This window comes from Ranitomeya variabilis, chromosome 1 (assembly GCF_051348905.1).
Source record: "Ranitomeya variabilis isolate aRanVar5 chromosome 1, aRanVar5.hap1, whole genome shotgun sequence".
NCBI classification, from domain to species: domain Eukaryota; kingdom Metazoa; phylum Chordata; class Amphibia; order Anura; family Dendrobatidae; genus Ranitomeya; species Ranitomeya variabilis.
Window position 1 is genome coordinate 207,029,351 of NC_135232.1, and position 72,089 is coordinate 207,101,439.

The following is a 72,089-nucleotide window of genomic DNA, read 5'->3' on the forward strand; positions in this document are numbered from 1 at the left end:
GTTGTTCACCTAAATCAAAGGTGGGATAAAGTTGTACACGTAAACCCCGTGGAATTATTCTCTGACCCACATAGTTCTCTAATGTGGTTTTGGTCCACCATATCTTAGTTTTTTTGTGAATACAATTTTTATATTGTTTTATTAAATCCTTTTCCACCATAGAAGCATTAGTTGTCGGTTCAGAGACATTGGAACAAAAAATACTTGAAGCTTTCTTTCGCCAGCTAGATTCTCTGGCCGAGAAATCCATTGTAAAGGACTGGGTATACTGCCTATAGACAGAAATGCAATATGTCAACATATAACCCACACCCATTACCACCTACTAGGGATGGGTAACACTTTGAACAACTATTTAAACATACTAATCCGCTCCACAATTATTAAATTGTCCACAGAAAAAAGTGTTTTTATATTTTTTTGATAAAAACAGTTATAACTTTATTTAAAGACCAACAATACATACATATAAAACAATGCCTCGAACCATATAGTTATAAATAGCAGATAGGCGTAGAAATAATTCTTGGGATAATGGAAAGCACAAGGTAATACAAATATTTGTTTGTGTACTGAATCAACCAGTAGTGCATGCTGGGATAAAATCTTAAATATTTAAAGTCATGATAATAAATGCTGCATTCAGCTAATAAACTCCGTATGGTACAGCTTGCCTACTGAGTGGAGACAGTGCACAAAACCATCATAATAGATACTGCTAATCAAGACTGAACATATAACTGCGTTCAGCTGTATACCATAATATGGCTCAGCTTACCTACTAGGGAGAAATAATGCAAGAAACATTACTGCAAATAATGCTAGTCAGGACTGAAAATATCACCATATATAAATAAACCAAATAAATTAGAATAAAAGTTTATGGCGTCCCAACTATATTAGATAAATAGTAACCCCGGACAATTAAGGTAGCTATGACCAGTCTTCACACAGTTTTCTCAACACACTAGTAAAAGAATGTAATACATATGTTGGTTTGATAAGGAGTCACAGCCAAATGCTCCAATCAATGTTCACAATGTGAGACGGCAAATCAGCGCAGTACTCACTGTGTGCCTGTGCAATGCACCTAACTTACAATAAACACACAGACCCCATGATCATGTGCGACCATGCAACAATCTCTCAAATTCAATAACCTCTTGAGACAAAAAAACTGTGATGTACGTATTACCTGACAGAGTGTTGCTCCCTGCTCCCAACCGCACGTGGCACGCCAGACTCCGCAAACCCCGACGCGCGTTTCGCTATGGCTTCTTCCTGGGGGCGTGTCTACAGTGAGGCGGCATAGAGCTTTTAAGCAGCCATCAGCCAATGAAGGAACATGGAGGCGGAATCTCCTCTCGTGCAACCAGGACTATATGCCGAAGCACTTTGTGAAATGCAAGAGCTGATGTCTAATGCGCATTCACAGCAAATATATCCTATAAGCTCATTCGCTAGATTTAAGCATCAATATATCTGAAAAGACTAACCCAAGTAACTTATAACGGTGAACAATAATCATAACCCATAGGGACGCTATAGTAAGAATGTATCTGGGAACTCATGTATAATGCTTAATTACCACTACATGTGAATTTCTTTCTGTTAGCAGCTATCCAGGTATAGTAAATATAATACAAGATATAATAAGAACTAAAAATTCAAACTTCTATAAATAACCTACTGTAATGTAAATAATGGTATTGTTCCTGATGAAACCAAAATATATATAATAAACCACAATTTATGTAGAAAGAGAGAGAAGTGTGCCGAATTAAATTATTGAAAAAAAGTGAGAGTGTGAGGTGAATGGATATAAATTTAAATATGACATGTGCACAAAAGAAAGGGGTTCGTAGGTAAAGGTGAGTAAAAAGTGAACAAGACTGGGGCCTCACCACATGAGGCTATACGCCAAAGCCACAGCCTGTATATGGGTATTGATAAAATATTGAAAGAAAAGTGAGGTGTGAATTTATTTATACCAAAATTCTACTTACTAAGGGGAGCAAATAGTGCAATCATGAATTTATTGCTGTGAGGAGTATCAGAGGACTCCCCTGCAGGATGAGACCATCTGCCAACAACCTCAACAGAAGAATAATCCAATCAAGATCACTAATAAAAGTGCTAAGTTAGAAGAAAAACAAACACCAAAGAAGTGAAGAAACTGTGAATATATTTAATAAAAGGTAAATATTGATAAAATTGGTTTCACCATTGCCATCAATGCCAATATATTAAACAAGTGACCATAAATGCTGCACACATACAAAAAACCACATATGGGATAATCCCAATATATACAATTTATGCAACCATATATGCAGATATAAGATAATTGCCACTAATGAAATCCTAAAATTTAAACCCCATGATAGATCGATTCTCGTAATGCACTGAACAAAAGTGTTGTTGGGGTATCAAATCCAGATCACTGCTTAATTTCAAAAAATACGTTGCAAAATATATCGTCCTTTTAAGTATCGGACATCATCCATCCAGAGTATCCATATTTTTTGTACCCCGCGGGATGATTCACAAAGTCACTCGTAAAAGGCGTCTCAAAATATCGTGCAATGTTGCTGCTCCAATTTAATAACGCGGCATTGTCCACCTATATTTCGTTCCTGGTTGTGAAACAGAAGTGTATAACACCAGACCTTCATTATTGACTTCCATCCAAACACGGATATCTTTACATCTTAAAGACATCCACGGGAATTCCAATTTCTTGCAATTTTTGGATTAACACCCGAGAATCCTCTCACATCAAGACCAAATCGATAAATGGGTGGATAGCCAGATATGCTGCATCAGAATAAGGTTATATGGAACATAAGCTCTATGGAGAAATGAGACTGAGTTAAAAAAGTTAAAAACAAACATATAAAACCTCAAAGACACAAAAAGCTACTTTAAAAGACAACCAAATGCTACAATGTGGAATAGGTGAAGAAATCGTATAAGTCACAAAAATGCCCCAAAACCAAGGGCATTTTTGTCTCAAGAGGTTATTGAATTTGAGAGATTGTTGCATGGTCGCACATGATCATGGGGTCTGTGTGTTTATTGTAAGTTAGGTGCATTGCACAGGCACACAGTGAGTACTGCGCTGATTTGCCGTCTCACATTGTGAACATTGATTGGAGCATTTGGCTGTGACTCCTTATCAAACCAACATATGTATTACATTCTTTTACTAGTGTGTTGAGAAAACTGTGTGAAGACTGGTCATAGCTACCTTAATTGTCCGGGGTTACTATTTATCTAATATAGTTGGGACGCCATAAACTTTTATTCTAATTTATTTGGTTTATTTATATATGGTGATATTTTCAGTCCTGACTAGCATTATTTGCAGTAATGTTTCTTGCATTATTTCTCCCTAGTAGGTAAGCTGAGCCATATTATGGTATACAGCTGAACGCAGTTATATGTTCAGTCTTGATTAGCAGTATCTATTATGATGGTTTTGTGCACTGTCTCCACTCAGTAGGCAAGCTGTACCATACGGAGTTTATTAGCTGAATGCAGCATTTATTATCATGACTTTAAATATTTAAGATTTTATCCCAGCATGCACTACTGGTTGATTCAGTACACAAACAAATATTTGTATTACCTTGTGCTTTCCATTATCCCAAGAATTATTTCTACGCCTATCTGCTATTTATAACTATATGGTTCGAGGCATTGTTTTATATGTATGTATTGTTGGTCTTTAAATAAAGTTATAACTGTTTTTATCAAAAAAATATAAAAACACTTTTTTCTGTGGACAATTTAATAATTGTGGAGCGGATTAGTATGTTTAAATAGTTGTTCAAAGTGTTACCCATCCCTAGTAGGTGGTAATGGGTGTGGGTTATATGTTGACATATTGCATTTCTGTCTATAGGCAGTATACCCAGTCCTTTACAATGGATTTCTCGGCCAGAGAATCTAGCTGGCGAAAGAAAGCTTCAAGTATTTTTTGTTCCAATGTCTCTGAACCGACAACTAATGCTTCTATGGTGGAAAAGGATTTAATAAAACAATATAAAAATTGTATTCACAAAAAAACTAAGATATGGTGGACCAAAACCACATTAGAGAACTATGTGGGTCAGAGAATAATTCCACGGGGTTTACGTGTACAACTTTATCCCACCTTTGATTTAGGTGAACAACAATTAATTGATCGATGGATGACAGCAGCTTCAGTCTGCTCTCTAGAATTTCTTCAAATAATTATAGAAAGTAATGTGTTATCAATCAAGAAAATTGAAGAGGAAATTAATAGATTAGAACTTTCCCTAAAAAAAGAGATAAAAAATGAGCAATTTGATTTATTGTTGAAAGAAATAGAGAATGACCTTGAAAAATGGGAAAAAGAGATTTGCTCCTTAAAAACTAAAAAATATCTGAGGGATGTGAGTGATTATGAGCATAACAAAATTTATAGATGGCAAAATCCAAGATCAAGTAATGAGAGACATAAAAGTAGGTCGGAATCATTTAGTTCATCATCATCAGTTTCGGAAGCAGGAACAGCCAATCAAGGATCTGATGTCACTCCTTGGACCAAACGTACGAGATATGGAGGAAGTTCCAAAACTAATGAGTTTTTCAAGAAAAGGAATTACCAGAGGAATGACAAAATGAAGGTGATTAATTTATCTGATCATGTGTTGTCTGATATACAGACGTCCATTCTTGAGAAGGGTCTCACTTTCTGTCCATCCTATTCTTTAGATGCATTTACATCGGTAAAGGATTTGCATTTATTTTCAAGAAAGTTAATTTTAAAAAAACTACATTTCAAGGGACAAAGTGATGAAAAGTTCGATACCGAGGAGGAGAGGGAGGCCCTTGCCAACTTGGAAGCTTTGGAACGGGAGAGCAATTGTGTGGAGGTGAGTAGTTTCCCTGAACATTTAGTGAACAAATCAAAAAAATTTCCGGCATTGAATTTATGCCCGGCGGTGGAAGTATTCACTAGGCTGGTGACAAAAGAAATAGAAGATTTGTCGGCTAAAGGGTTTGGTTTTTCCAATATTGGACGACAAGAAAAACTAGCTCTAGATGCCTTAAGAGAATGGGATGATGTAGTTTATAAAGCGGCCGACAAAGGAGGCAATTTAGTCATCTGGCCCCGCACACTTTATGAGAAACAGGCCCACAAACTGCTGGATGATAGAGCTTGTTACAAAAAACTTGGTGTGAACCCCATGGATTCATACCAGGATGAATTAACTGAGATCTTGGAAAAAGCGTTTGGTGAAGGCATTATTCCAAAGAGACTGTTGGATCTTATTAAAAATATGCATCCCAGGATGCCTACCTTATATCTTATTCCCAAGATACATAAGAACTCTAGGGACCCTCCGGGTAGGCCAATCGTGTCTGGCAACGGCGGACTATGCGAAATAATCACTCAGGTTCTTGATCATTATCTTAAACCTTTAGTTAGCCAATTACCATCGTTTATCAAGGACACTACAGCAGCGCTGCAGAGATTGGACAATCTTCATGTAGGCCCAAATAGTGTAATGGTAACTGCCGATGTGGAGGCACTTTACACTTCAATCAGACATGCGGATGGGATGGCAGCGGTGGCATTGTTTTTAAGTTCCAGTAATTTGGATGGCAACTTGGTTCTATTGTTGCTCGAACTGTTAGAGTTCGTCTTGTCTCACAATGTTTTTTTGTTCGGGCAGGACACGTATCTGCAGTTACAGGGTACCGCCATGGGGGCTTGCTGTGCCCCTTCCTATGCAAACCTATTTCTGGGGGCATGGGAGAGGGAGATTTTTATGAGTAACCCCATCCCCCAGAATGATCTCATCCAAGGATGGATGAGATATATTGACGACATTTGGTTTGTATGGGAAGGGAGCATTAATGGCTTACACACCCTCATGGCGGCCCTCAATCGTAATGAGCTGAATATCAAGCTTACATTCAAGTATGGTAGAACTGTTGATTTTTTGGATCTGCAGATACGTGCTCTGTCTGAGGGTGACCTTGTCACCAGTATTTTTCGCAAGCCCACTGCCACTAATTCCTTGCTTCATGCAAAATCGGCCCATGTACCGTCTACAATAAAGGGAATACCGGTTGGGCAATTTTTAAGGGTCAGACGAATATGCTCGAATGATGAGGACTTTTACATGCAGGCCAATGACCTTACTGAAAGATTTCTACAAAGAGGATATAGCCACAAGGTAATACAAAAGGGCAGGATAAGGGCAGAAAAAACTCCTAGGAACATCTTACTTTACAAGAATGATATTAAGTCAAATAAAAACAAAGACCAAGTGAGATTGATCACTGGATACCATAATAAATGGTTTCAGTTTAGACAAATAATAGAGAAGCACTGGGGTGTTTTACAAACAGATCCGGTCCTTAAACAGTGCCTACCTTCAAGACCTCTGATAGTGGCAAAAAGATCAAGGAATATTCGAGACGTACTGGTACATAGCCATTTTGAGCCAACAAAGAGAAACAAGGGATCAAAACAAGAGTTAATTGGCTTCTTTCCATGTGGTCGCTGTAAGGCCTGCGCTAATTGTGTCAAAACTAAACGATTCACCAATTTTGATGGATCAAAGAACTATGAGATTAGAAGATTTTTGTCTTGCTCATCAAAAGGAGTGATCTATCATTCAACCTGCCCATGTGGAAAGATCTATATTGGTCTCACTACGAGAGAGCTCAAAATACGAATTCGGGAGCATTTTTTAGATATAGAAAAATCTAAAGTGGTTGAGGATGTTGCGAGTCTCAAAACACTTCCAAGACATTATAGGAAATTTCACAATAGTAATCCGAGATTGATGCAGGTTAAGGCGATTGATCAGGTCAGCATGGGCCCCAGAGGAGGTGATTTAGCCAAAAAATTGGCTCAAGTTGAAAGCCGATGGATATATCGGTTGGGGACTCTGGCCCCCCAGGGTCTTAACGAAACTTTTGGTTTTGGGGCATTTTTGTGACTTATACGATTTCTTCACCTATTCCACATTGTAGCATTTGGTTGTCTTTTAAAGTAGCTTTTTGTGTCTTTGAGGTTTTATATGTTTGTTTTTAACTTTTTTAACTCAGTCTCATTTCTCCATAGAGCTTATGTTCCATATAACCTTATTCTGATGCAGCATATCTGGCTATCCACCCATTTATCGATTTGGTCTTGATGTGAGAGGATTCTCGGGTGTTAATCCAAAAATTGCAAGAAATTGGAATTCCCGTGGATGTCTTTAAGATGTAAAGATATCCGTGTTTGGATGGAAGTCAATAATGAAGGTCTGGTGTTATACACTTCTGTTTCACAACCAGGAACGAAATATAGGTGGACAATGCCGCGTTATTAAATTGGAGCAGCAACATTGCACGATATTTTGAGACGCCTTTTACGAGTGACTTTGTGAATCATCCCGCGGGGTACAAAAAATATGGATACTCTGGATGGATGATGTCCGATACTTAAAAGGACGATATATTTTGCAACGTATTTTTTGAAATTAAGCAGTGATCTGGATTTGATACCCCAACAACACTTTTGTTCAGTGCATTACGAGAATCGATCTATCATGGGGTTTAAATTTTAGGATTTCATTAGTGGCAATTATCTTATATCTGCATATATGGTTGCATAAATTGTATATATTGGGATTATCCCATATGTGGTTTTTTGTATGTGTGCAGCATTTATGGTCACTTGTTTAATATATTGGCATTGATGGCAATGGTGAAACCAATTTTATCAATATTTACCTTTTATTAAATATATTCACAGTTTCTTCACTTCTTTGGTGTTTGTTTTTCTTCTAACTTAGCACTTTTATTAGTGATCTTGATTGGATTATTCTTCTGTTGAGGTTGTTGGCAGATGGTCTCATCCTGCAGGGGAGTCCTCTGATACTCCTCACAGCAATAAATTCATGATTGCACTATTTGCTCCCCTTAGTAAGTAGAATTTTGGTATAAATAAATTCACACCTCACTTTTCTTTCAATATTTTATCAATACCCATATACAGGCTGTGGCTTTGGCGTATAGCCTCATGTGGTGAGGCCCCAGTCTTGTTCACTTTTTACTCACCTTTACCTACGAACCCCTTTCTTTTGTGCACATGTCATATTTAAATTTATATCCATTCACCTCACACTCTCACTTTTTTTCAATAATTTAATTCGGCACACTTCTCTCTCTTTCTACATAAATTGTGGTTTATTATATATATTTTGGTTTCATCAGGAACAATACCATTATTTACATTACAGTAGGTTATTTATAGAAGTTTGAATTTTTAGTTCTTATTATATCTTGTATTATATTTACTATACCTGGATAGCTGCTAACAGAAAGAAATTCACATGTAGTGGTAATTAAGCATTATACATGAGTTCCCAGATACATTCTTACTATAGCGTCCCTATGGGTTATGATTATTGTTCACCGTTATAAGTTACTTGGGTTAGTCTTTTCAGATATATTGATGCTTAAATCTAGCGAATGAGCTTATAGGATATATTTGCTGTGAATGCGCATTAGACATCAGCTCTTGCATTTCACAAAGTGCTTCGGCATATAGTCCTGGTTGCACGAGAGGAGATTCCGCCTCCATGTTCCTTCATTGGCTGATGGCTGCTTAAAAGCTCTATGCCGCCTCACTGTAGACACGCCCCCAGGAAGAAGCCATAGCGAAACGCGCGTCGGGGTTTGCGGAGTCTGGCGTGCCACGTGCGGTTGGGAGCAGGGAGCAACACTCTGTCAGGTAATACGTACATCACAGTTTTTTTGTCTCAAGAGGTTATTGAATTTGAGAGATTGTTGCATGGTCGCACATGATCATGGGGTCTGTGTGTTTATTGTAAGTTAGGTGCATTGCACAGGCACACAGTGAGTACTGCGCTGATTTGCCGTCTCACATTGTGAACATTGATTGGAGCATTTGGCTGTGACTCCTTATCAAACCAACATATGTATTACATTCTTTTACTAGTGTGTTGAGAAAACTGTGTGAAGACTGGTCATAGCTACCTTAATTGTCCGGGGTTACTATTTATCTAATATAGTTGGGACGCCATAAACTTTTATTCTAATTTATTTGGTTTATTTATATATGGTGATATTTTCAGTCCTGACTAGCATTATTTGCAGTAATGTTTCTTGCATTATTTCTCCCTAGTAGGTAAGCTGAGCCATATTATGGTATACAGCTGAACGCAGTTATATGTTCAGTCTTGATTAGCAGTATCTATTATGATGGTTTTGTGCACTGTCTCCACTCAGTAGGCAAGCTGTACCATACGGAGTTTATTAGCTGAATGCAGCATTTATTATCATGACTTTAAATATTTAAGATTTTATCCCAGCATGCACTACTGGTTGATTCAGTACACAAACAAATATTTGTATTACCTTGTGCTTTCCATTATCCCAAGAATTATTTCTACGCCTATCTGCTATTTATAACTATATGGTTCGAGGCATTGTTTTATATGTATGTATTGTTGGTCTTTAAATAAAGTTATAACTGTTTTTATCAAAAAAATATAAAAACACTTTTTTCTGTGGACAATTTAATAATTGTGGAGCGGATTAGTATGCTCAACTAAATAAAGCTGAGCTTCAACCTTCCGGCTCTCATTAAGTGGTTTTAAAAAAAAAATGGTGGTTAGGGCCTACTAACGGCTTCTGCCCCTCCCTGGTGTTGCCCTCAACTAAATAAAGCTGAGCTTCAACCTTCTGCTCCAAATTACCATTTTAAAAAATGCAATAGGCTTTTCCGGCCTACTAAAGGTGTCTGCCACTCCCTGGTGTTGTCCTCAACTGAACAAAGCTGAGCTTCCACATTCTGGCTTTCGCCCTATACTATCAGATATTAAACTGCATTTGGCCTACTAGTGTGGTTAGGCCCTTGAAACAGTGTCTGCTGCTCTTGGGTTTGCTACTCCACTGAACAAAGCAATGCCGCCTGTTTAGTCCTGTTACCAATTTTGAACTGCATGTAGCCTACTTTATTCTTTGGCCCTATATCTGTTTCCTCCTCATCCTGCCCATTGCCCAGCCACTGCTAAATGAGTCTGCTGGTACATTGACCTAGACCACTACATTCCCCTTGTACTCTACACAGCCAGAATCTGTCCCTGCTGAAAGTAAGGTTCCCCTTCCCGCATGTTATACCACCTTACACAGGGACAAAGAGGAAGGTGCAGATGAAAGTGCAGGTTCCTTCATCAGGTGGGGGGGCATACTCGTTGGCGACGTCACTGGCACAGGGCCCCTCAGAGTACGCAAAAGTGTCGCTGCTGGTGGGAGGCGCCCCCGCCATGCAAACACACCGCCGTACTTTGAGGGGCCCTGTGCCAGTGGCAATGCGAACGAGTGGGCCCCCCCCCTGCTTGCTCAGGATCACAGCACTTGCAACTTTTAAATACTTACCTTTCCCTGCAACACCGCCGTGACGTAGTCCGCATTTCCTGGGCCCACGAAAAACTTGAGCCGGCCCTACTCCCCCCACAACTTTTGCCAAATGACCCCCAATTCCCTATGCCCAACTATTATTATAAAGTTAATTAAGATTGACAAGCTTCAGAAACAAGAATGGATGTTTTTGGCATTAAAATGGGCACTGTAGGTGTTTTCCTGGCCTCCACTCACTGCCGACTATGCTTCCCCATTGACTTGCATTGGGTTTCGTGTTTCGGTCGATCCCCGACTTTTAGCGATAATCGGCCGACTGCACTCGACTCGACTCTGGACAAAATCGGGTTTCCCAAAACCCTACTCGATCTTAAAAAAATGAAAGTCGCTCAACCCTACTCTTCAGTGCTGGGTTTTCTCTTTATATTGTGGATGAAGGATTGGCATCCTACCTGTGCACCCTATAGAAACAGTGTGGAGTGCCGTGTTTCACCTCCACCAAATCATATTCTGAAACTTATAACGTTTTCATTGTTTTTGTTTACAGACTTGTATAAGGGCCTGTATTTTGTATAACGAGCTTTACTTTTTATTGGAACCATTTTAGGGTGCATGCAACTTTTTGATATTTTTGCAGATATACATACAAAACAATTTTGACATTGTTTTTAATTTTTTTTCCATTGTTTACTGACCAAGATAAATGATGAAATAATGTGGGTTGTTACTAATGAGGTGACACCAAATATGCATTGCTTTTTGTGTTTTTTTATTATTTACAAATAAAACTTTTTTTATATTTAAAACTGCGATTTTGGATTTGTTTATCATTTATTTTCATGTAAAAATATATATTTTTAAACAATACTATCACGTGGCAGGAATTGAAATGCTGCTGTATATGACAGACACAGAGGCCATTGTTAGGCCTCCAGCTGTCATGGTGATCCATCGGTACTAAGTAATCAAGATGTGGGGGTGTAGATAGGGCAGAGAGAGGGAGCAATCTCTTTTTGGGAAAGTCTTTATTCAGTCTCCAATGACAGCACCACGAGAGAGGGCATCCGCCCTTCAGGGACAGGAAACCTACAGAGATAAAAGGGCAACGCTTCTCTCCCGCATCAGTTGGTTTCCTGTCCCTGACAAAGAACCTCTTCAGAAATACCTTGGAAGAGGGTAGAAGGGTGAAGATGTACCCAGGCTTGGCAGGTCGGCTCAGGCAGCGGGGGTTCCCTGCCTTGGCCTGTCCGGTGTGCTGGAAGCACCACACGACAGGGGAACTGCAGGTATAGGCGTCGGCAGAAGAAGCGGTCTCTGGGAAGGAGTGCAGGCTTGAGGATGCCCTGTCGCTGCAGTTGCAAGGTGAGTATGTGCTGCGGGGAGGGGGGGGTCCATCTCCTCGGGCTCGCGGCGGTGTTTTTTGGTCCCCGGTCTGGTCCGACGGCGGTAGGTGGGATGCAGTATCCTTTGTGGTGTGCTGCGCCCTGCTTGATGCTTTTTTTTTCTCCTGAATTTGCTTTGCTTCAGTCTCTTCAGTGTCCGGGGCGGAGAGGATGCGATATCCAGCGCACTCAGATGACGCGGCTGGGTCACGGTCTAGGTGACATGGCCGGAGCCCAGGTGATGCAACCTTGCCGTGACTCGTTGACGCGGTCATGGGGCATGCGCAGTGGGTGCTGCGGGCTTCGCTTGATGACGCGGCCGGGCGTGCACCTGGGATGTGCCGGGGTCGCCGGGAAAGATGGCGGCCCCCGGCGGGAAGTGGGGTCCGGAGTGGGGGGCAGAGCATGGGACCGGGAGTGGCGGTGAGGCTGTGTGTTATGATCCCAAGTGGCTGAGGATCACAAATAGATCAGCAAGCGATTAAACTAAGGACGAGCTCTAGGGAGATGGTAACTGGACTGATCGCAAATCTGAACCTATCCAAAACAACTAGAGGTAGCCGGTGAACGTGCCTAAAAAATTCCTAGACGTCTCGAGCCAGCCTGAGGAACTAGCTACCCCTAAAGAGAAAGAAAGACCTCGCTTGCCTCCAGAGAAATAATCCCCAAAGATATAGAAGCCCCCAACAAATATTAACGGTGAAGTAAGAAGAAGGCACATACATAGGGATGAAATCAGATTCAGCAAAAGAGGCCCACTAGTACTAGAAAGCAGAAAATAGAGCAGGGGTCTATGCGATCAATAAAAAACCCTTACAAAATATCCATCCTGAGATTTCAAGAACCCACACACCAACTAACGGTGTGTGCGGAGAAACTCAGCCCACTAGAGCAACCAGCAAGCAAGGGAATTACATTTTAGCAAGCTGGAACAGAAAACATGATAAACACTGCTGATCAAAAAATGAGCAAACAAAACTTAGCTTATCCTGGATGGACTGGGAGCAAGGTAGTCAGAAGGAATCTGAGTAGCACTGATTACATCGACAGCCGGCAACAAGTGGAAGTAAAACAGAGCTATATAGGAACCTCCCAGAGGATAACATACCAGCTGATAGCCAGAGACCAGCAGGATAACAGGCAAAGCCACCAGGGGGAGCCCAAAGCAAAAGTCACACCATACCACCAGTGACCACAAGAGGGAGCCTGAACACAGAGTTCACAACAGTACCCCCCCTTGAGGAGGGGTCATCGAACCCTCATGAAAACCACCAGGGCGATCAGGATGAGCCACATGGAAGGCACGAACCAAATCGGCTGCATGAACATCAGAGGCGACAACCCAAGAATTATCCTCCTGACCATAGCCCTTCCATTTAACCAAATACTGGAGCCTCCGTCTAGAAATACGAGAATCCAAGATCTTCTCCACCACGTATTCCAATTCTCCCTCAACCAGCACCGGGGCAGGAGGCTCAACCGGAGGAACCACAGGCACCACATACCTCCGCAACAACGAGCGATGGAACACATTATGAATAGCAAATGATGCTGGGAGGTCCAGACGAAATGACACAGGGCCAAGGACTTCCAGAATCTTATAAGGACCGATAAACCGAGGCTTGAACTTAGGAGAGGAGACCTTCATAGGAACGAAGCGAGAAGACAACCACACCAAGTCCCCAACGCAAAGTCGGGGACCCACACAGCGACGGCGGTTGGCAAAGAGCTGAGCCTTCTCTTGAGACAGCTTCAAATTGTCCACCACATGATTCCAAATCTGATACAACCTATCAACCACAACATCCACTCCAGGACAGTCAGAAGGCTCCACCTGACCCGAGGAAAAACGAGGATGAAACCCCGAATTACAAAAGAAAGGAGAAACCAAAGTAGCAGAACTAGCCCGATTATTAAGGGCAAACTCGGCCAACGGCAAAAAAGTAACCCAGTCGTCCTGATCAGCAGAAACAAAACATCTTAAATAAGTCTCCAAGGTCTGATTAGTTCGCTCGGTTTGGCCATTCGTCTGAGGATGGAAGGCCGACGAAAAAGACAAATCAATGCCCAATTTAGCACAAAAGGTCCGCCAAAATCTAGACACAAACTGGGATCCTCTGTCAGAAACAATGTTCTCAGGAATCCCGTGCAAACGAACCACATTTTGAAAAAACAGTGGAACCAACTCGGAGGAGGAAGGCAACTTAGGCAAAGGCACCAAATGGACCATCTTAGAAAAACGATCACACACCACCCAGATGACAGACATTCTCTGAGAGACAGGGAGATCTGAAATAAAATCCATGGAAATGTGCGTCCAAGGCCTCTTCAGGACAGGCAAAGGTAACAGCAAACCACTGGCTCGAGAACAGCAAGGCTTAGCATGAGCACAAATTCCACAAGACTGCACAAAGGAACGCACATCCCGCGACAAGGAAGGCCACCAAAAAGACCTGGCCACCAAGTCTCTGGTACCAAATATTCCAGGATGGCCCGCCAACACCGAAGAATGAACCTCGGAGATGACTCTGTTGGTCCATCTATCCGGGACAAACAGTCTCTCCGGTGGACAGCGATCAGGTCTATCCGCCTGAAACTCTTGCAGCACACGTCGCAAATCTGGGGAGATGGCAGACAAAATCACCCCTTCTCTAAGAATACCAGCTGGCTCTGAATCTCCAGGAGAGTCAGGCACAAAACTCCTAGAAAGAGCATCAGCCTTCACATTCTTCGAACCAGGCAGGTACGAAACCACGAAATCAAAACGGGAGAAAAACAACGACCAACGAGCCTGTCTGGGATTCAGCCGCTTGGCCGACTCGAGATAAATCAAATTCTTGTGATCAGTCAAGACCACCACACGATGCTTAGCTCCCTCGAGCCAATGTCGCCACTCCTCAAATGCCCACTTCATAGCCAACAACTCCCGATTACCGACATCATAATTCCGCTCGGCAGGCGAAAACTTTCTTGAAAAGAAAGCACATGGCTTCATCACAGAGTCATCGGAGCTTCTCTGCGACAAAACAGCCCCCGCTCCAATCTCGGAAGCATCAACCTCCACCTGGAAGGGAAGTGAGACATCTGGCTGACATAAGACCGGAGCTGAAGAAAACCGGCGCTTCAGCTCCCGAAAGGCCTCCACAGCCGCAGAGGACCAATTAGTCACATCAAAACCTTTCTTGGTCAAATCCGTCAAAGGCTTAACAACACCAGAAAAATTAGCTATGAAGCGACGGTAAAAATTAGCAAAACCCAAGAACTTATGAAGACTCTTAACCGATGTAGGCTGCGTCCAGTCATGAATAGCCTGAACCTTGACTGGGTCCATCTCAATAGTAGAAGGAGAAAAAATGAAACCCAAAAAAGAAATCTTCTGGACTCCAAAAAGACATTTTGAGCCCTTCACAAAAAAAGCATTGTCACGCAGGACCTGAAAGACCATCCTGACCTGCTTAACATGAGACTCCCAATCATCCGAAAAAACCAGAATATCATCCAGATACACAATCATAAACTTATCCAGATATTCACGGAAGATGTCGTGCATAAAGGACTGAAAGACTGAAGGAGCATTAGAAAGTCCAAAAGGCATCACCAGGTACTCAAAATGGCCTTCAGGCGTATTAAATGCAGTTTTCCATTCATCACCCTGTTTTATACGCACAAGGTTATACGCACCACGAAGATCTATCTTGGTGAACCAACTAGACCCCCTAATGCGAGCAAACAAATCAGTTAACAATGGCAAAGGATACTGAAATTTGACCGTGATTTTATTCAAAAGGCGATAATCAATACAAGGTCTCAGGGAACCATCCTTCTTAGCCACAAAAAAGAATCCCGCACCAAGAGGGGAAGAGGACGGGTGAATATGTCCCTTCTCCAAAGACTCCTTTATATAACTCCGCATGGCAGCATGCTCCGGCACAGATAAATTGAAAAGTCGTCCCTTAGGAAACTTACTACCAGGAATCAAATTTATAGCACAATCACAGTCCCTATGAGGAGGTAGATAATTGAGTTTGGGCTCCTCAAATACATCCTGGTAGTCTGACAAAAACGTAGGGACTTCAGAAGGAGTAGACGAAGCAATTGACACCACAGGAGCGTCACCATGAATTCCCTGACAACCCCAACTTGACACAGACATAGCTTTCCAATCCAGGACTGGATTATGAGTCTGCAACCATGGTAGACCCAACACGACAACATCATGCAAATTATGCAATACAAGAAAGCTAATCACCTCCTGATGAACAGGAGTCATGCACATGGTCACTTGTGTCCAGTACTGAGGTCTATTCGTAGCCAATGGCGTAGAGTCAATTCCCCTTAGTGGAATAGGGAATTTTAAAGGCTCCAAATCAAAACCACAGCGCCTGGCAAATGACCAATCCATCAGACTCAGGGCAGCACCTGAATCTACAAAGGCATTAACCGGGTAAGATGACAGGGAACAAATCAGGGTAACAGACAAAATGAACTTAGGCTGTAAAGTACCAATGGTGACAGATTTATCAACCTTTTTTTTGCGCTTAGAGCATGATGAGATAACATGAGCTGAGTCACCACAGTAAAAGCACAACCCATTTTGCCGTCTATAATTTTGCCGTTCATTTCTGGTCAGAATTCTGTCACATTGCATAGATTCAGGTGTCTGTTCAGAAGACACCGCCAAATGGTGCACAGGTTTGCGCTCCCGCAACCGCCGATCAATCTGAATGGCCAGAGTCATTGACTCATTCAGACCTGCAGGCGTAGGGAACCCCACCATGACATTCTTAATGGCTTCAGAAAGACCTTCTCTGAAATTTGCAGCCAGGGCACACTCATTCCACTGAGTAAGCACCGACCATTTCCGAAATTTCTGGCAGTACACCTCTGCTTCATCTTGCCCCTGCGAGAGGGCCAATAACGCTTTTTCAGCCTGGTTCTCAAGATTAGGTTCCTCATAGAGCAATCCAAGGGCCAGAAAAAACGCATTCACACTGAGCAATGCAGGATCCCCTGGCGCCAATGCGAAGGCCCAATCTTGAGGGTCACCACGCAAAAAGGAAATAATAATCCTAACTTGCTGAACGGCATCACCAGAGGAACGAGGTTTCAAAGAAAGAATCAACTTACAATTGTTCTTAAAATTTAGGAACCTAGATCTATCTCCAGAAAACAACTCCGGAATAGGTATCCTAGGCTCAGACATAGGACTGTGAACAACAAAATCCTGAATACTCTAAACTCTAGCAGCAAGATGATCCAGACTGGAAGCCAAGCTCTGGACATCCATGTCAGCAGCTGAACTCAGAGCCACACCAAGATTAAGAGGAGGAGAGAAGCTAGCACAGCAGCTAGACATACGGCAACAACAAGAAAAAAAAAAAAAAAAAAAAAAAAAATTCTCAAGGCTTCTTTTCTCCTGCTTCTGCCATGCAATGAACACTTTGCGGGCCGGCTGTACTGTTATGATCCCAAGTGGCTGAGGATCACAAATAGATCAGCAAGTGATTAAACTAAGGACGAGCTCTAGGGAGATGGTAACTGGACTGATCGCAAATCTGAACCTATCCAAAACAACTAGAGGTAGCCGGTGAACGTGCCTAAAAAATTCCTAGACGTCTCGAGCCAGCCTGAGGAACTAGCTACCCCTAAAGAGAAAGAAAGACCTCGCTTGCCTCCAGAGAAATAATCCCCAAAGATATAGAAGCCCCCAACAAATATTAACGGTGAAGTAAGAAGAAGGCACATACATAGGGATGAAATCAGATTCAGCAAAAGAGGCCCACTAGTACTAGAAAGCAGAAAATAGAGCAGGGGTCTATGCGATCAATAAAAAACCCTTACAAAATATCCATCCTGAGATTTCAAGAACCCACACACCAACTAACGGTGTGTGGGGAGAAACTCAGCCCACTAGAGCAACCAGCAAGCGAGGGAATTACATTTTAGCAAGCTGGAACAGAAAACATGATAAACACTGCTGATCAAAAAATGAGCAAACAAAACTTAGCTTATCCTGGATGGACTGGGAGCAAGGTAGTCAGAAGGAATCTGAGTAGCACTGATTACATCGACAGCCGGCAACAAGTGGAAGTAAAACAGAGCTATATAGGAACCTCCCAGAGGATAACGAACCAGCTGATAGCCAGAGACCAGCAGGATAACAGGCAAAGCCACCAGGGGGAGCCCAAAGCAAAAGTCACACCATACCACCAGTGACCACAAGAGGGAGCCTGAACACAGAGTTCACAACAGCTGTGGTCACGATTGGGTGGGTGGCAATCACCGCTCGTGGGCCTGGGGACGCGGTCACGGGGATGGGATAGGATGGCACCGGGCAGACCATCTGGAAATCTTGCTGGCCCCAGTCAGGGGTGGTAGCAGAAAAAAGAGAGTGGCCAGGGCTACTTAAGGAGGCTAGGACAAAGGCTGGGTGCTTTTAAGCCCATATTCCAAGTATGGAGTCACCTGAGCAGCAGATGTGGCAGCAGTCACCAGACCAGCAACATCAGCAGCACCAGATGGACAAGCCCCAAATAAAAGTCAGCCGGTATCGATCACAAAGTGTAACAGCTCATGGTTGTAGCGGTGGCGCGAAAGCCAGTCAGAAAAGAGGACTGGACGAGTCTCCAGCCCATAAGGACGATGCTTTGGCTGAGAGAGGCCCCCCGAGGATTACGGTACCATTCAGTTACACGTTGCTGATAAGTGATGTAGCTCTTCCCCTTGTCTCTCCATATTTTATTAGGGAAAGAAGTGTACCAAAGGCCAAACATGAAGTGTGCGGATTGCGGTGTTCCGCTACCTGACCACTATGTGAAGAAATTATGCCAGCCTTGCATCCAGCAGATGGTGGCAGAGGAGACTCCGAGCTTTACCTCCATTTTGAGGGAACTGGCTAGAGCAGAGTTCAGGGGTTCAGTAAGATCCCTTTCCTAGGAGACACCCCTTAAAGAAAGAAGACCTAGCTCTCCGGGGTCAAGATCTGAGAGTGAGTCTGGGGAGATAATTTCCGATTCATCCACGCCATGCCTGCCTTCTGCTTGAGCAGGTGGACTGGCTGGTGAAAGCGTTTAATAGCACAATGGGTATCGTAGAGCCCCGGCTGGAAAAATCCATGCAGGACGCAATGTTCAGGGGTCTGGATAGGAAGGTTCGTAGGTCCTTCCCACTTAATGATAAAATCCATGCCCTGATTGCCCATGAGTGGAAGTAGCCTGAAAGGAAGGAGTCTCTGTCTCCGGCTTTTAAGAGGAGGTATCCATTTGAGGAATCAGCCTCGTCCTCATGGGATAAGGCCCCGAAACTGGACACAGCAATTGCTAAGGCCTCCAGGAAGGCTTCACTACAGTTTGGGGACATGGGTAGTTTAAAGGACCCATTGGACAGAAAGGCAGAGGTTTTTCTTAAAAACGCCTGGGAAACATCGGCAAGGTACTTTAGACCAACAGTTGCGGCTACTTGCACTGCTAGGTCTTTAATGGTCTGGGTAGACCGGTTAAAGGAGCAGCTAAAAGAGAAAGCTTCAAGAGACAGTATCCTGTCTTCCCTTCCCATGATTCAGGGAGCGGCAGCCTTTCTATCGGATGCTTCAGTGGACTCGGTTAGGCTAGTGGGGGAACAGGAAAGTGCAGCGGTTTTGTTCCTTAAACCCCAGGGAAGATCCATATGCTGTGGATGCCCTCCTAATCCCATGGGACTTCAGGCTGGCATATGCCTTGCCCCCCGATAGCCCTGATTTTGTTAGTTCTAAGGAAGATACAGGAAGACAGGGGATCTATAATTCTGATAGCTCCATTCTGGCCCAGAAGGCCATGGTTTCCCTGGCTAAGAAAGATGTCTGTCACCGACCCATGGGTTCTCCTTGAGCTCCCAGATCTCCAGACGCAGGGTCCAATCTTCCATCCACGAGTGTCCAACCTACATCTGACGACGTGGAGTTTGAGAGGGCACTGCTAAGGGAGAAAGGGTTTTCTTGGAGCTTAGTAGATACTTTGCTAAAAGTAGGAAAGCATCCACGACTAGGATTTACGCCAGAATGTGGAGGAAGTTCCTGTCAGTCTCAGGGCCGGAGATTGGGGGAAAAGTCAAAATAAGCCAGGTGTGGGAGTTCCTACAGAGGGGCTTGGAAATTAATCTGGCCACGAACACTCTTAGAGTCCAAGTGTCGGCGTTAGCAGCCCTGTATAATTTGGATCTAGCAAGCAATTACTGGGTATCCAGATTTATTAGAGCAACGGCTAGATCTAGACCCATCCTTAAGCAGTTTGGTACCTTGGGACTTGAACTTAGTGCTAACGGCTTTGACAGAGGCCCCGTTTGAACCTATTGGGTAGCACCGATAAAGGTTTTATCGATAAAAGACAGCCCTTTTTGTTGTGGTAACGACGGCTCAGAGAGTTAGCGATATGCAGGGCCTCTCTAGGCAACCTCCATATACCCAGTTTAGGGATGATAGGGTTGTCTTAAGCCCAGATCCCCTGTATCTGCCGAAAGTCGCTTCCAGATTCCACAGGCTGCAGGAGATAGTCCTGCCTTCCTTTTGTGCTAATCCTACCAATCAGAAAGAAAAGAGGCTCCACTCTTTAGATGTTAGGTGTTTTCTTATATCTCAGCAACCGACCCGTGGAAGAAGGAAAACTCCATATTTGTGTCCTTTCAGGGCATTAGGAAAGGGCATAGAATCTCTAAAAGTACCTTAGCTTGGTGTATTAGGGAGGCAATTTCCTTGGCATACACAGCAAGTGGCACTACTGTTCCGAAGGGATTACAGGCACACTCCACCTGAGCCGTGGCAACATCCTGGGCGGAGAGATTGGAAGTGTCGATTGAGGACATATGTAAGGTGGCTACGTGATCCTCTCCATCTACGTACTTCAAACAATATAGACTGGATTTGGGTGGCTCTTCTGATCTCACATTTGGGAGAAGGGTGCTTGGAGCAGTAAACCCTTTCTAGTTTCTTTACATCTCTGTAATTCTCTCGTGGTGCTGTCATGCGAGACCGAATAAATGCTTCGCTACTTACCGGTAGTGGTGTTTTTCGGATACCACGACAGCACCCTTATATTCCCTCCCTTCACGTGTGGGTGAGCACTTTTCGGGGCTTGAAGTTTCTACACGTGAGAAAGTTGTATTTAATTTAAAGATGTTGTATATATTTTGCTACTAATCTGGGAGGTCTTCTCATGCTCTGTAATCCAACTGATGCGGGAGAGAGGTGCCACCCTTTCATGTCTGTAGGTTTCCTGTCCCTGAAGGGCGGATACCCTCTTTCGTGGTGCTGTCATGGTATCCGAAAAACACCGCTACCGGTAAGTAGCTAAGCATTTCCGTGCACGATCAATGGGAATGCAGCATTTGAAGAGTTAAACATTCAGGATCATGCATAGTTGATCTCAATCCTTGCTGTTTCACTGGAATTCCACTTCCGCTGAGGAAGATACAGGCACAGTCCTGTGTCTGATCCATTAACAGTCCGTACGTGTATGCATGGTGCAGTAATTAACATTAGTGGATCGCAGCACCAATGGGCAATTAAAAGTGCTTTTGCAGAGCCAACTCCTGTCCGATCTGACATTAAGTTCAGAAAAATACTGTTATACTCTTGACAAAATAATTCCAGTCTAAAACGTTTGGACACACCTGTTCATCCAGTGGTGTTTGTTATTATTGGAATGTAGTCATTATAGATTCAAAATGAAGGCAGAAAAAAAATATAGAAAAAGAGTAAAGAAACACATGTAAAACAAACCAGAATATGTGTCACAGGAAAGATATATATCTTGGCACCGTGTTAGCCAGTGGATAGAAAAATATTTAGAATTGAGAGTCCTCAGTAGTTGATACCTTTTAATGGCTAACTGAAAAGATGGTAACAAATTGCAAGCTTTCAAGACTACTTAGGTCTCTTCATCAGGCATAGACTAAAAGAAATTCTGGAGAATCACATATTTATGCACAACACATCACAGAAAAAAAACCCCAGAAAAAAACATGGATAAGACAGGTGACATGAAGCAGAATTACCATGAGTGATAAACAGTTATGTCCATAAATATTGGACCAGTTCTTAGATAAGGATTGTTTTATTGTCCTCTGATTGGGGTCTGGTTCTGTTGTGATGACCCCACAAGGTCTGAGGGGCAAATTCCGTAGTTCCTTAGCTGATGTAAAAAGACATAAATCCATGCGACACATTCATTCCTGCACTAAGAGTATCAAAGGTCATCATCAGTTTATATTCCCATATTCTTTTGTAACTTAGGAATTTGCCTCTCAGACCATGTGGGGTCATCACAACAGAACCAGACCCCAGAGGACAATAAAACACTCCTTATCTAAGAACTGGTCCAATATTTTTGGACATAACTGTTTATCACTCAAGGTAATTCTGCTTCATATCACCTGTCTTATCCATGTTTTTTTCTGTTTCTTTTTCCTTTTCTGTGCTGTGTTGTGCATAAATATGTGATTCTCCAGAATTTCTTTTAGTCTCTGCCTGATGAAGAGACCTGTGTAGTCTCGAAAGCTTGCAAATTGTTACCATCTTCTTAGTTAGCCATTAAAAGGTATCAACTACTGAGGACTCTCAATTCTAAATATTTTTCAGAATATGTGTTAAACCAATGTTTCCCAAACTGCAGCCCTCACGGCCCCAACAGATCAGGTTTTCAACATTTCCTTAGTATTGCTCAGGTGAGAGAACCTGTGGCAATTTCTGATGCCTTAATAATTCCAGCACCTGTGCAATACTATGGAAATTCCGAAAACATGATCTGTTGGGGGTCATGAGGACTGGAGTTTGGGAAACACTTTTACGCCTTAGATTCCTTACAGTGTGCCCCTGTTACTCTGATGACAGATTTATACCCCCTTGGCATTTTATCAAGTAGCTCCATCCAGTCGTCAATTGGAATAGCTTTCAACAGTCTTGAGTAGGGATGTAGGGATGAGCAGACCCGTGAATGTTCAGGTTCGGCCAAACTGTAGCCCAAAGTAACTGCCCACTGGGTAGATGTAGTGGTGGATGGCCGAGGCAGAAAGAATTTTAGCGCATGTCCTACCACAACTGAGGATTGCTAAATGTTTCTTTGTCCATGTTGCCTCCTCCTCCTACTCCGCTTCCCTTACCGCCTCCTCATCCGGTCAGCGTAACACCTGCCCCCCAAAGTCAGCACAGCCAGGGGGGAAATAACAGCAGGTTGTTCTGAAACTCATCGATTTGGGGGAGAAATCCCACACCACACAGGAGCTGTAGACAGGGATCAAACAGCAGACAGATGAGTGGTTGGTAACTGTGAACCTCAAGCCCGGCCTGGTAGTGTGTGATAACGGGCAAAATCTCGTAGCAGCTCTCGGACTAACTGGTTTGACGCACATCCCTTGCCCTTCACGTGCTGAATGTGGTGGAGCAAAGCTTCCTGAAAAATTACGCCGAACAGCTACAGAAAGTGCGTGCCATCAGCGTTCTCACTGTGCTGCTGCTGCATCACTTCTGCCTTTCCTTTCGCCACCTCATATACGACGTACCAACAAGGTGGAGTTCCTTGCATATGCTGGAGACACTGTGCGTTACTATCCCACTTCTATGCTACCTTGAAAAAACGCTTCAGGCGATGATGGATGAGGTGGTGGCACAGAAGTAAGACGAGAAGGAACAGTTTACAATCACACCATAATCAGGCTAGTCATCCACACATGGCTTGGAGGGTGGGTTCCTATACCAACAGCAGCCAAGTACATAACTGTCCAGCCAGGGGACAGTTTTAGAGGATGAGGAGAAGGAGATGGAGAAATGATGTTCACAGCAGGGTGGCACTCAAAGCAGCTGACGGGCATCAGTAGAGCATGAATGGGGGGATACAGCTGATACAACGGACACAAACGATACACCTCTCATAGAGGACAGCTTGTTGTTGCCTCTGGACAGCCTCACACAGGAGCCAATACATGCTGCTGTGCCTGCGTAACGACTGCGGAGTTGCCCGCATTGTTACCAGTGCTTATTACTGGATGGCCTCCTTGTTGTATACCCGCTACAAGGACAACATACCATCCTTACTCCATCACTGAATCAGGATAAGAAAATATGTGACCACAAGCTTACATTGGTAGTTGCACTAGTGACGGCGTTCCCACCTGACAGCGAGGATCTGTGGAAGAACAAAGCAGAGGAGGAAGTTGCCAAAGCAGCTGGGAAACTAACAGCACCTCGGAATGGAGGGTTAGCCTGGGCAAAATGTGGAAAACCTACCTCAGCACACCACAACATCCAGCACCACCATCTGACACTGTCTGTATTAGCAGGAGGAAGCTTTTCAATGATATGGTGGAAGAGTATGTGTCCACATGTCACCATGTCTTGAATGATGTGTCTGCCTCATTTAACATTAGGGTCTCCAAATTGGACATGTGGCCTGAGCTTGGCTTTTACACCTTGGAGGTGATCTTCCCTGCGTCAAGTGTAATGTCGGGACATGGGTTTAACAAGGTAGGGGGAGTAATCACAGACAGGCACATCCACCTGTCCACAGCCAATGAGGGGAAGCTCATGTTTAAAATTAACCAGGTGTGGATCGCAGAGGACTAGGCAGTACCTTTGGCTGAGAAGTATAACAGCAGCACCCACCCATTGTTATACTCCACCGCACTTTATTCATTCTACAGGGTGGGCCATCTATATGGATACACCTGGGAGGGCCAGTTATAAAGTTGGATCCAAAATGGCCGTCTTCAAAATGGCCACCATGGTCACCATCCATATGGGAGATTTCCCCCTCCCATATACTAATGTGCCACAAACAAGAAGTTGATATCACCAACCAATCACATTTTATTTAGGTGTATCCATATACATGGCCCACTCAGGTGTATCCATATAAATGGCCCACCTTGTATTTGCCATTCCCAATGTTTTGCGACCTCCCCAAATTGAAATAAAAAAAGAGGCTGTTTGGATGAGTACACTCACATAGGCATTTTATCAGAGTACACACACACTTTTTGGCAGAGTACCCACACAGAACACAACACTGACCCTCACTAGAGCTGCGTCTTGTCCCTATGTTAATTAGAGTAGAATGGCGATGCAGGTCGGGTCACATGGTACGCTGGACAATCGCAGCCATGCCAATACTTGGTTATGATGGCTCTGGAAGTGCACATAGCCTAAAAGCTTGTTGATTGGCTACACTCGGGAACCGAATAACAACAAAAAACCCTTTAAAAAATAACTTTTAATCGATACTTTTAAAAGTCAAATACCCCAATTAATCCTTAAAAATTGAGTTGGTACAGGGTCTTATATAGTCCATATAATTAATCAATCAAGATAGACAATTATATGATAAAAATATCCAATAGGTAAATCAAGATACCGGAAGAGTCTAGGGAAGATCGGTTGTGCATTACCCTATATAGATCCTTCCTAGCAGCGGAGGTTGGCACCCTGGGTAGCGAATTGGCGCCCCCGCTCCACGTCGACTGACCCTCCCTGGCCCTGACCAGGACTCCCTAACAAAAAGCCACCATTGGTGCAGATTAGAAACATTTGTTTTTACGCACACTACTCCAACAGACACGGGTACTGTTCTTCACTCCAGCTGCGTCCTGTCTCTGCAGAATGGCGACCACACCTGTGAGCTGGCATTTATACAGGCCGGGCCACGTGGTGCGCTGGCCACTCATTGACATGCCAATACTTGACATGGCTGTGATGGCTCCGGAAGTGCCCACAGCCTAAAAGCTTGTTGATTGGCTGCAGCCATTCACCAAACTTTATTCGGCTTACGAATATGAACAGTAAACCAGTCTTCCGGTAAAAAGTCTGTGTCTGGGGTTCGTATTTGCTCATCACTATTGTGTCGTTCCCTGGGGTGCAGAGCACTTGGTGACTGATTCACCTTCATTCTACATCTCCACCAATCTCCATTGGGTTGAGGTCAGTGGAGTGTGAGGGCCATGTCATCTGACGCAGCACTCCTTCCTCTCCTTTCGGGGTCATTGTGCTGTATGAACATAAACGACGGTCGCAGTAAGAGCACTCCATATAGGATGAGCAGTCGCTGCAGCGTGGCAGCCCTGCCGGGGACCGTGCCTGGAATTCAGAATAGGTCCCCGCCAATGCCACCAGCAGAGCGCCATCACACCTCCCCTCCAGGCTGCTCCGTGCCGTGGGGGGGTTCTTAGCTAAACAAACCCAACTTTCCCAAGCTCTCACACAGGAGAGGCCTTCCACCTCTGTAATGGCCTCAGTGACCTAACTGAGCCTGTAGTGACTCTGACCCCCAATAGCCTGGTAGTCTGCGCATTAGTGATGGGGGTCTCTGGGGTGCTACTGTCAGGTCATAGCGCTGGTCATTCACTTATCACCTCCCATGTACAGGGAGCACAGTATACCGCTGTGTATATGGGACGTACCCCTGTAACCTGCACCCAGCCCGTGCCCAGGACGCTAGTCTATTTCTCTGCCAATAAGTTATGTTAGTCGTCCCTACAGAGGTTCTACACCCGCAGACAGGTAATGCAGCCCCAGCATGGCCGCTGCTCCCGGTGCTGGACGCACACAGGGCAGAATACGGCCTCTCCATCACGTCAGATACCCTGCTCAGTCGGCTGGTCGCCGCGTTGCTAGGTGACCGATGACTATCTCGGGCCGCCGGCAGGTGGCGGTGTCCGTGCAGTACGTTCTCTATGGTAATGTCTGATCACATGACCGGAAGTGTTTGGGATCAGCCCTCTGTGTGGGGCCGCTGCTGGGTCCTGGATCTACCCATGAAGCTCACAGTCCTGAGCTGATCCCGGCTGCTGCTCCTCCGTCACCCCGAGACCCCTGCGCCCTCCTCCTCCTCCCTGCACTATGAGTCACCTGACCGCCCCCGGCTACGTGTTGTAATGCCCCGTCCTGCCTGTCCACCACGGAGAAGGCCCCCCATGTACAGTAACCTGCTGCCTGTGCTCCTGAGCGGCCCTCCAGGTAAGCGGCTGTCACACAGGGCACCGCAGCTCTGCATGTGCCCAACTCACCCTGGTGTATTTCTCCACAGATGGACATGAGTACACTGGTGCTGTCAGAGGTGAAGGAAGGTGAGTGTGGTCCTTCCCTGCCACGCCGTGCATTGGGGTCCTGTCCTGCCACGCCGAGCGTTGTGACCCTGCCACGCCATGCATTGCGGTCCTGCCCTGCCACGCTGTGCGTTGTGGTCCTGCCCTGCCGCGCTGTGCTTTGCGGTCCTGCCGTGCATTGCGGTCCTGCCCTGCCACGCCGTGCGTTGTGGTCCTGCCCTGCCACGCCGTGCATTGCGGTCCTGCCCTGCCACGCCGTGCATTGCGGTCCTGCCCTGCCACGCCGTGCGTTGTGGTCCTGCCCTGCCACGCCGTGCATTGCGGTCCTGCCCTGCCACGCCGTGCTTTGCGGTCCTGCCCTGCCACGCCGTGCTTTGCGGTCCTGCCCTGCCACGCCGTGCATTGCGGTCCTGTCCTGCCACGCCGTGCGTTGCGATCCTACCCTGTGTTGCGGTCCTGCCCTGCCGTGCATTGCGGCCCTCCTGCGCCGTGCGTTGTGGTGCGGCCCTCCTGCGCCGTGCGTTGCGGTTGCGGCCCTGCTGCGCCGTGCGTTGCGGTCCTGCCCTGCTGCGCCGTGCGTTGCGGTCCTGCCCTGCTGCGCCGTGCGTTGTGGTCCTGCCCTGCTGCGCTGTGCGTTGCGGTCCTGCCCTGCTGCGCTGTGCGTTGCGGTCCTGCCCTGCTGCGCTGTGCGTTGCGGTCCTGCCCTGCTGCGCTGTGCGTTGCGGTCCTGCCCTGCTGCGCCGTGCGTTGCGGTCCTGCCCTGCTGCGCCGTGCGTTGCGGTCCTGCCCTGCTGCGCCGTGCGTTGCGGTCCTGCCCTGCTGCGCCGTGCGTTGCGGTCCTGCCCTGCCGCGCCGTGCGTTGCGGCCCTGCCGCGCTGTGCGTTGCTGCGCTGTGCGTTGCGGCCCTGTCCAGACTAATGTAGGTTAACTAGTTCATATTGATGGGATGATGATTGTCTGGTAGTGGCTCTCTCATGGAGACGAGCTCTTGGTGTGTGGGAGAGTTGGGTGACACAGCTTCTGGACGAAAAGTGTATGGGAATTTAAGTAAATCACTTGTTTGGGTGAAATCTATACTTTGTTCAGATGGCTGTATTTTCAGACTTTGTGTTGTCTGTGTGCAACAGACAATACACTGACCCTGTAATGTTGTTTTGTCAAGTATAACAAATTAAATATTACTACATCTACATTAATACAGGATCAGAACCACCATCAGTACATGTATACATCACTAGAACCACCATCAGTACATGAATACGCCATCAGAATAATCATCAGTCCATGCATAAATCAGGGATACACCACTAGAGCAATCATCAATACAGCATACATCACCAGAAACACCATCTGACATGAATACATCACCAGTACCACCAGCGTCTGTCCACGAAGGCAGCACCACCAGCGTCTGTCCACGAAGGCAGCGCCACCAGCGTCTGTCCACGAAGGCAGCGCCACCAGCATCTGTCCACGAAGGCAGCGCCACCACCAGCGTCTGTCCACGAAGGCAGCGCCACCACCAGCGTCTGTCCACGAAGGCAGCGCCACCACCAGCGTCTGTCCACGAAGGCAGCGCCACCACCAGCGTCTGTCCACGAAGGCAGCGCCACCACCAGCGTCTGTCCACGAAGGCAGCGCCACCACCAGCGTCTGTCCACGAAGGCAGCGCCACCACCAGCGTCTGTCCACGAAGGCAGCGCCACCACCAGCGTCTGTCCACGAAGGCAGCGCCACCACCAGCGTCTGTCCACGAAGGCAGCGCCACCACCAGCGCCTGTCCACGAAGGCAGCGCCACCACCAGCGCCTGTCCACGAAGGCAGCGCCACCACCAGCGCCTGTCCACGAAGGCAGCGCCACCACCAGCGCCTGTCCACGAAGGCAGCGCCACCACCAGCGCCTGTCCACGAAGGCAGCGCCACCACCAGCGCCTGTCCACGAAGGCAGCGCCACCGCCAGCGCCTGTCCACGAAGGCAGCGCCACCGCCAGCGCCTGTCCACGAAGGCAGCGCCACCACCAGCGCCTGTCCACGAAGGCAGCGCCACCACCAGCGCCTGTCCACGAAGGCAGCGCCACCACCAGCGCCTGTCCACGAAGGCAGCGCCACCACCAGCGTCTGTCCACGAAGGCAGCGCCACCACCAGCGTCTGTCCACGAAGGCAGCGCCACCACCAGCGTCTGTCCACGAAGGCAGCGCCACCATCATGATACGGATACAGCATGACCAGCATTACATGATTATAGCACCACCATCAGTACATGAATAAAGCCTTAGCGCACCACAAGCATCAGTTCATGAATACAGCATGACCAGCATCAGTACATTAGTACAACACGAAGCTTGGTACAGCAATTAATTGGGTGCTTTTACTATTAGGAATGGTGTCAAAGAAAGGTGCAGAACCTCCTTCATTATAGTGCAGAGCTCATATCAGAAAACAGCAGAGTGTGGATGTGTTGGTAGGTAAGAAGAGCGAGGATCTGCTGGATGGGTCTGTATAAAGGAGGTTGAGATGTTGCAGAATGGGGCTGTATATCAAGGGTACAAAAAGGAAATATATACTTCAGAATGAAGTGTGAGTGTACAGAAGACAGAAATAAGAGATATACTACAGGATGGGCCTCTGTGTACAGAGGCAGAGATTAGTTGGGTTGTGTGTTTTGTCTAGTGCTGAGAGCCCAGTAATGTAAAACTGAAAATGCTTCTCTATTCATGCATGTGACAGAGGATTATCTTCTGCTATATGCATCAGTTGAACTGCATTTCAGGTTTTACGTCACTGGTCTCTTAGTAGCAGGCAACATACATTACTCCACGCTGTGATTGTGGAGGAGTTCAGGAGAATTGTGCTCTGCTTACAGCCAGCTAATAACGTAAAACTATATTGCAGTTATTATGATGTAGGTGGCAGAAGATAAAACTGATCAAGCAGAGTACTGTATGGAGCGGAGAGTGCACAAAATCATAAAGGCAGTTCTGTACTTAGATTAGCTTAATGATAACTGAGTGGTGGAGCTACTCGTGAGCACACAGGCTGTACTAAAGAGAAGCAAATGCTGCTGGGAAATGTAGTTATAGCAGATAAGACTAGGACCAGCCATTCCGCTATGTGAGCTGGATGTACAGAGGGTCAGATACAGTACAAGAAAGAAGCGTTATCTGTATATTAGTGAGTCGCTAGTGATATATCTTATTAGAGAAATGTGCTTCTTTCCCCGTCAGGACTGCTCATTCATTCTCAGTTCACAAGTTACATCTGTATTCAGTGAAGACAGATTTACATTACTGAGACAGGAGGTGGCGGGTGGGTTTTATAAGATTTTATGTAGGTTTGCGGGGTGAGGAGGCAGGAGCTCTGCCTTCAGCTCCTCCTCTCCTTGCTTTCCTCTTAATAGAATCTTATCAGTATCATCTGTCGTCTCCTATCTCAACACTGTAACAATCTGTCTACACTGAATACAGACTTCACCTGGGAACTGAGAATTTTCAAAATGAATTCTCAGTGGTGGAGAAAGAAGCCGATTTCTCTGACAAGTTTTATTCCAAAGTTTCATATTTTCATGTGCACTATGTTTATAAAATAAAAAATAAAATGATAGTTACACTTTTACAATAAGTAAAATTACAATTACTATACTTTGTAAAAAAATATTTAGATTTTTGGAATATCCGTTTAAGGCTCCTGGAATGAGCAAAACCCAGAATATACACTGTTGATAAAACTGATGATAGAGCACTGTTGCTCCTAATGGTGCGCATGTCTGTAGTGGGCGGCCCAGCTGGGCAATCACTGGCACCAAAAGGCTTTTTTTTTTTTGTACAAGACTTTTTTTTCAGGGGAATTTTGACGTTGTATTGAAACCCCTTACGGCGGTGACATTCCGAGAAGCCACCATCTTTTGCCAAATTCCTTCTAAAGACCTCGAGAATATTTCTTATATTTTCCTGGAGTGATGGTGTGCAAGTCCGATATAAAGTATGGAGAGTTTGGTTGGCGTGACCTTATAGGAGGTGAAGTCTGCAGGATCTCTCTGGATATCTAGCAAGCTGTTTGTTGGCTTTCTCCTGGATTCCTGATTCATGGAGTTGGCAGTAGATCAGTCCTTTAGTTCTCCTATGAGTGGGTGGAATGTAATGGGGCTGTAGGTGTGTAAATAGCTCTGGAATGATTTTATGGCTGTAAGACTTCTTGTCTGGAATTTGCTTACTCACCCCGACTGTAAATCTTCCTCATTCTCTAACCTCAAAGAACTGTCAGGTTTGGCTCATACTTAGGGTCACCTGTCTTTTGTCTTGGTCACTATTAGTGTATTACTACTTTACTTTTCATTGTATGCAAGAAAGTTCATTACTGAAGTATGGATGCCACTACAGATCCCAATATAAGACAACGGGAGTTCATCGGTCATCAATATCCATTGTGCAACAGCTTTAGCCTAATGGGCTATCCAGAAAAAAACACTGATGCCTGACTATTTCTGAAAACTGTTGTCTATCTTGGAGACCATTTTAATTTTTTGAAATGAATGTATGTGGGACTAAAAAATATTTTCTTGCAATTGGGTTTCATTAAATATTTTGCACGGTTGTCCTTTAACAGCCTTTTTGTCTTCTTGCACATTTAACTTTGATGTGGTCTATTGTCATTAATCAGCTGAGAGGAGCTCAGAAAGAGACATAAAATTCACAAACTCCATTGTCAGTCCATAAGAACAAGCTTACTGGTAGATTCTCAGCTCATTCTTAATCGCATCAATAAACTGAGTGGAAGGAGACATATACAAACGTGTCCTATAAAATGGAATTCAGAATGCCATTGTGAGGGGAGCCATAGAGCAACTAAAGGCAGGTAAAATATCATTAATGATTATAGTATGAAAGAAAACTTCCAGAACATAGATTAGTGGAAAACGAGGAAGCGTTAGAGCCAAAAATACTGATTCTATATGTAGCTTTTGTCTGACAGGCTTAAGAAAGAAACTGTAATAATAATAAAAAAAAAAGATATATACACATGCAATTGAAACCAGAAGTTTACATGCATTTTAAAGAATATATACAGTGTATATATATATATATACACACACGTAGTTGAAACCAGAAGTTTACATACACTATATAAAAAGACACAAATGCATGTTTTTCTCAATGTCTGACATGAAATCAGAATAAACTTTTCCCATTTTAGGTCAGTCAGGATTACCATAATTATTAATATTTGCCAAATGCCAGAATAATAAGAGAGAGAGAATGTTGTAAGGCATTTTTATTACTTACTGCAAAGTCAAAAGTTTACATACATTTCATTAGTATTTGGTACCATTGCCCTTAAACTGAATAACTTGGGTCAAACGTTCGGGATATCCTGCCACATGCTTCTCACAATAGTTGGTCGGAATTTGGGTCCATTCCTCCTGACAAAACTGGTGTCACTGATCCAGGTTTGTATGTCGCCTTACTCGCACCTGCCTTTTCAGCTTTGCCCATAAATTTTCAATAGGATTGAGATCAGGACTTTGTGATGGCCACTCCAAAATGTTGACTTTATCCTTAAGCCACTTTGTTACCATTTTGGCAGTATCCTTTGGGGCATTGTCCTTTTGGAAGACCCATTTCCACCCAAGGTTTAACTTCTTGGCTGATGTCTTGAGATGTTGCTTCAGTGTTGCCGCATAATCTTCTTCTTTCATGATGCCATCTATTTTGTGAATTGCACCAGTCCCTCCTGCAGCAAAACAACCCCACAACATGATGCTGTCACCCCTGTGTTTCACAGTTAGGATGGTGTTCTTAGGCTTCCAAGCTTCTCCCTTTTTCCTCCAAATGTAACGATGGTCATTATGCTTGTCAGCTTCAAGCGGTGGACACCGCGTCGCTGGACTCATGCCGTCTTATCTTACAGCACAGGCCACTGCTGACAGACCTGATAGCATAACTGGATCCCATAAGCCTGTTTCCACGGACTTTCTTTACTATAGCAGCAGCATATTACACCGCTCTAACACTTTCCTGCTCCTCTTTGGCAGCACGTTTACTGAAGAAGGCCAACAAAGGCCGAAACGTTTATTTCCTCTTTTGCTGTAAATAAACACAAAGGAGAATCACATTAAGTTGAGCGCCAGGTTCTTTTTCTTATGTCTTTTGGAGTAATGGCTTCTTCCTGGCAGAGTGGCCTTTCAGCCCATGTTGATACAGTACTCGTTCCTCTGTGGATGTTGGCACAATCTTACCAATTTCTGCCTTCATCTTCACAAGGTCTTTTGCTTTTGTTCTTCGGTTGATATGCACATGTCGGATCAAAGCATGTTCATCTCTGGGACACAGAACCCGTTTCCTTCCTGAGTGGTATGATGGCTGGACATTTCCATCTTGTTTGGACTTGCATATAATTGTACAGATGAACGAGGCACTGTCAGGTATCTTGAAATTGTACCCAAGGATGAGCCAGACTTGTGCAAGTTCAAAATTCTCTTCCTGATATATTGGCTAATTTCTTTAGACTTTCCCATGATGCTACACAAAGAAGCAGTGTTTCAGGTGTGCGATAAAATTCATCCACAGTTGTCTTTAATTAACTCAGATGTTGCCAAGAAAACAGAAATCAGAAGATTACTAACACATGACCTCATCATATAGGCTGTCCAGAATTGTTTAACCCCTTTCTGTCATTGGACGTACTATTCCGTCCATGTGGGGTGGGCCCTACTTCCCAAGGACGGAATAGTACGTCCAGCACGATCGGCCGCGCTCACGGGGGGAGTGCGGCCGATCGCGGCCGGGTGTCAGCTGCCTATCGCAGCTGACATCCGGCGCTATGTGCCAGGAGCGGTCACGGACCGCCCCCGGCACATTAACCCCCGGCACACCGCGATCAAACATGATCGCGGTGTGCCGGCGGTATAGGGAAGCATCGCGCAGGGAGGGGGCTCCCCGCGGGCTTCCCTGAGACCCCCGCAGCAACGCGATGTGATCGCGTTGCTCCGAGGGTCTCCTACCTCCTTCCTCGCTGCAGGTCCCGGATCCAAGATGGCCGCGGCATCCGGGTCCTGCAGGGAGGGAGGTGGCTCACCGAGTGCCTGCTCAGTGCAGGCGCTGGTAAGCCTGCTTTGGTCTAAGTCAGATCGGTGATCTGACAGAGTGCTATGCAAACTGTCAGATCACCGATCTGTGATGTCCCCCCCCCTGGGACAAAGTAAAAAAGTAAAAAAAAAAATGTCCACATGTGTAAAAAAAATAAAAAAAATCCTAAATAAAAAAAAAAAAAATATATTATTCCCATAAATACATTTCTTTATCTAAATAAAAAAAACAAAAAACAATAAAAGTACACATATTTAGTATTGCCGCGTCCGTAACGACCCAACCTATAAAACTGTCCCACTAGTTAACCCCTTCAGTAAACACCGTAAGAAAAAAAAAAAACGAGGCAAAAAACGCTTTATCATACCGCCGAATAAAAAGTGGAATAAAACGCGATCAAAAAGACAGATATAAATAACCATGGTACCGCTGAAAGCGTCATTTTGTCCCGCAAAAAAAGAGCCGCCATACAGCATCATCAGCAAAAAAATAAAAAAGTTATAGTCCTCAGAATAAAGCGATGCCAAAATAATTATTTTTTCTATAAAATAGTTTTTATCGTATAAAAGCGCCAAAACATAAAAAAATGATATAAATGAGGTATCGCTGTAATCGTACTGACCCGAAGAATAAAACTGCTTTATCAATCTTACCAAATGCGGAACGGTATAAACGCCTCCCCCAAAAGAAATTCATGAATAGCTGGTTTTTGGTCATTCTGCCTCACAAAAATCGGAATAAAAAGCGATCAAAAAATGTCACGTGCCCGAAAATGTTACCAATAAAAACGTAAACTCGTCCCACAAAAAACAAGACCTTACATGACTCTGTGGTCTCAAATATGGAAAAATTATAGCTCTCAAAATGTGGAGACGCAAAAACAATTTTTTGCAATAAAAAGCGTCTTTCAGTGTGTGACGGCTGCCAATCATAAAAATCCGCTAAAAAAACCCGCTATAAAAGTAAATCAAACCCCCCTTCATCACCCCCTTAGTTAGGGAAAAATTAAAAAATTAAAAAAAATGTATTTATTTCCATTTTCCCATTAGGGTTAGGGCTAGGGTTAGGGTTGGGGCTAGGGTTAAGGCTACAGTTAGGGTTGGGGCTAAAGTTAGGGTTGGGGCTAAAGTTAGGGTTAGGGTTTGGATTACATTTACGGTTGGGAATAGGGTTGGGATTAGGGTTAGGGGTGTGTCTGGGTTAGAGGTGTGGTTAGGGTTACCGTTGGGATTAGGGTTAGGGGTGTGTTTGCATTAGGGTTTCCGTTATAATTGGGGGGTTTCCACTGTTTAGGCACATCAGGGGCTCTCCAAACGCAACATGGCGTCCGATCTCAATTCCAGCCAATTCTGCGTTGAAAAAGTAAAACAGTGCTCCTTCCCTTCCGAGCTCTCCCGTGTGCCCACACAGGGGTTTACCCCAACATATGGGGTATCAGCGTACTCAGGACAAATTGGACAACAACTTTTGGGGTCCAAGTTCTCCTGTTACCCTTGGGAAAATACAAAACTGGGGGCTAAAAAATAATTTTTGTGGGAAATTTTTTTTTTTTTATTTTCACGGCTCTGCGTTATAAACTGTAGTGAAACACTTGGGGGTTCAAAGTTCTCACAACACATCTAGATAAGTTCCTTGGGGGGTCTAGTTTCCAATATGGGGTCACTTGTGGGGGGTTTCTACTGTTTAGGTACATTAGGGGCTCTGCAAACGCAATGTGACGCCTGCAGACCAATCCATCTAAGTCTGCATTCCAAATGATGCTCCTTCCCTTCCGAGCTCTGCCATGCGCTCAAACGGTGGTTCCCCCCCACATATCAGGTATCAGCGTACTCAGGACAAATTGGACAACAACTTTGAGGGTCCAATTTCTCCTGTTACCCTCGGAAAAATACAAAACTGGGGGCTAAAAAATAATTTTTGTGGGAAAAAATGTTTGTTTTATTTTTACGGCTCTGCATTATAAACTTCTGTGAAGCCCTTGGTGGGTCAAAGTGCTCACCACACATCTAGATAAGTTTCTTAGGGGGTCTACTTTCAAAATGGTGTCACTTGTGGGGGGTTTCAATGTTTAGGCACATCAGTGGCTCTCCAAACGCAACATGGCGTCCCATCTCAATTCCTGTCAATTTTGCATTGAAAAGTCAAACGGCGCTCCTTCCCTTCCGAGCTCTCCCATGCGCCCAAACAGTAGTTTACCCCCACATTTGGGGTATCAGCGTACTCAGGACAAATTGTACAACAACGTTTGGTGTCCATTTTCTCCTGTTACCCTTGGTAAAATATAACAAATTGGAGCTGAAGTAAATTTTTTGTGAAAAAAAGTTAAATGTTCATTTTTATTTAAACATTCCAAAAATTCCTGTGAAACACCTGAAGGGTTAATAAACTTGAATGTGGTTTTGTGCACCTTGAGGGGTGCAGTTTTTAGAATGGTGTCATACTTGGGTATTTTCTATCATATAGACCAGAGGTCCCCAACCGCCGGTCCGCGGACCAGGACCGGGCCGTTGGGGTTTTTCAGCCGGTCCGCGGCGCCGCTGACAGCTACTTAGGCAGAGGGCACACACCCGCGGGCTGAGGCGGCTGTGGCAGGGGCTGTGTGCCCGGAGCGGCAGCTGCTGCTGAGAGAAGGTGGGCGCCTCAGCCGCGGGCTCCAGAAGGTAAACACCGGCCACGCCCCCCACAGCGCTCTCCCCAGCGTGCAGCATGGGGCCGGCCAGTACATTTCCAGCAGCCCGCTCTCCTCCACCTGGTGCTGCCCAGGGCACTGCCAGCCATGTTACGTGTGCCACACAAGTGCACATGGAGGGCGGGCTGCAGCAGCATGGAGCCAGCCTGTGCCCGGGCGCTGCACCGAGGATGACGGGGCAGGAGGTGCCCAGTGCCGCAGTCATTAATAAGGAGTTTAGCAGTAAACAAGCGTGTGCGGGAACAGCGGGCTGGGCCCCTCTGAATGAAGGTATTACCGGCGACTGTGCAGGGTCCATGTGTGGGGAGCTGGGGTATATGTAGCAGTGCTGAATATTTTTTTGTTGATAGGATTTCATGAAGTGGCCATGAAACTTAATAAATAACAAACTCAGCTCTGCTACATCAGTAAAAAAACAATTGATTAATCATTAATCAATTGGTTTTTTACTGATGTAGCAGAGCTGAGTTTGTTATTTACGGTTTGTTACTCATGTGCTCTCAAAAGAAGTTATCGGTCCACACTGCACTGATAAAAGTACCACAAAGCTTTAGCATGAGGCCAGATGTAGCAGCGAGGAATGTGTCACTTGTAGATTTCATACACAGAGTGATTCATTTGTCGGGTTTATGAAACACTGAACACAGATGTAGCAGAGCTGATGGTGTCACAGCAGAGTACATTCATTAATGATTAATGAATGTACTCTGCTGTGACACCATCAGCTCTGCTACATCTGTGTTCAGTGTTTCATAAACCCGACAAATGAATCACTCTGTGTATGAAATCTACAAGTGACACATTCCTCTCTGCTACATCTGGCCTCATGCTAAAGCTTTGTGGTACTTTTATCAGTGCAGTGTGGACCGATAACTTCTCTTGAGAGCACATGATCAATGACTAACACAGGTCTGCTACATCCGCACCGCCGTGCCGGAGGAAATGTTATGGAATGATCAGGAAACTGTCAAGGAGCGAAAGAAAAAGAACAAATCCAGCCCTGCTACATCTGAGTTACAATATTATTAGTGAACCATCACACAGCAGAGGGTTCGTCATAATGTATCAGTGCAGGATAGTTATAATATAAGCTCCATCCCTCCATAACCCCACCCCCATATGACCAAAGCCCCGCCCCTGCCCCACCCCCACCGGGCCATGGAAAACTGGTCTTGCTTAAAGCCGGTCCCTGGTGCAAAAAAGGTTGGGGACCTCTGATATAGACCCCTCAAAATGACTTCAAATGAGATGTGGTCCCTAAAAAAAAATGGTGTTGTAAAAATGAGAAATTGCTGGTCAACTTTTAACCCTTATAACTCCCTAACAAAAAAAAATTTTGGTTCCAAAATTGTGCTGAAGTAAAGTAGACATGTGGGAAATGTTACTTATTAAGTATTTTGTGTGACATATCTCTGTGATTTAATTGCATAAAAATTCAAAGTTGGAAGATTGCTAAATTTTCAAAATTTTCGCCAAATTTCCGTTTTTTTCACAAATAAACGCAGGTAGTATCAAAGAAATTTTACCACTATCATGAAGTACAATATGTCACGAGAAAACAATGTCAGAATCACTGGTATCCGTTGAAGCGTTCCAGAGTTATAACCACATAAAGGGACATTGGTCAGAATTGAAAAATTAGCCCGGTCCATAACGTGCAAACCACCCTTGGGGGTAAAGGGGTTAAAGGCATAGTAATTAGTGTATGTAAACTTTTGACTTTGCAGTAAGTAATAAAAATGCCTTAAACATTCTCTTTCATTATTCTGGCATCTGGCAAATATTATTTATTATGGTAATCCTACTTGACCTAAAACGGGAAAGTTTTTTTCTGATTTCATGTCAGATATTGAGAAAAACATGCATTTGTATCTCTTTATATAGTGTATGTAAACTTCTAGTTTCAACAGTATATACACCGTGGTGTGAAAGTGTTTGCCCCTTCCTGATTTCCTATTCTTTTGCATGTTTGTCACACGTAAATGTTTCAGATCAACAAGGAATTATAAATATTAGACAAAGATAACACAAACACAAAATGCAGTTGTTATATTCTGTATGTAATATGCAGTGTAGTTACTCTTGCTCTTTTCTTAATTGTGTATCTCAGATACGCCTGTACTGCTGGCAGAACTACGACCGGCCCGGGAACCATTGTATGATTGGAAGTCAAGTTGTGAGACATGGAGTGTTGAATTCTCACCAGATGGCTCCTGGTTTGCCTGGTCTCAAGGACATGGTATCATTAAGCTTATCCCTTGGCCATTGGAAGTGGAAGAACCGTAAGTGATGGGTGGTTCTGGGCTGAGATCGAGATTATCATGAACTGGTCTTAAAACACAAACTTTTCTTTTTTTGGAAGGTCCCCATCACACAGACACAAAAGTCAGCGCTACAAGGGCTCCGAAGTGATAAGGAAAGGAAGCCTGAAAGAAAAAATATTAGATTGTGGTCAAATAGTTTGGAGCCTGACATTTGGTTCTTCATCTGCACCGGCTGGGTGGAAACTATGGCCCCTTTCCAGACAACAAGATATCAAGTCTAGTGAAACTTGGCTTCTTTTGGCAACTGGACTTAGCGATGGACACATCAAAGTGTGGGAAGTACACACAGGTAAAATACTTAATGCTCTGCTTCTAGTAGGAACATTGCAGGGTTCTACATTACTAAACAGGAGTTTTATATATTAAGAATAATTAATTTGGTCCTGAGAAACGCATCTTAAAGAGAATCTGCCAGTAAGATCAACCCTCCATAGCTTTCTATAGAGGTACAGGTCATGGGAAGCTGAATAAAATGACACCTTGATATCTGCGATCTTATTTCAGAGATTTACATGTTTTTCTTATATTTAGGACTATGGGCCGGTCACTGACCTGCTTGAGATTCTGCCTCCAGAGATTATTATAAATAAAAGGAAGTGTTACCCGTGTGATGGCCGCTCTTGATCTCACTGTAGAGCTGTGTGTGGTTGAAACTAACACATCTGCAGGTTCCTCTCAGCTTCCATCTCACAGCCAGTCAGGGTTGCAATACAGCAGAGCTGTGAGAGCTGCAGCAAATGTGTTTGTAAGGAGACAAAGTTAATTTCTCCTGTTTTGTGTTAGATGTCTCACACACGTAACATCCCCTTTTATGTAAAATAAGCTCATAATACAGATTCTCAGGGAGATCCATGTCTGGCCTATAGCCCTGAACAGCTCATTTACTTACATATAAGAAAAACGTGGAGATATATATGGAATAAGACATCGGATCACAGATATCAAAGTATCGTTTTATCTTTCTAATATGCAGGAGGAGGAATGGGAAGATATCCTTGAATCTCCGACTAAAGTATCCCCGTCAGTTAATAACAGGATAACCCAGCTATATATAATACATCAATCATACTTAACTCCGATACGGCTTTTTAAAATGGGTCGGTTTCAAAGATCAGAATGTGTGCGGTGTCACTCGTCAGATGCAGACTTTATCCTTATGATATGGAGATGCCCTATCATTCTTCAGTACTGGAAAGAGGTGACATCACTACTGACATCATTGCTGCTGGTTCCTATTCCCCCTGACCCTCTAGTTTGTATATTTGGAGTATGGGAGGAGGAGACTTGGCATCACTACATTGGTATTTTCTTGCGGGAGGCGCTCTTTATGGCACGTAAGGTATTAGCGTTGAGATGGATGGGGAATTCATGTCCATCTATAAGAACTTGGATTGACCTGGTTAACTCCGTTATTCCGTATGAACGCACGCTATATCAGAATAGGGGCTGTCCGGGAAAATTTGAAAAAATCTGGGGTCGATGGAATACTTCTCATCTTACCCTGTAGACATGTCATGATGGGTTTTCTTGGAGGTGGCTGAGGGCATCACATGGGGGGACAGGCATGAGGCTACGCGGCAAATTAGTTAGTAATTAGAGTAGATACAGTCTTAATTCAAGAGTTTTAGTTTGACAAGTTTTCCCTACCTATATAATACATATGTTACAATTGACCCAACATTCATAACAAATACAAGATACCGCTGGTTGTGGGTAGAAAGTACCTTTTATTACATGCTTAACACCACAATTTATATGTACTATATGCTATGTTTCATAATCTTAAATGTAAATTGTATGTAACGCAACTTATTTTGTTACTAATAAACTAATTAAAAAAAACAACAAAATTTCGTTTTATTCAGCTTCCCATGACCTACATGCTCATATAGATGGCTTTGGGGGCTTGATCTTACTGACAAATTCCTTTTAACAAATAAAAATGTGGAGAGGAAGAAGCAGAGTAAGTAGAGAATCCGTCCGATCATCCGTGTAGCATTGTAAACGACTCTACTGTAGTCAGTAGCAACAGCCATAAGCTTAGGCAGCAGCAATGGAGTCTGTGGGGGTCCAGGTTCTCTTCTGCGCCATAACACACCAGCATTACAACTAGCACACTCTAGGTATGAGCCCCTAGTACAGACTTTTGCATTGCAGCCAAGGTTGTCTGTGATTCACACATTCACTTCTCTCCATCTCCCTCCCCAGAGTGGTCTTAGTTCTGTAGCAGCTTAGACCGTTACAGCTCAAATCCCTACAATAAGCTGAGGCTGTAGGAAGTGACTATTGCATTACTAAATCTACACTATAATTACAGGTCGTCTTCTCTTCAATTTATCTGGGCACCAGGATGTTGTGCGGGATCTGAGCTTTACAAAAAACGGCAGCTTGACCCTTGTTACAGCATCTCGGGACAAGACCCTAAGAATCTGGGACTTGAAAAAAGATGGTAAGTACCCTTGAATTTTTCACAAAATCTTCTGGCACCATGTACTCCCAGTACAATATTTGTTATCTGTGTTTTGCAGTAACTTCTGCAGGTTAGAAAAAAGCACAAAACCCTTTAAACCTTTAATTATTGTGTTACTATACCATTGTACATTTTTAGGGAACCCTCCAGGTGACGGGGATATACTTTGCCCTTACATGTAGTTGGCCTTTATATGCAATGACACATTTCAATGCAGTAATTGTTTGTAGTTCAGGGTGTGTGAATTACTGAAATAGCTTTGCATCCGTAGTTATGTCTTCAGGAAAACACACACCCTGGTTGTCATGTGGAACCTGAACTGCCTCAAGGTTAAATGCTTGATTGTTCTATACATCTCCACATATGATATAGCATTTACAGACCAACACAATGTCATTGTCTGGTGCTTCACTGCAACAATATTGGTAACATTCTGCCCCTACTAAAGTTTTGCCACCTTGGGGCATGGTTACTAATCCTGTCTGGTTTTGCAGTGAACAGTTAAAGTGCCCAAAAACGTAAAACCGGGCCTCCTGTTACAGCCTAACCTTACATCTATTTTAAAGCCAGGTTGAGCATGTTAAACAGAGCACATCATGGTATAGACTCTGCAGAGCAGAATAAAACAGAGTTTATATTTGCATTTCTCCTCTCTGTTGCAGAGATATTAGCTTGTACAGTTCAGGTTATAATTATAAGGGGGTGTTACCAGAAATTTGTCTCTGGGAGGCGTGTACTTCTTTCCCTGCATGAGATTGACCAATCATAAGCAAGAAGCAACTCACAGAGAAAAAAAAACACTCCCACAATAGCTTACAGCAGGTTTCTCAGCTGTGTATGATTACAAAGTGCTGGGAGCAGCGATTACAAACACCTTCAGGCTTTATCTCACAGCAGAGAGTATGGTGGGCTGACAAAAGTGTGAGGAGAAAGCTGTGGATGTGTTTGTAATGGGACAAAGCTCAGCTCTGCTGTACTGTCCATTCCTCTGCACTGACTTGCGTGAGATGACAGGTGTATGTAATCACACTCCTTTCTGCTCTACTCCTACACTTTGTAATCACAGTTCACTGCCGCTATTAAATGATGTGAACAGTTTAACATTCTTAAACTGATAGACATTAAACTATTTGATTATTTTAGCACAGCGTTTCACTTTAGTATTACTCCCATATCGGTGAGAAGCAAGGTATCAATTGCTACTTGCAGCTCTGAAACGAGGGAAATGACCACAAGCTGCAGAGAACAGGATCTTTCTTGATCACCAAATAATTCTCTGTTGCTATGTAATTGCTTATGGAGATTCTATCGTGACTTATTAGGTATTCTCTGAGCACACATGCAATGGCTTTGTTGCACCAATGTACTCCTGATTTTTTTTATTTTCCCTTTTAATTTGTAGCAAAACTATATTATAATTACTTTGTGTGCACTCCCCTCTAAGGTCTCGCTTAGATAACCGTAACAGCCAAATGTTATTGTCCATATTACGACCACGAAGCACTGTGTCTAATGCATTTCTGATGACTTAAACTATTAGCTGTCCTAGATCTCTATGATGCTAGGTGGTTGAAGTCATAAGACCTGTGGCCAGGCCATTATACAAACACTAAAATCCAGGATTGTCTGAATAAGGCCTAAGGCAACACCACTGGCTTCAGACTTGATTGCATGTAATGCAGGAAACTGGTTTTCACAGTTTGCTCTTAATCAGTTTTTTTTTTTTTAACTGCTGCAAACTTTTTTACCCCCTAGGTAAGCTGATCCAGGAACTGACTGGGCACGTCCAGTGGGTTTATTGCTGCTCCATTTCCCCAGATTGCAGCATGCTGTGCTCTGCAGCAGGAGAAAACGTGGTAAGACCGCAGTCTTAGGAAGATTTATCAGTGCAGTCATAGGGACGTGATCTTATTGGTGTCTCGGTTAATAATAGAGACTAGGCACTGGCTGTATGATCTCAGCCAGGGGTCGACACTGACAGCTTGGGGCCCCTGTGCAAGAAATGTATCTGGGCCCCCCTCCCTGCCCGGTACGCTGGTTATGATGAGGGCATCTGGCAATGGGACCTCTGGAGCCTCGGGCTCCGAGAAATAAGCCAGGAAATATGTATGTATGTATGTAATGTATGTATATATCCATTAGCATTCGGTTCTCATATTTGCAGTCAGATGATAACTGGTGTCCACTATGTCAATGAATAGAACACTGCAAGATGCGGCTGACTCTAGTTAGCACATGACAGCAAGTGTACAAATCGCATCGTCATGCTTACATGATTACTGCTGGAACTGGCAGAGCCCGACCATGTATAGATTATACTAGATGGAGGTCCGATGCTATCGCATCGGGAAGGCGGTAATGTCACGATGGGGCCAGGCTTTGCAGCATTGAGAATCTCTCCCCCCCCCCCCCCCCCCCGATGTGCTCACCCACCTATCCACTCTGTCTTTCCCCATGTGCTGACTTCTCCCATCTATTCTCCCTTCTTTGACCTGTCTACCCCATGTGCTATCCAGCTCCTGGGCAGGGGAGGAAGCAAAAGACAATACTGACATTACAGCACGAGATCGCAGAGGATACGTTTTGTGAGGTAAAATATTGTTTAACAACAATCCGTGAAATATTTTACCTGACAAAATGAATCCTCTGTGGTCCCCTGCTGTAATGTCAGTATTTTCTTTTGCTTCCTCCCCTGCCCAGGAGATGTGGTATGCTCCGTACACGGTCAGACACAGACAATATTTAAAATGAACTTTCGTTCGTGGGAAAAACCCCTTTAATGTGACCGGCTTCCCCTGCCTGTAGACACGTCGCACATCTGCCGGCGGGATCAGCTGACTGATTCACTGCGCCGGCACGGAATCCGCGCAGGCGTAGTAAATCAGACCACCGCCATCTTTGTGCAGACAGATAGCGGCGGTCACATAAAAACTGCGTAAAGATGGCGGCGGTCAGTGAATCATTCGGCTGATCCCGGCGGCAGCGTGTTCGCGACGGTGTTCCGCTGGTAGTACCGCGCAAGAGGCTGGTACCACCAGCAGTTTCCATATTGAGACACCCATCACTTGCGGCTCGGCAGCTCTATAGATAATGGAGAAAAAAGAGGCCAAGCATTCCCAACTCCGCTCCATTCAGGAAAAGACTGCAGAGACCTGTTCTCTGGGGGCTCAGCAGCTCTATAGATAATGGAGAGAGCAGAGGTCAAGCATGTCCAACTCTGCTCCATTCAGGAAAAGACTACTGAGCCCTGTTCTCAGAATCTCTGGGGGGCCCAGTGGTCGAATCCCCAGTGATCAACAAGTTATCCATGATCCGATGGATCACACATACATCCTACATATACCTTACATACAGTTGTGCTCAAAAGTTTACATACACTGGCAGAATTTTTGCTTTCTTGACTTTTTTTCAGAGAATATGAATGATAACACCAAAACTTTTTCTCCACTCATGATTAGTGGTTAGGTGAAGCCATTTATTGTCAAACTACTGTGTTTTCTCTTTTTAAATCATAATGACAACCCAAAACATCCAAATAACCCTGATCAAAAGTTCACATACCCTGGTGATTTTGGCCTGATAACATGTACAGAAGTTGACACAAATGAGTTTGAATGGCTACTAAAGGTAACATCCTCACCTGTGACCTGTTTGCTTGTAATCAGTGTGTGTGCATAAAAGCTGAGTGAGTTTCTGGCATCCAGACAGACTCTTGCATCTTTCATCCAGCCACTGACGTTTCTGGATTGTGATTCATGGGGAAAGCAAAAGAATTGTCAATGGATCTACGGGAAAAGGTAGTTGAACTATATAAAACAGGAAAGGGATACAAAAAGATAGCCAGTCAGCAGTGTTCAAACTGATTAACAAATGGAAAATCAGGGGCTCTGTAAAAACAAAACCACGGTCAGGTAGACCAACAAAATGTTGTCCACAACTGCCAGGAAATTTGTCCAGGATGCAAATTAAAACCCACAAAAAACAGCTGAAATACAGGACTCTCTGAAAAGTAGCGGTGTGGCTGTTTCAAGATGCACAATAATGGGGCACTTGAAGAAAAATGTTTTTTTTGTGGTCGTCATTGATGTTAGAGGGAGCAATACACGGTATTAAGAAATGGGGTATGTGAACTTTTGATCAGGGTCATTTGGATGTTTTCGGTTCTCATTATGATTTAAAAAGAGAAAGCACAGTATATTGACAATAAATGGCTTCACCCAACCACTAACCATGAGTGGATAAAAAGTTTTGGTGTTATCATTCATATTCACTGAAAAAAGGACAAGAAAGCAAAAATTCTGCCGGGGTATGCAAACTTTTGAGCACAACTGTACATACACACATACACCATTCTTACATATACCGTACGCACGCACGCACGCACGCACACACACACACACACACACACACACACACGCAAACATACCATACATGCATACATACTCACACATATACCGTACATACACACACTTATATACACATACTGTATATAGACACATAGATACACACATATTGTAGATAAATGCACATATACTGTACATACATATACACATGTACACACATGGTGAATACTCACCATTTGGACGCTCCATGCAGGAGGACAGAGACGGCAGCCAGTGAGCGCTCTCATCAGTCTGATGGAGAAAGCGTTCATTGGCCAGCGTCTCTCCCTGCGAGCCACGCCCACTTTTGGAACTCCTGCACTCTGTGCACCGCTCTCGCTGTCTCTGGGTATCGGAATGATTACGGCAGGGAGGGAGAGGGGCCCCTCTGCTGCATGACACCGGGCCACTCACTCCCACCTGTTATTTTCACTCAGTGTCCCCATAGCGGCTGCATACTGAGCCACTATGGGCAGTACGCCCCTGCCTGCAGGGGACACCCTCCACCTTCAGGCCCCGGTGTTATGTCTGCCCCTGATCTCAGCTATGTAAGTTTGAAATGTTGCAGCATTTTAGAGTCAGAGAAAAACATACTTTTAAATCTGCCAGGGATCGAACAGCACTGAAGATTAGGAGGAATTTCCGTCCCCGACGGCTTCTCCCATCCTGCTCCTCTTGATTGCCAGGTCTCTCCCTGATTGTTTGTGTGTATAGGGAGAACCTTAGCAATAAAGTGGACTGGGTCCTGTACTGGGCTTTACAGTGACCTGCCTTGAATGAAACGGCGGAGCGCATGCTCGATAACTGCTCCTTGTCTATGGGAGTGCCAGAGGAAATGAAGTACAGAACACAGCTTTTTTTGGCAGTCACATAGACAACGGAGTGGAGATCGAGCATGCACGCCTCCATTTTATTGACAGGTACACTGAAAAACTCAATATATAGGGTACAGAACTCTGTTCTTGTATTGCTGGCGATCAGCGATCAATTTTTTTTTTCTTTATTGGATACATTTCTCCAAGGTACAGTTATTACGAGAATAAATGATTAGTTAGAGAAAAATAGTTTATTTTTAATTAACATTAACGGATATGACAGAAATCACTTTTGCTATTATTTAGGTGCTGCTGTGGAGCATGCGCTCATACACCCTAATCCGGAAGCTTGAGGGTCACCAGAACAGTGTAGTATCGTGTGACTTTTCTCCAGATTCGGCCCTCTTAGTCACAGCCTCTTATGACACCACCTTGATTTTGTGGGACCCTTACACAGGAGAGAAACTACGACAGTTCATGTGAGTAGCAGCTTAGTTTATAGACCTTTACAGCTCATACATTAGCTTAAAAGTGTACAACTTCCTGCTGGACTCGAGGCCCCCTCTATGGATACAATAAAAGGGCTGTAGCCAGCTTCCTTACAAACACTGCCCTTTCGGGTACTACTGAGTGTCTTAACCAGAATGCTTCACCCTTTTGTTTTACCTGATATGGCCATATCTGCTAAAACCTTTTCCTGTCTATGCTGTGTAATTCTTACCCGTAATCTGTAAAAGTAGGGTTACGTAACATATAACCCGGATCACAGCTGACATTGTAAGATGTAGTTTTTGAAGTTCTAGTAAAAATCTCCTTCCATTCCTTATCGCAAGAAGCTAAGCAAGTTGTGATAAACTGTGAAATATGTAAATGTATTTGTACTTTCCATGTAAGTGTAGATAAACCAGTCACATATCAATAAAAATTATAAAGCGATTTATAGAAAATACCAAAAAATATTTTTAATTTGCATAAAACCAAAGTGCTTCCAAACTAAACAGAATGATCACATCGATTAGATATTTGTGAATGTTGTTTTAATCTGTAGAAATAACCAGTGCATTTTGCTATCAGCCATGTTCCACTGTCTGGCGATGTGGACTACGGAACCTCGGAACCACAGCTCAGCTCCTTGAGATCTGTCTGCTTCTCCCCAGAAGGGCTACACTTCGCTAGCTTGGCAGATGACAGGTGAGCAATGATGGGTCGGGTTTTGCTTTTTATTGCTTACATTGTGCTAACACCTGGTGGATGAATGCAGGAGGTAATTTATTCTGTATACAAGTGTCAAGAGTCTTTTCCCTGAGCTATTGCTTACTGGGTTTATTTCCTGGGCATGTAAGACAAACCTTTTGTTGACTTCTCAGAGGAAAATTCCAGTCACCTCATACGTTTACAGTCACCATCTTCACCCAACCTGCAGTATAGTAGGTTACTGAGATGTGGCTAAGAGAAACTGTACTCAGCATAAGTAAAAGTTAAAGGAATTGTCTAGATATTACATTTTACATTTCCCTTTTTAAATCAGGTAATCGTAATATTTATTTCTGTTGGAATCATATAAGCATAATATTGCAGTTACATACTTTTTTAGTGTCCCGCAGTGTTATTAATTTCATCACCCAACATCCACCTAATATGTCCAGTGCTGGTGGTCTCACATTCTCCTTATCTTGGTCCCATATCCTGAATCTTCTTGTTCATGTGGGCCTGGGTGAGTCTTGCTCATGTGCAGGCCAGCCAATAATCTGTGCACTAGAAGATGCTTCTTTCACTCTAGGGGGCACCATGCTGTTTATCCTTCATAGTCAAAGATGACCGTGACTTCAGCGTGTAGCGGAGGATAAGTGGCTGTAGGTCCAGAGGTGGCTGAAGGCTTGCCCACATACGTGACATAAGTAATTAGATGTGGTCAGGACAGTGGATATCACTTGTGCCTTGCGCACAGCTCGCTTTATTTTTGCCTCAAAGATTCTCATATCTTCAGCTGCATGTGCTACTGAGGTGATCCCGCCTCGCCAAGCTGGACAGTCCAAGGAAAGCTTCTCCCATTTGTTGATGTTGACTCCCAGGCTTTTGAGGGACACTTTTAGGCAGTCTTTGTAATGATTCTTGTGCCCCCCGACTGCTCGCATCCTGACCACATCTCTAGCCCACCTGGCTTGGGCTTTCAGAAGGAGAGTGTAAACGCTGCAGAGCCCAACTTGTTCCAGGATTGCTGTGTTGGGGATATTGTCTTGCCACCTGATATGGAGAATTGTGCGGAGGCAAGTCACGTGAAAGTGATTGAGCTGTTTGTCATGACGACAGTAGACATTCCAAATCTTTGTGGCATAGAGAATTGTAGTAAGGCATTTCAGCTTGCTGGTAAGGCTGAGTCCCATTTGTTCTCAGACGTTCTTACGGATTCTCCCAAAGGCGGTGCTGGCTTTTGCAATTTTGTTGTTGACCTCAGAGTCTATGGTCACTACCCAGGAGAGTGTGCTACCCAGGTAGGTAAAGTTGTCAACTGCTTTGTGGTTGTGTTCCTTTACCGTTATGCATAGCTGCTGGGATGGTTTTCCTGAAGTAGGTTGGTACATAACTTCAGTCTTTCTAGTATTGATAACGAGACCAAAGTTGTCGCAAGCTTTTGAAAAATGGTTCATTTCATGCTGCATCTGCTGCTCTGTGCTGGCGCTGAGTGCACAGTCATCAGCAAACAAAAAGTCACAGATAACAGTCTCATGCACCTTTTGCAGTAGCCCTCAGGCATAGACCTTGTTTAACCCCTTCTTGACCTGTGACGCCACGTAGGCGTCATGAGAGGATCGCGTTCCTGCAGATCGTGTGAACGGGTTAAATGAAATGTCACCCGACCTGCATGAACAGGTGGACTTGTATTTGAGCCCAGGGAGGGGGTGGATTTGCCCCCCCCCCCCCCCCCCGGGCTACGATCGCCCTGGTGACCCTCTTTGTCACCCCTACACCCCCCCCATCCCCTGATCTGATAGGAGCTAGCATCCATATGACGCTATCTCTCCAATCAGATGTGGAGGGGCGGAGTAAAGTATGGCAGCCTCGCTCTCCAGCTTCATCCAGTCCCTGGAAGCTGAAAAACGACGTGCCTGCATGCATGCTGCTCTGCCACCAACTGACGGCGATCGCCGCTGCTGCCGCCAACATGACACCCGCAGACCATTCTATCAAAGTCTGCATTTTAAAACGTCACTACTTTCCTTCCAAGCCACGACGTGTGCCTAAACAGTGGTTCCCCCATGGGGTAACAGCGTACTCAGGACAAATTGGACAACAACTTTTGGGGTCCAATTTCTCCTTTTACCTTTAGGAAAATAAAAAATTGGGGGCTGAAAAATCATTTTTGTGGAAAAAAAAAAAAAAAGATTTTTTTTATTTCCACGGCTCTGGGTTATAAACTTCTGTGAAGCACTTAGGGGTTCGAAGTGCTCACCACACATCTAGATAAGTTCCTTAAGGGTCTAGTTTCCAAAATGTTGTCACTCGTGGGTTTTTTCCTTTGGTTAGGCACATCAGGGGCTCTCCAAACGTGACATGGCGTCCGATCTCAATTCCATCCAATTCTACATTGAAAAAGTAAAACGGCGCTCCTTCCCTTCCGAGCTCTGCGGTGCGCCCAAACAGTGGTTTACCCCCACACATGGGGTATCAGCGTACTCTGGACACATTACACAACAACTTTGGGAGTCTAATTTCTCCTGATTCCCTTGTGAAAATAAAAATGAGGAGAAAAGATCATTTTTGTGGAAAAAATACGATTTATTTTTACGACTCTACGTTATAAACTTCTGTGAAACACTTGGGGGTTTAAAGTGTTCACTACACATCGAGATAAGTTCCTTAAGGGGTCTAGTTTCCAAAATGGTGTCACTTGTGGGGGGTTTCCACTGTTTAGGCACATCAGGGGCTCTCCAAACGCAACATGGCGTCCGATCTCAATTTCAGCCAATTCTGCATTGAAAAAGTCAAATGGCGCTCCTTCCATTCCAAGCTCTGCCGTGCGCCCAAATAGTGGTTTACCCCCACATATGAGGTATTGGCATATTCAGGAGAAATTGCACAACAAATTTTGTGGTTCATTATCTCTTTTTACACTTGTGAAAATAAAAAAATAAAATGGTTCTGAAGTAAAATGTTTGTAAAAACAAAAAAAAATTAACAATGTTAATTTTTTCCTTCCACATTGCTACAGTTCCAGTGAAGCACATAAAGGGTTAATAAACTTCTTGAATATGGTTTTGAGCACCTTGAGGGGTGCAATTTTTAGAATGGTGTCACTTTTGTGTATTTTCTGTCATGTAAACCCCTTACAAGTGACTTAAAATGTGAGATGGTAAGTGATGAGTGAGTGTACTCGTTGCTCGGGTGGTCTCCGAGTATTTGTAACTCGCAACGAAAACTAAATCTCCGAGCAGTTACAAATACGCGGAGACCACCCGAGCAACGAGTATACCGTATATACTCAAGTATAAGCCGACCCGAGTATAAGCCGATCCCCCTAATTTTGCAACAAAAAAACTGGGAAAACTTATTGACTCGAGTATAAGCCTAGGGTGGAAAATGCAGCAGCTACCGGTAAATGTCAAAAATAAAAATAGATACCAATAAAAGTTAAATTGAGACATCAGTAGGTTAAGTGTTTTTGAATATCCATATTGAAACAGGAGCCCCATATAATGCTCCATACTGTTCATTATGGCCCCATAAGATGCTCCATACAAAATAGGCCCCATATAATGCTCCATACAGTTCATTATGGCCCCAGAAGATGCTCCATACAAAATAGGCCCCATATAATGCTCCATACAGTTCATTATGGCCCCATAAGATGCTCCATATACAAATATGCCCCATATAATGCTCCATGCAGTTCTTTATGGCCCCATAGATGCTCCGTATAAAGCTCCATGCAGTTCTTTATGGCCCTATAGATGCCCCATATAATGCTCCATGCAGTTATGTCCCCATAGATGCTCCATATAATGCTCCATGCAGTTCATTATGGCCCCATAGATGCCCCATATACTGTAATGCTCCATGCAGTTATGTCCCCATAGATGCCCCATATAATGCTCCATGCAGTTATGGCCCCATATAATGCTCCATGCAGTTATGGCCCCATAGATGCCCCATATAATGCTCCATGCAGTTCTTTATGGCCCCATAGACGCTCCATATAGCATTGTGCCACATGTAATGCTGCTGCTGCACTAAAAAAAAATACAAAAATGACATGCTCACCTCTCGTCGCTGCCCGCTGCTCCTCAGCGTCCCTTCTCTCCGCACTGACTGTTCAGGCAGAGGGCGGCGCGCACACTAATACGTCATCGCGCCCTCTGACCTGAACAGTCACGTGTGGGAAATGTAATTTATTAAGTATTTTGTGTGACATAACTCTCTGACTTAAGGGCATAAAAATTCAAAAATTGAAAATTGCTAAATTTTAATTTTTTTGCCATATTTCCTTTTTTTCATAAATAAATGCAAGTAATAACGAAGAAATTTTACCACTACCATGAAGTACAATATGTCACGGAAAAACAGTCTCCGAATCAGCGGGATCCGTTGAAGCGTTCCAGAGTTATAACCTCATAAAGCGACAGTGGTCAGAATTGTAAAAATTGGCCTGGTCATTACGCTGCAAATTGGCTCTGTCACTAAGGGGTTAAAACATATTTCATGTTGAAAATCCTGTACTTTCCCTTGTAGCCATAGAGGTAAATGATAAAATTCTTGTGACCTGTAGTTGCTTAACCTTATCGCATATGTTGAGATCAGTGTACCAAAATGTATTTACCTCTATGGGCCTCATTCACACTTGAGTATTGGATCAGTATTTTCAGGTTTTTTTTTCCTCCTCATGCTATGTTCCCCCGATGGGCTTTTGGTTCATTTTTGACTCTGCGTCTTACAGTTCTAGTAAAGTGGATGGGATTTACAAGAGATCTCCTGCCCACTGTCCTTTTTAGCAAATGCTGAATTTTCTGTGTGGAGTTTCCCCATAGACTTGCATTAGATGCGGAAAATCAGCAGCAAAAAACGCATGTGTTTTTAGTGGGTTTCCACAGTGGAAACGCATCAAAAACCCATATAAGGCTACTTTCACACCAGCGTTTTTGGCTGTACGTCGCAATGCGTCGTTTAGGAGAAAAAACGCATCCTGCAAAGTTATCTGCTGGATGCGTTTTTTCGCCATAGACTAACATTACCGACGCATTGCGACGTATGGCCACACGTCGCAACCGTTGTGCGACGGTTGCGTCGTGTTTTGGCGGACCGTCGGCACAAAAAAAGTTACATGTAATGTTTTTGCCCGTCGTGTCCGCCATTTTCGACCGCGCATGCGTGGCCGAAACTCCGCCCCCTCCTCCCCGGACCTTACAATGGGGCAGCGGAAGCGTCCTAAGACTGCTTCCGCTGCCTACGTCGGGCATTTATTTCACAGTATGCGTCGGTACGTCGGGCCGACGCACTGTGACGGGCCCGTACCGACGCTAGTATGAAAGCAGCCTAATTTGCAGCTAAGTATAGCAATGAAGTTTTCTCATAGCAAAAAAACAAGACGTAGCAAAAACAAAGCAGCTTTATTTACAGCATGACACACCAGAGACTAAAAACACATGTTAAAAAACCTGCATGTAACCTAATTTAAATACGTGCAGAATTTCTGCAACATCAAAAGTGCATCGTGGGAACATAGCCTTAATCTCGAGAGTACAGCTAAAAGAAGTGTAACCATCTTTATTATACAGAAAATATGTAGAAGCTTCACTGACGGAAGTGTTTACCTCTCACATATATAGTGAATTTTATGATCAACTTTTACCAGACTAACACACAATACTTAAAGATGTTTGAAAAATATGATTTGCTCTTCTGTGTAATATGACTGCTATAAAATAATTTTAACTCTTCTGTTTCAGGTTTTTGCGGATATGGTCCTTAGAATTACAAGAACCCCTGACTGCTGCTCCAGTTACCAATGGTCTATGTTGTACCTTTTTTCCACAGGGCGGTATTCTCGCAACGGGGTAAGAATAACAATGTTGAGTGTTTTGTTTTTCTGTTTGCTTGAATGAGATATTACACAGAATATAAATCTGCAATGTTATATTTAACCTTATCATGTACAACATAGTTCCTGCACAGCAATGTAAGTGCCAAGGCAACTTCATTGCTGCAGCTTTCAACCCCTGTGATGTCATGATTGATACTGACAATACCACGTAAGAGAATATAGAGGGTGAAGGATGCCCATGGGCACAAAGTGAGAATCTGTGTGCCATTTGCTATGGCAGCTGAGGTACAGTATCACCATGGACCTCTAAATTTGAGATGTATGAGAGTTAAAGATACCACAATCTTAAACAGCCACAGCATAAATGTATCATCTCGTTTGTTCTGTGTGGTGAATGCTGTAAAAAACAAATTCTAAAAAGTAATGGCTGAATGTTTCTCTCCTTCCTCACTCCCCAAAATGAAGACTAATAATCACATCGTATGCACCCCAAAATATTGACATTAAAACAGACAGCTACTGCTGCAAAAAATGTACCGTATATACTCGAGTATAAGCCGAGATTTTCAGCCCATTTTTTTAGGCTGAAAGTGCCTCTCTCTGCTTATACTCAAGTCATTGTCCGAGGGGGAGTGGCAGCTGTCACATCATACTCACCTGCTCCCGGCGCGTCTCTGCATGTCCCTGCTTCTCAGATCGTCTCTGAGCATCGGCAGCTCTTCCTGTGTTCAGCGGTCACATGGTACCGCTCATTAAAGTAATGAATATGGACGCGACTCTACTCCCATAGGGGTGGAGCGCATATTCATTGCTTTAATAAGCGGTACCATGTGACCGCCGAACACAGGAAAAAGCTTCCGGCATCAGAGACCATCGCATCGGAGAAGCAGGGACCGCGCCGGGACGGTGAGTATGACGGGGGAGGGTGAGCCATGCGATATTCACCTGTCCCCTTTCCACCGCCGCGCTCTGTCTTCCGCATCCTCTGGCTGTGACGTTCAGGTCAGAGGGCGCCATGACGCGTTTAGTGTGCGCGCCGCCCTCTGCCTGAACAGTCACAGCCAGAGGACCCGCAAGACACAGCATAGCGGTGGAATGGGGACAGGTGAATATCGCAAGTGCCGGTGTCCCCACCTTCTCAGGACAAGAGGTGTGTATGTCATTTTTTTTTTTTTTAATCGCAGCAGCAGCATATGGGGCATAATATTCTATGGAGCATCTTATGGGGCCATAATCAACTTTCCTGCAGCATTATATGGGGCAAATGTTTTTATAGAGCATCTTATGGGGCCATAATCAACTTTTGTGCAGCATTATATGGGGCAAATGTTTCTATGGAGCATATTATGGGGCCATAATCAACTTTTCTGCAGCATTATATGGGGCATATTTTTGTATGAAGTATCTTATGGGGTCCATTATAAACTTTATGGAGTCCATTATAAACTTTATGGAGCATTATATGGGGCATATTTTTGTATGGGGCATCTTATGGGGTCCATCATAAACTTTTATGGCGCATTTTATGGGGTGTATTTTGCATGGAGCATTATATGGGGCTCCTGATTCAATATGGATATTCAAAAACACTTAACCTACTGATGTCTCAATTAATTTTTACTTTTATTGGTATCTAATTTTATTTTTGAAATTTACCAGTAGCTGCTGCATTTCCCACCATAGGCTTATACTCGTCATTAAGTTTTCCCAGTTTTTTATGGCAAAATTAGAGGTCTCTGCTTATACGCGGGTCAGCTTATACTCGAGTATATACGGTATTTATAAATCTGTGTGGATGGAAAAATGAAAACATTAATGGCTTTCAAAATGGGGGAAGGGAAAAACATCCCTCCACCAAATTGCTGAATCCATAAAGGGGTTGTGACGACACAGCATTTTATCTTAATTAACCAGATGTCTATTTTCAGCAAGCCAGGAGGAACAGACTGTTATCTATATGTTTACTTTTGAATTTCTTTCTTTCTGGTTGGTCAAGAAAACAGACTCTTGTTCATATAAGCCTGTAATATTGACTTGTAAGTTGACATTTGTTGCAACATATTGTGCTGTTATCCTGGATGACTAGTGATACACGGTCAGTGAGCGAAGATGTTTGCCGATATGTTGATTACACATTGTCCACGCCAGCCAATTTGTTGAATTGCAAAATAGAGGAAAAACTATGCAAATAGAACAATGCGAGTTGATCTCGCCACCATTCTTCCCCTTTACCTGTGAATGTTGGCTTCAAGGACAACAGCTATGTGAGCTATATATGACATGTATACAATCATACAGAGATTCAGCCAAGATATCCAGACAGCCAAAGAACCAGAGACTCTTTACAAGACAGCAGCCAAGACATCATGGCTCCATCACGAGAGATCACCTCCCCAGCTGGAAGAATACAGATCTGCCCCATTGACCATCACTGAACCCATGGATAACCCAGGAATGGGGCCCACTGGTCACCTGGCGCCATGGAGCTGTTTAGAGAAGCCAGGTTGTGACCCTCCGGTCAGCTGCCCTTGTACCTCAATGGACTGTCCTCTTCCTAAGCTTGTCGTTATCTCCTCTCTGTGCGTGCCACAGGTGGGGTAGTCGGCCCTGGAAGCTTTGACGTAACAGCTGTTCTTATCCCAGCGAGTCAGCAGAAGGGTGAGACTCTTAATTTGCACCATTTTGGGCATTTTGCTGGGCCTGTTACATGTTTTATTAGCTTGTTTTGTGTTTCAATAAAGTATTGCCATACTGTTTTACCCTTACCATGTATTGTCTGGGTAGCGTTATGCCCACAGTAAAAGGAGAGCGGGCGTTCGTTGGGATGATCCTTGGTCCATGCAGTTTCGGCTAGCGGACCAGGGCACACACTGCCCCCCATGTCTACACGGGTTCTCTGATCCTTTAAGAAAATTAGCCTAACAGAAGGTTATGTGATAAAAATATATAAAATAACCAGTACTCCACTATCTAGCTTTAATAAAAAAGTGGCCAAGATTGATTTTGCTTTGCCAAAAGAAAATAAGCCATACTTGCCTATTTTGCCATAGCTACCCTTTTGACACTCCCTAGCAGTACTTTTTGAAAAGGCTGCAACTAATGACCTGGTTCAATGCTGTAGTGCAGTCTACCTAAACATGACTGCACAGTGCAGAAATTGATGGTAGAAGCCTTGTTGAAGACAAGACAGCACTGCTATATCCTTGTCAGCAAATATTGGCTGGGATCTACTCTAGGTAAGTAATGCTTATTTTGTTACTTACAAGTGGTTTAGCCAATCTGGCAGTGATGATGTCAGTTGTTTGCTGGACAAACAGTATTGTGTAAAAATTTTAATCAGGTGTATGTTGCAAAATTAATGAACAAAGGAGACGTCAAATCCATATTTGGTGTGACCACCCTTTGCCTTCAAAATGACATAGGGTCTTCTAGGTGCACTTGCAGAAGGTCAGGGATTTCTAGGATTATAGTTAGGTGTTTGAGTTACCAATTAAACCAAACAGGTGATATATTTTTATATGTAGGTTTAAACAATGATTAACTGAAACAGAAACTGCTGTGTAGAGGAGGCTTAAATTTTGGAGAGGAGCAGCCAATCTCTGCTGCAAAGTTGAGGTTGTGCAAGACTGTTTTATGTCATAAGTCATACACCCTGTCAATACTGAACACCGCAACAAGACATAAGGTAGTTATACTGCATCAGCAAAGTCTTTCCCTGACAAAGATTTCAAAACAGATTGGGGTTTCAAGATGTGCTGTTCAAGCACTTTTGAAGAAGCATAAAGAGATGGGCAACATTGAGGACCAAAGATGCAGTGGTTGCCAAGGAAACTTAAATGAAAGGCACATCATGCTTATTTCCCTTAGAAATTGGAAGATGTTCAGCAGTGCCATCAGCTCAGAACTGGCATCAACCAGTAGGACCCAGCTACACCCATCTACTTTTCAGAGAAGCTTGACCAGAAGTGGTCATCATGGAAGAATTGCGGCCTAAAAGCCATACCTTCAACTTGAAAACAAGATCAAGTAACTCAACTTTTCCTGAAAACTTAGGAACTTGGGTGCAGAAAAATGACAGCAGGTGCTCTGGACTGAGTAGTTGAAATGTGAAATATTTGGCTGTAACAGGAGGCAGTTCATTTACCAAAAGATTGGAGCGCAGTAGAATGAGTGTCTGATGTAACAATGAAGCAAGTTTGAGGCTTCATTTCAACAAATAGAGGTGATTTGGTCAGAATTAATGGTGCTCTCATTGCTGACGAATACAGGCAGACACATATCCATTATGTGATAACATCAGACAGGCATCTGATTGACTCCAAATTTATTCTGCAACAAGACAACGACCCCCAAAGACATTTCCAATGTCAAGGGGTCCTGGAAGTGATGGTATGGCCCTCACAAAGCCCTGATCTCAAAATTGAGTCTGTCAGGGGTTACATGAAGAGAAAGGAATGGTTGAAGCATGCATCTACAGATAATATGTGGATAGGTCTCAAAAGCATTTTGAGTCATTTTCCTGAAGCTTTCCTTCAAAAACTATGTGTAAATTTAACTAAAGGAATTGATGCGGTTTTGAAGGCAAAGAGCGGTCACACCAAATATTAATTTACATATAAAGGTACCTGGTCCATGAGTAGAATCCAAAGTTAGCATTTTGTCTGTATCCTAATGATATGCTCTCTGCCTGTAGATTTATTATATCACCATGCACAAAGTTTACCAGCGAAAGTCAAATAAGGCTTCTTTCACACTTGCGTCGGTACGGGTCCGTCGCTAAGCGTCGGCACGAAGTACCGACGCACGTTGTGAAAATGTGGCACGACATGGGCAGCGGATGCAGTTTTTCAACGCATCCGCTGCCCATTCTAAAGTCCGGGGAGGAGGGGGCGGAGTTCCGGCCGCGCATGCGTGGTAGAAAATGGCGGACGCGACATAAGAAAAAACGTTACCTTGAATGTTTTTTCGTGCCGACGGTCCGCCAAAACACAACGCATCCAGTGCACCATGGATGCGAAGTGTGGCCATCCGTCGCTAATACAAGTGTATGGGCAAAAAACGCATCCTGCGGGCACATTTGCAGGATCCGTTTTTTTTCCCAATACGACGGATTGCGACGTACGTCATACGACGCAAGTGTGAAAGAAGCCTAAGCGATTCTCATGTAGTAATGCAGGCTTACATTGCAGTAGGAGAAGAAGCAGGCTTATAAGTAATAGGTGGAGAAGGGTTGAATCTGGCTCTTTTTTTCAACCTCTATAACTATATCATATTTTTCTGTATTTCAGAAACCGAGACGGGCACGTACAGTTCTGGACCTCGCCTCAAATCCTGCCTTCCTTACGTCATTTGTGTCGTATGACACTGCGCCGTTTTCTAACCACCTATCAAGTCCTTGCTTTAGCAATTCCTGGGAAAATGAAGGATTTTCTTATTTACAGGACTAATTATTAGACACTTTAACTAAAAAAATGAAGCTATTGAAATACAACTCATTCTAGAACTTTGAAACCTTACACTGAAGCTGAATAAATCTCACTCCTACAATATTGGACAGGGATCAACGCAGAAGACAATATTGGACAGGAAACAGCGCAGAAGACAATGGTACTGTAAGAATAAATTACAGAAACCAGGCTTGTAGTTGGTGAGATAAATTTCCAAAATGAATGATTGTAGCCCTTCTCCAGTACACTCAGTGTATGCTATAAATGATAGAGGGCCCTAATAATATTACATTTTATCGTCGTGTTGACTTCGAATTTCTAAAGAAATAACTTTAAAAAGGGTTGTCCGGCTAATTTATAATGATGGGGAGTCCGATACATGGCACCCTAGCCAATCAGCATTTATTACCTTTTGGCGGCAGCCAGATGTAAACATTGAATGGTGCTAAACAGCACAGCGCTGTACAATGTGTAGTGGTCACCACTGGGTGCTGCAGCTCATCCCTTATTTATGAGAATTTGATCTTATTATAACATTATACAAAATGTAAAAAAAAAAATTATAAATAACCAAAGCAGCCACTCAATATAAATAACTTATAATTTCTTAAACTTTGGTACAATGAGCAAAAACTTAATCTGCTATAAAAGAAAATGCTAAATTGGTTAGTGTTTTTAAGGGATTTCCAGGCATCCTAGGTTAAAGCAGTTACCTCTCTGTATTTACTTTCTCAATCGATTATGTGTTAACTTTGATGTGAGTCTATTTTCACTATGTCTCATAAAAGGAAAAAACTTGTGAAAAGTAATAGTGGACCCAGTAGGAGGGAGAGGTATGGATCAAAAACTGTCACAAATGGCATGTCTGATCTCCGTAAGACCCATTTTAAATCTGCGTGAAGAGAAAAAAAAACTTTGTAGCCTTCATGGTTGTGAACATTCTTATCAGCTGGTAAGATCCGGTGCTTGCTGCCAATGTCCATGTGCCCAATTGAAGGTAAGTCTGTGTACCACATGGGCCACAATTTACAAGTGTGTCCTTATCTGATAGCCCAAGTCATCCCTGTATTACACCAACTAACCTTTATCTGAAAAGGTAAACTCCTTAATCGCGGGGAAAAATATCAGCTGTAATTTTCTGTATCAATAGTCAGGTATATACATTAAATGATTAACCATTCCTGTACCCATCCAATGTGATCATTTTGTAGCTTGTATTTTTCACTATAAAGGAGATCTGTATTGTTTTTTGTTGTTTTTTTTCTTTCAGAAAGAATCACACTTGAATAAAAGCCTCTGGTATATAGCACATATTTTCTGTCCTAGTATTCAAATTTACTTTCAGCTTAAATAGTAACAAAACATTTTTATTTTTGTACAGAAATAAATGGTACAAGCAAACACAAAATATATTACAAAAATTCTTATCACAGAATACATTTAGAGCAGGATCAAATATGCCTGGGTTAAAAAAAAAATATTGCAGATATGATGAGCTTTGTGTCTGGCTTCTATCAAATATAGTTAGGTTATACTACATACAGTTGTCCTCAAAAGCTTACATACCCCGGCAGAATTTTTGCTTTCTTGGCCTTTTTTCAGAGAAAATAAATGATGACGACAAAACTTATTCTCCGCTCACGGTTAGTGGTTGGGTGAAGCCATTTATTGTCAAACTACTGTGTTTTTTCTTTTTAAATCATAATGACTAGTGATGAGCGAATATACTCGTTATTTGAGATTTCTCGAGCACGCTCGGGTGTCCTGATTTTTTTTTAGTGCTCGGAGATTTAGTTTTAGCCGCAGCTGATTGATTTACATCTGTTAGCCAGCATAAGTACATGTGGGGATTCCCTATCAACCAGGCAACCCCCACATGTAAAAAATACTCGGAGGACCCCCGAGCATGCTCGAGAAATCTCGAGTAACAAGTTTACAGTTGTGGCCAAAAGTACTGACACCCCTGCAATTCTGTCAGATAATACTCAGTTTCTTCCTGAAAAAGATTGCAAACACAAATTCTTTGGTATTATTATCTTCATTTAATTTGTCTTAAATGAAAAAAAACACAAAAAGAATTGTCCTAAAGCCAAATTGGATATAATTCCACACAAAATAGTAGTCTTCAGACTTCATAATGCCATGCACACGGTCAAGCAGTCCAGTGCCATAGGCAGCAAAGTAACCCCAAAACATCAGGGAACCTCCGCCATGTTTGACTGTAGGGACCGTGTTCTTTTTCTTTGAATGCCTCTTTTTTTCTCCTGTAAACTCTGTTGATGCCTTTGCACAAAAAGCTCTACTTTTGTCTCATCTGACCAGAGAACATTCTTCCAAAACGTTTTAGGCTTTTTCAGGTAAGTTTTGGCAAACTCCAGCCTGGCTTTTTTATGTCTCGGGGTAAGAAGTGGGGTCTTCCTGGGTCTCCTACCATACAGTCCATTTTCATTCAGATGCCGACGGATAGTAGGGGTTGACGCTGTTGTACCCTCGGACTGCAGGGCAGCTTGAACTTGTTTGGATGTTAGTCGAGGTTCTTTATCCAACATCCGCACAATCTTGCGTTGAAATCTCGTCAATTTTTCTTTTCCGTCTACATCTAGGGAGGTTAGCCACAGTGCCATGGGCTTTAAACTTCTTGATGACACTGCGCACGGTAGACACAGGAACATTCAGGTCTTTGGAGATGGACTTGTAGCCTTGAGATTGCTCATGCTTCCTCACAATTTGGTTTCTCAAGTCCTCAGACAGTTCTTTGGTCTTCTTTCTTTTCTCCATGCTCAATGTGGTACACACAAGGACACAGGACAGAGGTTGAGTCAACTTTAATCCATGTCAACTGGCTGCAAGTGTGATTTAGTTATTGCCAACACCTGTTAGGTGCCACAGGTAAGTTACAGGTGCTGTTAATTACACAAATTAGAGAAGCATCACATAGTTACATAGTTATTGAGGTTGAAGGAAGACTTTAAGTCCATCTAGTTCAACCCATAGCCTAACCTAACATGCCCTAACATGTTGATCCAGAGGAAGGCAAAAAAAACCCATGTGGCAAGGAGTAACTCCACCATGGGGAAAAAAATTCCTTCCCGACTCCACATACGGCAATCAGACTAGTTCCCTGGATCAACGCCTTATCAAGGAATCTAGTGTATATACCCTGTAATATTATACTTTTCCAGAAAGGTATCCAGTCCCCTCTTAAATTTAATTAATGAATCACTCATTACAACATCATACGGCAGAGAGTTCCATAGTCTCACTGCTCTTACAGTAAAGAATCCGCGTCTGTTATTATGCTTAAACCTTCTTTCCTCCAGACGTAGAGGATGCCCCCTTGTCCCTGTCTCAGGTCTATGATTAAAAAGATCATCAGAAAGGTCTTTGTACTGTCCCCTCATATATTTATACATTAAAATAAGATCACCCCTTAGTCTTCGTTTTTCCAAACTAAATAGCCCCAAGTGTAATAACCTATCTTGGTATTGCAGACCCCCCAGTCCTCTAATAACCTTGGTCGCTCTTCTCTGCACCCGCTCTAGTTCAGCTATGTCTTTCTTATACACCGGAGACCAGAACTGTGCACAGTATTCTAAGTGTGGTCGAACTAGTGACTTGTATAGAGGTAAAATTATGTTCTCCTCATGAGCATCTATGCCTCTTTTAATACATCCCATTATTTTATTTGCCTTTGTAGCAGCTGCCTGACACTGGCCACTGAATATGAGTCTGTCATCCACCCATACACCCAGGTCTTTTTCATTGATGGTTTTGCCCAGAGTTTTAGAATTACGCACATAGTTATACATCTTATTACTTCTACCCAAGTGCATGACCTTACATTTATCCCCATTAAAACTCATTTGCCATTTATCAGCCCAAGCTTCTAGTTTACATAAATCATCCTGTAATATAAAATTGTCCTCCCCTGTATTGATTACCCTACAGAGTTTAGTGTCATCTGCAAATATTGAAATTCTACTCTGAATGCCCCCTACAAGGTCATTAATAAATATGTTAAAAAGAAGAGGGCCCAATACTGACCCCTGTGGTACCCCACTGCTAACCGCGACCCAGTCCGAGTGTGCTCCATTAATAACCACCCTTTGTTTCCTATCCCTGAGCCAGCTCTCAACCCACTTACACATATTTTCCCCTATCCCCATTACTCTCATTTTATGTATCAACCTTTTGTGTGGCACCGTATCAAAAGCTTTGGAAAAGTCCATATACACTACGTCCACTGGGTTCCCTTGGTCCAGTCCGGAACTTACCTCTTCATAGAAGCTGATCAAATTAGTCTGACATGAGCGGTCCCTAGTAAACCCGTGCTGATACTGGGTCATGAGGTTATTCCTCTTCAGATACTCCAGTATAGCATCCCTTAGAATGCCCTCCAGGATTTTACCCACAGTAGAGGTTAAACTTACTGACCTATAATTACCGAGTTCAGTTTTTGCCCCTTTTTTGAATATTGGCACCACATTTGCTATACGCCACTCCTGTGGTACAGACCCTGTTATTATGGACTCTTTAAAGATTAAAAATAATGGTCTATCAATGACTGTACTTAGTTCCTGCAGTACTCGGGGGTGTATCCCATCCGGGCCCGGAGATTTGTCAATTTTAGTTATTTTTAGACGCCGCTGTACTTCCTGCTGGGTTAAGCAGGTGACATTTAATGGGGAATTTTTATCACTAGTCATATTGGCTGCCATGGGATTTTCTTTTGTAAATACTGATGAAAAAAAGTCATTTAGCAGATTGGCTTTTTCCTCATCCTCATCCACCATTTCACCCAGACTATTTTTAAGGGGGCCAACACTGTCATTTTTTAGTTTCTTACTATTTATATAGTTAAAGAATATTTTGGGATTATTTTTACTCTCTCTGGCAATGAGTCTCTCTGTCTCAATCTTTGCTGCCTTGATTTGCTTTTTACAGAATTTATTTAATTTTCTGTATTTATTTAATGCCTCCTCACTACCTACTTCCTTTAATTCTCTAAATGCTTTGTTTTTGTTCCTTATTGCGCCCCTAACAGCTCTATTTAGCCATATTGGTTTCCTCCTATTTCTAGTATGTTTATTCCCATACGGTATATACTGTGCACAGGTCCTATCCAGGATGCTAATAAACGTCTCCCATTTTCTTTGTGTATTTTTGTGTCTCAGGATATCGTCCCAGTTAATTGCACCAAGATCCTCTCTCATCCGTTGGAAATTTGCCCTCCTGAAGTTTAGTGTCCTTGTCACCCCCCTACTACCCATCTTATTAAAGGTTACATGAAAACTTATTATTTTATGATCACTAGTCCCCAAGTGACCCCCAACCCTTATATTTGATATGCGGTCTGGCCTGTTGGTTAATATTAGGTCTAGCAGTGCCCCCCTCCTTGTTGGGTCCTGAACCAGCTGTGAAAGGTAATTGTCTCTCATAGTTGTCAAAAACCGATTACCTTTGCTGGAACTGCAGGTTTCTGTTCCCCAATCTATTTCAGGGTAGTTGAAGTCCCCCATAATAATGACTTCTCCTTGAGTCGCAGCTTCATCTATTTGCTTTACGAGGATATTCTCCATTGCTTCCATTATTTTTGGAGATTTATAACAAACCCCTATCAGTAATTTATTATTTTTTCCCCCTCCTCTTATCTCCACCCACAGGGACTCCACATTTTCATTAAATTCACCTATATTATCACGCAGGATGGGTTTTAAGGAAGATTTTACATATAGACACACCCCTCCCCCTCGCTTATCTGTACGGTCATTTCTGAACAGGCTATAGCCCTGCAAGTTAACAGCCCAGTCATGGCTCTCATCCAGCCACGTCTCAGATATCCCCACCATGTCATAATTATGCTCCAACAACATTAGTTCTAATTCGTCCATTTTGTTGGCGAGGCTTCTGGCATTAGTATACATGCACTTGATGTTACTCTCTGTACCTCTATTCTTTCTTAAATTATTAACTGTTCTAACCCCACCCCCCATGCCACCGCCACCCCCAACTTCCTTATTTGTGCCCAGCTCTCTATCTGCATTATCTTCCCCTCCTATAAAATGAATACCCTCCCCCCCAATCCCTAGTTTAAACACTCCTCCAACCTTCTAACCATTTTCTCCCCCAGCACAGCTGCCCCTTCCCCATTGAGGTGCAGCCCGTCCCTAGCGTAGAGCCTGTAGCCCACTGAGAAGTCGGCCCAGTTCTGCAGGAACCCAAACCCCTCCTTCCTACACCAATTCTTGAGCCACTTATTAACCTCCCTAATCTCCCGTTGCCTCTCTGGCGTGGCACGTGGTACAGGCAGTATTTCGGAAAATACCACGTTGGAGGTCCTTGCTTTCAGCTTGCAGCCTAATTCCCTGAAATCATCTTTAAGGACCTTCCACCTACCTCTAACTTTGTCATTTGTGCCAATGTGCACCATGACTGCTGGCTCCTCACCAGCCCCTCCCAGTAATCTGTCCACCCGATCAGCGATGTGTCGGACTCGAGCGCCAGGTAGGCAGCACACCGTCCGACGATCCCTGTCTTTGTGACAGATTGCCCTATCTGTTCCCCTAATAATTGAGTCCCCCACTACCAGCACCTGTCTGGCCTGCCCTGCTCTCCTATTTCCCTCCTTACTGGAGCAGTCACTCCTCCGGCTTTCAGAGGACATGCCTGGCTGCAGCAGTGCTACCCCTGTACTGGCACCCCCCTCATCTGCCAACTTAGCAAACTTATTGGGGTGTGCCAGATCAGGACTAGCCTCCCTGGCACTCTTCCCTCTACCCCGCCTTCTATCTGTCACCCAGCTAACTGCCACACTGTCCTGCAGCTCCATCCTACCATCCCCCTCCTCATCTATCCCATTGAGCGTCTGCTCTGTGAGCAGAAGACTCCTCTCCATATTGTCTATGGATCTCAGTGTTGCCAGCTGCACATTTAGATCCAGTATCTGGGTTTCCAAATGCACAATGTGCTCACATCTCGCACAGCAGTATGCACCCAAGACCGGCTGGTCAAGGACTGCATACATGTGGCAAGATGTACACTGGATGGCATTAACAATTGTGGAGCACATTTCCTAATGGGGATTGCACCACACAGAAACGTTAATTAAAAATAAATACAAAGTATTAATTAAACCAAAAAAAAAAAAAAACAGAAGCAATTCCTCCCTTGGAAACTCCCTGATTCCAAAGTCACTGAATCACAAGTCACACACTTACCGCCGTTCACACTTACGCTCAGGTCACACTCAGCTCGCTCACACTCGCTGCGCTGAAGATTTATAGATTTTTTTTTTTTTCTCTCTATCTCCCCTCAACAGCAATCCACCTTGCTGTTCAGATGCACTTCCAAAAAGGGCTTGAGCCCCAAACAGCTGCCCCTTATAAACCCTTGATTATGACCGCCCACCCTAAGTTAACACCTTGTGAATATAGCTACTCCCAATTCAGCAATTCACACAAATTCACACAGGTATTTGTTAAAGGCCTTCCAAATACCTCTTCACTGAATCACAAGTCACACACTTACCGCCGTTCACACTTACGCTCAGGTCACACTCAGCTCGCTCACACTCGCTGCGCTGAAGATTTATAGATTTTTTTTTTTTTCTCTCTATCTCCCCTCAACAGCAATCCACCTTGCTGTTCAGATGCACTTCCAAAAAGGGCTTGAGCCCCAAACAGCTGCCCCTTATAAACCCTTGATTATGACCGCCCACCCTAAGTTAACACCTTGTGAATATAGCTACTCCCAATTCAGCAATTCACACAAATTCACACAGGTATTTGTTAAAGGCCTTCCAAATACCTCTTCACTGAATCACAAGTCACACACTTACCGCCGTTCACACTTACGCTCAGGTCACACTCAGCTCGCTCACACTCGCTGCGCTGAAGATTTATAGATTTTTTTTTTTTTCTCTCTATCTCCCCTCAACAGCAATCCACCTTGCTGTTCAGATGCACTTCCAAAAAGGGCTTGAGCCCCAAACAGCTGCCCCTTATAAACCCTTGATTATGACCGCCCACCCTAAGTTAACACCTTGTGAATATAGCTACTCCCAATTCAGCAATTCACACAAATTCACACAGGTATTTGTTAAAGGCCTTCCAAATACCTCTTCACTGAATCACAAGTCACACACTTACCGCCGTTCACACTTACGCTCAGGTCACACTCAGCTCGCTCACACTCGCTGCGCTGAAGATTTATAGATTTTTTTTTTTTTCTCTCTATCTCCCCTCAACAGCAATCCACCTTGCTGTTCAGATGCACTTCCAAAAAGGGCTTGAGCCCCAAACAGCTGCCCCTTATAAACCCTTGATTATGACCGCCCACCCTAAGTTAACACCTTGTGAATATAGCTACTCCCAATTCAGCAATTCACACAAATTCACACAGGTATTTGTTAAAGGCCTTCCAAATACCTCTTCACTGAATCACAAGTCACACACTTACCGCCGTTCACACTTACGCTCAGGTCACACTCAGCTCGCTCACACTCGCTGCGCTGAAGATTTATAGATTTTTTTTTTTTCTCTCTATCTCCCCTCAACAGCAATCCACCTTGCTGTTCAGATGCACTTCCAAAAAGGGCTTGAGCCCCAAACAGCTGCCCCTTATAAACCCTTGATTATGACCGCCCACCCTAAGTTAACACCTTGTGAATATAGCTACTCCCAATTCAGCAATTCACACAAATTCACACAGGTATTTGTTAAAGGCCTTCCAAATACCTCTTCACTGAATCACAAGTCACACACTTACCGCCGTTCACACTTACGCTCAGGTCACACTCAGCTCGCTCACACTCGCTGCGCTGAAGATTTATAGATTTTTTTTTTTTTCTCTCTATCTCCCCTCAACAGCAATCCACCTTGCTGTTCAGATGCACTTCCAAAAAGGGCTTGAGCCCCAAACAGCTGCCCCTTATAAACCCTTGATTATGACCGCCCACCCTAAGTTAACACCTTGTGAATATAGCTACTCCCAATTCAGCAATTCACACAAATTCACACAGGTATTTGTTAAAGGCCTTCCAAATACCTCTTCACTGAATCACAAGTCACACACTTACCGCCGTTCACACTTACGCTCAGGTCACACTCAGCTCGCTCACACTCGCTGCGCTGAAGATTTATAGATTTTTTTTTTTTTCTCTCTATCTCCCCTCAACAGCAATCCACCTTGCTGTTCAGATGCACTTCCAAAAAGGGCTTGAGCCCCAAACAGCTGCCCCTTATAAACCCTTGATTATGACCGCCCACCCTAAGTTAACACCTTGTGAATATAGCTACTCCCAATTCAGCAATTCACACAAATTCACACAGGTATTTGTTAAAGGCCTTCCAAATACCTCTTCACTGAATCACAAGTCACACACTTACCGCCGTTCACACTTACGCTCAGGTCACACTCAGCTCGCTCACACTCGCTGTGCTGAAGATTTATAGATTTTTTTTTTTTTTTTCTCTCTATCTCCCCTCAACAGCAATCCACCTTGCTGTTCAGATGCACTTCCAAAAAGACATGATTTTTTGAACAGTGCCAATACTTTTGTCCACCCCCTTTTTTATGTTTGGTGTGGAATTATATCCAATTTGGCTTTAGGACAATTCTTTTTGTGTTTTTTTTCATTTAAGACAAATTAATTGAAGATAATAATACCAAAGAATTTGTGTTTGCAATCATTTTCAGGAAGAAACTGAGTATTATCTGACAGAATTGCAGGGGTGTCAATACTTTTGGCCACAACTGTATTCGCTCATCACTAATAATGACACATATCATTTTATCCAAGAAAACCAGTAATCAAAATCAATTGGTCATGTCCAGAAATGGAATAATATGAAGGATGTAAATATATTGTGGATAAAAAAAATCCTACATAACAACTATTATCCTCCAGATTATTAAGCAGATTTTTTGTTATTTATTTTACTCACTTATAAAGCGCCATCATATTCTGCAGCCCTTTACAAACATTATCCTCACAATCTAAATTCCCTCTCGGTATGTCTTTTGGAGTGTGGAAGGACACCCACACAAACACAGGGAGAACATACAGTGGGGGAAAAAAGTATTTAGTCAGCGACCAATTGTGCAAGTTCTCTCACTTAAAAAGATGAGAGAGGCCTGAAATTGACATCATAAGTAGACCACAACTATGAGAGTCAAAATGAGAAAACAAATCCAGAAAATCACCTTGTCTGATTTGGCAAGATTTATTTTGCAAATTATGGTGGAATAGAAGTATTTGGTCACCTAAAAACATGCAAGATTTCTGGCTCTCCCAGAGGATAATGATTGGGGAAAAGTGGAGGATAACTTTTTGTCTTTGGTGGTGCGCTCAAAAGATATTCTTGTACAATATAGATGACTACATAAAGTTTACTACACCCTCATTAGAATGCAGAAAATGGGCATGTCTGATCCAGATATTTGCATTAGATGTGTCTTAAGGCTCCTTTATACATGCTGTCTAGTACTTGTCACAAACTCTCACCATTCTGGTTGGCGATGATCCTCTTCATGCATATCCATTTTCCATTCCCTAGGGTCCTCTCCCCAAAAGTGTCTGGTCATTTTATCCAGAATTCCTACAAATGACACAACCCCTGGCAAAAATTATGTAATCACTGGCCTTGGAGGATGTTCATTCAGTTGTTTAGTTTTGTAGAAAAAAAGCAGATCACAGACATGGCACAAAACTAAAGTCATTTCAAATGGCAACTTTCTGGCTTTAAGAAACACAAAGAAATCAAGAACAAAAAATGTGGTAGTAAGTAATGGTTAAATTTTTTTAACCAAGCATAGGGTAAAAATTATGGAGTCACTCAATTATGAGGGAAAAAATTATGAAATCACCCTGTAAATTTTCATTCCCAAAACTAACACCTGCATCAAATTAGATCTGCTCGTTAGTCTGCATCTAAAAAGGAGTGATCACACCTTGGAGAGCTGTTGCACCAAGTGGACTGACATGAATCATGGCTCCAACACTAGAGATGTCAATTGAAACAAAGGAGAGGATTATCAAACTCTTAAGAGGGTAAATCATCACGCAATGTTGCAAAAGATGTTGGTTGTTCACAGTCAGCTGTGTCTAAAATCTGGTCCAAATACAAACAACATGGGAAGGTTGTTAAAGGCAAACATACTGGTAGACCAAGGAAGACATCAAAGCGTCAAGACCGGAAACGTAACGCCTTAGTGACAGCCAATTTGCTACTTAACCCCTTCCCGACCTCCGCCGTACTATTACGGCAGAGTTCGGGTCCCCTGCTTTGATGTGGGCTCCGGCGCTGAGCTCACCTCAAAGCCGGGACATGTCAGCTGTTTTGAACAGCTGACATGTGCCCGCAATAGCGGCAGATGAAATCGCGATTCACCCGCCGCTTTTAACCAGTTAAATGCTGCTGTCAAACGCTGACAGCGGCATTTAACCGGCGCTTCCGGCCGCGCAATAAAAAATAAAGTTTAAATCACCCCCCTTTCCCCACATTCAAAATAAAAAAAATCAAACCTACACATATTTGGTATCGCCGCATTCAGAATCGCCCGATCTATCAAAAAAAAAAAAGGATTAACCTGATCGCTAAACGGCATAGCGAGAAAAAAATTAAAAACGCCAGAATAACGTTGTTTTGGTCGCCGCGACATTGCACTAAAATGTAATAACGGTCGATCAAAAGAACGTATCTGCACCAAAATGGTATTAAAAACGCCAGCTTGGCACGCAAAAAATAAGCCCTCACCTGACCCCAGATCATGAAAAATGGAGACGCTACGGGTAAAGGAAAATTGCACAATTTGTTTTTCAGCAAAGTTTGGAATTTTTTTTTACCACTTAGATAAAACGTAACCTAGACATGTTTGGTGTCTATGAACTCGTAATAACATGGAGAATCAAAATGGCAGGTCAGTTTTAGCATTTAGTGAACCTAGCAAAAAATCCAAACAAAAAACAAGTGTGGTATTGCACTTTTTTTGCAATTTCACCGCACTTGGAATTTTTGTCCCGTTTTCTAGTACACGACATGCTAAAACCAATGATGTCGTTGAAAAGTGCAACTTGTCCTGCAAAAAACAAGCCCTCACATGGCCATATTGACAGAAAAATAAAAAAGTTATTGCTCTGGGAAGGAGGGGAGTGAAAAACGAGAACGCAAAAACAGAAAAGGGCAAGGTCGTCAAGGGGTTAATGACCAAGCCAATTTTTACAATTCTGACACATTTCTTCGATATTACTTGCGATTATTTCTGAAAAAAAACGGAAATATGGCGAAAATTTTTAAAATTTTGCAATTTTCAAACTTTGAATTTTTATGCCCTTAAATCAGAGAGCTATGTCGCACAAAATAGTTAATAAATAAAATTTCCCACATGTCTACTTTACATCAGCACAATTTTGGAAACAAAATTTTTTTTGTTAGGAAGTTATAAGGGTTAAAAGTTGACCAGCGATTTCTCATTTTTACAACAAAATTTACAAAACCATTTTTTTAGGGACCATCTCACATTTAAAGTCACTTTGAGGGGTGTACAAGACAAAAAATACCCAAACTTGACACCATTCTAAAAACTACACCCCTCAAGGTGCTCAGAACCACATTCAAGAAGTTTATTAACCCTTTTTGTGCTTCACGGGAATTGAAACCATGTGGAAGGAAAAAATGAACATTTAACATTTTTTTTTTCCAAACCTTTTACTTCAGAACCAATTTTTTCTATTTTCACAAGTGTAAAAAGAGAAAATGAACCACAAGATTTGTTGTGCAATTTCTCCTGAATACGCCGATACCCCATATGTGGGGGTAAACCACTGTTTGGGCGCACGGCAGGGCTTGGAAGAGAAGGAGCACCGTTTGACTTTTTCAATGCAGAATTGGCTGGAATTGAGATCGGATGCCATGTTGCGTTTGGAGAGCCCCTGATGTGCCTAATCAGTGGAAACCCCCCACAAGTGACCCCATTTTGG

The 72,089-nt window shown here is 43.5% G+C and overlaps 1 protein-coding gene across 2 annotated transcripts; it reads left to right on the forward strand.

Moving 5' to 3' along the window:
• The first annotated feature begins 26,351 nt into the window (after nucleotides 1-26,351).
• Nucleotides 26,352-60,423, forward strand: WSB2 (WD repeat and SOCS box containing 2). Of its 2 annotated transcripts, XM_077292250.1 has the most exons (10): nucleotides 26,352-26,775; nucleotides 26,846-26,885; nucleotides 38,747-38,918; nucleotides 38,999-39,249; nucleotides 41,278-41,409; nucleotides 43,186-43,286; nucleotides 46,934-47,106; nucleotides 47,702-47,818; nucleotides 53,569-53,676; nucleotides 58,952-60,423. In XM_077292250.1, the coding sequence occupies exons 2-10, from the start codon at nucleotides 26,846-26,848 to the stop codon at nucleotides 59,115-59,117; spliced, it is 1,260 nt and encodes a 419-aa protein (XP_077148365.1). In that variant the 5' UTR covers nucleotides 26,352-26,775; the 3' UTR covers nucleotides 59,118-60,423. The 2 variants fall into 2 exon arrangements, with proteins under 2 accessions (XP_077148365.1, XP_077148358.1); XM_077292243.1 differs by lacking the exon at nucleotides 26,846-26,885 and having other exon boundaries at nucleotides 26,477-26,775.
• Nucleotides 60,424-72,089: the final 11,666 nt, after the last annotated feature.

Excerpts from the sequence above, each read along its gene's own strand:
- WSB2 (XM_077292243.1), top strand. The coding sequence starts at position 26,694 with ATGCCCCGTCCTGCCTGTCCACCACGGAGAAGGCCCCCCATGTACAGT. Across the intron at positions 43,287-46,933 it reads CTGCAGCAGGAGAAAACGTG|GTGCTGCTGTGGAGCATGCG; the intron begins GTAAGACCGCAG and ends GCTATTATTTAG. Across the intron at positions 47,819-53,568 it reads GCTAGCTTGGCAGATGACAG|GTTTTTGCGGATATGGTCCT; the intron begins GTGAGCAATGAT and ends CTTCTGTTTCAG.